Genomic DNA, 72089 nt, shown 5'->3' with positions numbered 1-72089 from the left:
AGAATACACATTACATATACAACAGTTACAGATGTGAATTTATTTAGAATGAGACTTCTGAAAATTCCAATGGATTATAAAAGACTTGGAAATTTGGGTCCCTTTCTTATGAGATCTCTTTGAGCAGTTAGGGAAATTTCTTACATACACACAAAAATAATGCTTTCTAGTTGAAGACTGGATTACTCTTGCCACCTAAAAGACCTTAGATTCCTGGCAATTCCCAGCTCTCCCAAGGGCTTGGGTCAAGGGAGGGACCCTGGAGCTTAAGCTTCAGTAGGTTCATGGTAAACCTCTATTTGCACAATTAGCATATTCTCATCTGAAGCTACAAGTACTGCTCAGGCCTTGCAGTGAGGCAGAACGAGATCCACGGGGACTAGAGGCCACAGTGCCTAGTGGGTACACAAACTAGAATCCACCTGAGATAAAAGAAGAAAATTGTTTCACTGATTTCAGCTTTCACTCCTAAAGGAATTTTGTCAAACTTTCTCAAGTGTTTACTAATTGATGTGTCTTGATAATATGATTTACTTAAGGACACTGTTTCTTCTCCTGTTATTTAGAGGCCCCTCAGCTCTTTCACTGCTTTTGATTCCAGACAGTCAGATTGCGAATTTTTCTTTAAATACAAAAGAATTAATTTCACCTCTTTTCAAACTTCTACTACAAAACATCATGGGAGGTATAGAACGCATAACATCTGAACCAGAGTCAGGGATCCCCATACACTCTCCCCTTGCTTCCCTGAGGAGACTTAAAATCAGGAAACAAATCTCCCAGTTAAGGCACTTCCATATCCGATACCACCTGCCATTCGTTCTAAATGGTACTACTAAACTAAGTAGGACTCTGTGTCCTGAGGGCCATTTTTCCCTTTATCTCATGCCAGAGAGAAAGTAAAAAGAGGAGGTGGTAAAATGACACAACTTGTTTTCTACTTTAGTGATCTTTTTCCTAGAAACAGCTTATTACCAAGATGGAGACAAATCGATGCACAAAAATCATTCTGAGGTTTTGAGTATTTGATACTCCTGAGAGGAGCAACATTGGTCCATACTGCCCCCTAGAGGTCTTTTGTGACAATGCACAGACTCACTGGAACTGCAAGAAAAAGGTTGTGTTTCATACACTGAAACATTTATTGAAACGCATCTTTTTAAAAAAGATTTTATTTATTTATCTTTAGAGGGGGAGGGAAGGAGAGAAACATCAATGTATGGTTGCCTCTCGTGAGTTCCCTGCTGGGAGCTGGCCTGCAACCCAGGCAGATGCCCTGACTGGGAATCGAACCGCTATCATGTGGTTCGCAGGCCCGCGCTCAATCCACTGAGCTACACCAGCCAGGGTTGAAGCGCATCTTTTGATGTCAAAGATTTGTTTTCTTGTTTTCGCGTCCTGTTGGGATTTTAAAAGGATGAAGGTGAGAATTACTGATACTTGTTGTGAGAATGAGAGGCTTCCTCCTTCTAAAATTTAGAGTGGGTTTAGAGCCCTGGATGACACAACCCTTCTGGAAAAAAGCATGAACACTATTATAACGGGATACAGCTATGTTCAGACTGGGGATCACTCGTGGCAATAGGGTCTGTGAAAGGTTTCACATAAGGCCTGGCACATAGCTTAGATTACATTAAAAGGAGGGGAGGAGGGAGGGAAGGAGGAAGGGGAAAATTACAGTAGGAAGTGACTGGTTGAGAGGCAAGCAGCACAAGAGGGGTGGAGGCGAGGGGACTTATTTCAGGAACAGTTAGGCTGTACCTGCCCGGCCTCGGCCTCGTCAACACTCTATCCAACCTGGTCCCTGGGGGCCTCGTTTAACCTTAGCAGCTCTTGTCCCATCCCCCGCCTCTCAGGGTTGCATTATAAAGGGAAGGAAGGACTGTGTCCAACCAACCACCCTGCTATGGGAAATGTATCTAATGGTCGGTGGAAGAAAAGAAGGAGCTATTTTGAAACACAGGGAGAAAAATCCCTGAAGCGCAAGCAGCCATCTGCCCTCACTGGGATACAGTTACCCTCAGTGGCAAGTGGAGCAAGAGGAATTTGCCTTCATAAGTAATACTTTCATTTCAGTCTTTCTAACTTTTTCACATAATATGTTAGCATAATAAACCATTCTTGTTCTCCTTTAATATTTAAACTTTAAAAAATCTAAACAGAGCAATTATAATTTGTAAAAGGGGAACATGTTAATATTAAAGACATGTTTTATTTTTACTCCAGTCAGGAAAGAGCTGAGTCATGAATCTGAATTAGTTGCTTCTTACGTGTCAATTTTGAGTAAATCTCAAGCCAGAGCAACCTTTCACCAACAAACTCTAGCAGTTGTATTCCCTCAGCCAGAAGTGCAGAGAAACAAGATTTACAAACGAATGTTGGTTAAAATGGAAAAATTTGCTGTTAAACATATTCACATTTTAGAATACTCTAAAATTTTCCAAAGTGACTTTTTGAAAATTTGATTACCCCCCCCAATAAATTGATGAAATTACAAACATTCCTCTGAGACATTTTCTCACAGAAAAGTGAATGGTTTCCTTTAAAGAGGTTTACAAGCTTCTCATTAGTATTTTAATTTATAAAATAACTTTAATTCAACATACAGATTTAACTATTTTCTTAAAAATGGTTTAAAGAGATTTATCTGTCAAAACCACAGCAAATTGAGAAAAGCTTTTTTCTTTCCTACAATGTCTGGTTTTGCCTAATGCTCTGCTATATTTGCTTGAAGTGGAGTACAATGAGCAATTAGTTTTCATGGTATCTCAGGTTCAGTGCCTGGAAAAGTTCCCAAGTCATATGTGAATTATCTCCAATGCTGCTGACAATTGTCATTTTTAAAGTTTCAAGTAGTAGATCTTTCCTCTGGTAGTCTAAAAATAATGTAGTTTAATTCACTATACAGTTCAATGTGTGGGGCAACATTTTCAGAACACCACAGAATACACCATTAGAATAAATATTCTACACCTGTTTAAATTTAGCTCCTGTGACTTGAAAAATTTGACCCCAACATTCTATATAGTCTACATATATTAAATAAATAGCTGAGAACAATTTCCTTCATCCATAGATTCATCAGACATAACAGCAAAAGATGATGAGTATGTATGAAATTAAAATTAGGTATTAATAACTAATACCTAATCAATTTGGTACCTTACTAAAAATACGACAAATACATATTCTAATGAAAAATATATTTCATTAGAATTATTTCTAATGAAATATATATTTTAAAAGTTTCTCTAGCATTTTGATATTTTAAAAGAATCTTGTAATATTAATTTTTTTAATCCCTTGAATATATTTAGTTGTTCTTTTCAGGATAGCTATACTCATAATCACACACACACACACACACACATAACAACCTTGGGAAAAAATCTTGCTTTGAAAAACAGTATATCCCTACTTTTAACTCAGATATGTTTAAATATGAGTTAGTTCAGCAGTTTTGACATAGATCACACCAGTTTCATTGGGTGCCATTCTTTGCGATATGCATAAGCCTGAACTTAGCTTGAGTCTCATAAAATATTTTGAGAATTTATTTTTTGTTTGGGCTTGGTTGCTATATTCAGATATCTAGACAAAACCTTAAAAAATAAAGTAATTAAAGAAAAGAAGACAGGAAAGAAAAGAAAAAGGGTACAATCAGACAACCTGAAGGATGATATTGCAAGTGTTCATTTAAGGGTATCCCATAAAGCCAGAGACTCAGTTACTCATTCATCCATCCATTCATTTAACAACTTCCTACTGTGTGTCTGCCCTAACCAGAATTGCTCTAAGCTCTGATAAAGTACTGAACAAGATAGTGTTCTTCTTCTTGCATATTCTGTTAATGGAGACAGAAAAAAATACTAATATATAATATGCTACTGCAAAAAGTACATAAAGAAAAAGAAAGTAGGGTAAGGCAATAGAGATCTGTAAGAAAGGGATCCGTTTGAATGTCCAAAGACAAATCAATTTTTCATATTTTTTTCAATATGAAAGGTATTTATTTGTATTTCATTCATTCTGTACACCTACTCAGAAATTATTATGTCGCTGGCAGTGTTTTAGGCCCTTGGGATACATTTTGGGGGAAATAAAAAGGAAATGGATTTCTTTCTTTGTTGGAGGGGATATGGACAATTAGCAAGAAATCCAAAAATTAAATAAATTATGTAGTATGAAGATGAAACCCTTACAGAAAAACACTCAGAATACCATAAGAGGAATGAGCTGTGGGTGTGGAGAGGTGTCTGTTTGTAATTTGAGATACGATCTGGACGGCAAAGTTTGTTGAGAAGATGGTAATTGATTCAAGTCCCGAAGGAAGTGAGGAAATAAGCCTTGAGGATATCTGGAGGGAGGTATTTCAGAAAGAGATCATGGCCAGTGCAAGGAATCCGAGGAAGCCAGTTATGCGACAGAGTCAGGGAATGCGGGAAGGCCCGCATGAACGAGGCAGGTCATTTCGGAGGCTGCTGTTGTCCGGAGATGAGACCATGGCTTGGGCCGCAGTGGAAAAGGTGCATCACGGCCAGCCTCTGAAAGTAGAGTCAATAGAATCTCTTAACAAAAAGAATTCAATATTCATTAACAATACATCATCATTCAGAGAGGAAAGGAAAGAGAAGCAGAACGTGCCACTTACTGGACAGCTCCCAGCAACCAGGCCCTGCGCTACACTCGGTCCTCAAGACTGCAGCAGCGAGCTAATAGCAAAATGAAGGCAACTGGCCTGGTCTCTGAATTCGTAAGGAGTTTCCAAGTCTCCTCTTGAATATTCGGCCTCCTTAAAAACTCTTAACAACTCAAATATAAAGGGTTCTGAATGTATGAATACTAAAGAGCGAAAGCACAATTCCATTGTTGCCAGCTTTTTAAACAGGCTTCTAAAAACACAGTTGCCAGAGAATCCTAAAATGAGTGAAAATCCTATACAAGAAGAACCTCCGCTTGTCTGAAAAAAACATTAATCAAAAGACACTCAGAAGTGGACATGAGTCCAAGGGCGGGGATGGAAGTGGACTTCAAAATAGAAAATTCCTGGGAACAGCAACCCTGCCGAACAAAATCCTTATTTGTAACACAGAAGGGGAAACGGTGAAGAGTATTTACAATGACAGGTCAGAATCACACAGAAAGTCCTCCAATCTCTTAGTCACATAGTCACCCAACATGTGTGTTGGGTCCCTGCAACATGTGTGTGTCCTCTACTGAACCAGAAAACCAGATGCACTGTAAGTTTTAGCACACAGTGTCTCAAGGGTTAGCAAACTTTGTTTATAGCAAATATTATACCAATAGTAGGTAACGTGTGTGTGCTTAGGTGATGTGTTCAGTGTTGCATAGCCAGTTAGTGGCTGAACCAGGTTCCGAAACAAAAGAGTAAAAGTGGGGTTTTGGTCACCTCTCTGAAAATGCTGATTTTTGTGTAACTTGTGAGGTCATTATCTGCAAAGATTGTAAGACAAAATTATATTTCAAGCAGAAAAATCTATCAGCTGTTCCTTAATATTTTTTCTCAGTCATGATGAGACCCTAAACTGAGTTCCAAACAACTGTTCCCACTACTTCTAAAGTGTTTTCCTTGGCCAGAGTGGACTTCACCATGCTGCCTAACGCATGCCGGCACCTTGCCTATACGCCTTGATTCAAACTCAGCCGCCATTCCCTCCTGTCGCTGTCTATTTACAATTCACTTGCTGTGACTTACAGTCTTCTTCATGCCTTCCTCGATCATTCTGGCTCACGTTGCCTTCTCCCTAAACAGCCTGTTTCCATGTTGCTGCCTCCAAGGCCCAATAATACTCCTGGTACAGCCGTGGAAGTGCCCTGGGTGTAGCCAGGGCGATAGTTACAGGCAGCAACTGGAGGTGCGAAACTGCTCTGATAGTTTTCTGTAACTGAAATCCGCACCATTTGTGGTTTTTCGTTGTCTTCGTAGCACAACAAAATAAAAATTAGTTAATCTTGCAAGTGCAGAAACCTGTCAGTTTTAGATTAAAAACCAGTCTTGTCTTTAACTTCTCAGTAGTCAGTGCAGGATGCCTTGTCTTCACCTCCCCTTCACTGCTCTCTGAGTAACATCAAGTGTTTGGAGGGGCCATGTCAGGGTCAGAGACACCGAGGTAGGACGGGGGAGCCGGGGAGGGGGCTCTGCACCTCTGCGGCCCTCTTCTCTCCCACAGGTTCCCACAGCGGGTCAGCCTGGTCTCGCCATCAGCCTCTTTCACCACTGCACAGGCAGCTAACGTTCACAGGCCTTTGTTTTCAACGGACATACTCTGGCTCTCTCTCTCTCTCTCACTTCTGGGACCTTCTTAGGAGCACAGAAACTTTTGAAAACTCTCCCAGAGCCTACAGAAGGCTGTCTCAGACTCCCTTTTCCCTACTGGCTCCCTACCCTGCTTGTTAATCCACACCTTAGCTCTGTCACCTGGAGGATGCTTAGACCACACCCGGGAGAAGTCACAAGTCCTCGAAGCTCAGGGATCCCCTAAAAACACCTGCTGTTCTCTCACGTCCCTCCAAGGAATAAGGTGAAGCCTAAGATGAGGATGGTAGGAAAGGTTTCTTATTAATCCACAAATTCTGTTTCTTCTTCTTTCCACCAAGTTCTGCCCTACCCCCAATACTATTAAAAAACAAACAAAAAAGGACTTTTCTGTTAATGTGGGGAGAATAAAACCATCTGATTTGTCCTATGTTCTTTTCCACTTAGCAATTTATTGACTAAAACCTACCTTCTGGAACCTTCAGACGTTTACCTTGCTGATCGAGGCTAGGAATTTCAAGTTCAAAGTTGGGCATAGACTCTGTTATTTTGTTCTTTATGTACAAAGAAACAAATCTACACTGAAGGCAGTGCTCATAAAAAGCCATTAACTAGGCCTGAGTGCCAGGGGCTGGGGTAGTAGTGAAAGCCACTGAAAACCACACGATTTAAAATCAAAATTGCACCTCGCTAGTATGTCTTTTTAGCAACAGGCACTGACTTACACACTTACCTATTCCCAGAGCTAGGCCTTTAGTGGTATTCTTGATTTGTTGAGTGAATAAATAATGCCAAGTCAAGGAAAACAGATATTGAGAAAGGTATAAAAATGCTTTCCATGCATTGGAAAAGGGAAGGTTAATGATAATACTTATAATAACAACGACTGCTCAGGCTATGAAGCAGACGCTGTTCTAGTGCTTTGCATATATTTACTCATTTAATCCGTGAAATCCTTGTGCGTCAGGCACAATGTGAATGTACACAAAGATGAAACAATCTGCCCTGGGTCAAATACCTGAGGCCTGGGAAGCTGACCCCAGCAACCTTGTTCCATTGTTTGAACGCCTAGCAACTCTGCCGTGCTACCTCTCAGCAGGATCTTTTCACAAATACGCCAATGGAAACATACAAATTTACGCCAAACCATTCAGTGCGTGTTACACAATCTTATCTCTGCCTTCAACCACTTTGAAACTTCAAACCAGTTTCTGATGTTGTCCCTGAAAAGGATCCTCTGAAAATATTAGATGTCCAGATATGCTTCTTCTTATTTCTGCATGTGGCGTCTTCCTTCTCTCTCTAATTACAGTGGATTTTCAGTATGTGTGTTTTTAATGAATGTGTCTTTTATTCTAGTTTTATGGACGCTGGCTTAGAGAATTCATCTGTCTACCTCCATGCCAATTATTCCTCTCTGGGCTTTGTTATTCCGTTTTATTTCCTTCTCTCAGGGCATCTTGTAGGTTCATTTTCCAGGCTATCCTACCAACCTTGGCAAGGCCTTCTTTGACTCTACTAATGATCTGGAAACATATGTCATTCGAGTCAGGTTAATATTTTTGTTATCGGCTGCATGAATTTTTCCTTTCTCTGTCTCCAAAGTTTCATCCACGCTATGCTTCTCACATCTGAAATGGCTTAAAAATTTTCTTCTACTTCTACTGAAATCCAAACTTCCCATGGATCAAAATCATTGCATGAACATTTCTGTGATGGGCAAGAGTATGACAAAGCCTCGCCAACAAATTTAGCATCGCTGTCTCCCATCATGTTCTGTGTACTTATTCTGACCTTAGGCACTACATTTCCTTAACGTAGTTCAAAAGCTCTCCAGTGAGAGGAATCAGGACTGCCCAAACTTAAGCCAGTCTTATAGATTATTACATGGATGCTCTGTAAACAATCAAAGACAATGATGAAGAGACACCTGGGTTCCAATGGGCCTTATGTTAATGTTAGAATTGGGAGATTATTTCTTCTTATGATTAGACAAAATCAAGGAGCTCATGGTTGTAAACGAACACAGGAATATATATTATGGTTTTCATTATGCAAAATTTTGAACAGCCGCCTAATTTCTACTAGTGCTCTCCAGTTTTCAATTGCTTACACTTTGGGATTATCTAGGAAAAAAACTCTCAATTGGATACCTGTAGTCATAAATACCACTTACTCACTTTTTGCTTCATAAATCAAACATGCTTGTTAGTTTTACTGTTAACATCTTGACAAGTGTTCATCTGTGATAAAAGGAGTTTTATTGCCATATCGATCTTGAGATCAAATTCCTAAACAGAAATAGTGAGAAAACAATTTCACCTTGTTTGCCCCTTCTAGCTCAAAAATAAAAAGGCAGTGAGCCAAATTTTTTAAGAAATCTATAAATTAAGATTTTAACTTTTTAATATAATTTAAAATTTTAATGTAGATTTAAACAACTGTAATTGACACTTTTAAATAAATTTAAGTGCAAAAATTATATAACTTATTAGTTGTTCCTCATATGAAAATAATAACCAAAACTGCCTGCACCGATGGTGAAGAGAAAGAGGGGAAGCGCTGTCATTGCTGATTAGGCTTATGTGGGGGTGTTATTTTAACCTTTCCATGGAGCACTAGGTTTGCAGGGTACTGCCCTGTTTTATGTAACACAGCCCTGCTAGTTACTCCCCAGAGAAAGGCCCCTGGTGTCTCAGAGGCTAGGAGTTGGCCTGGAAGTGGGTGGAAGGGGGAGAAGGCTGCAGTTAGGAAGCTTGAAGGGCTGTGGGGGGAGGATGCATCCTACTGAGGCCTGGCACTGACTTCATTCGGGCCTGCCTGCTTGCACAAGTTCAGTTTGGCTCTGGGCAGGGGCCTCTGGGGCAGACGGGCTGGCTGCCTTGGGAGGCCTGGGGCTCTTCCTTGGACTACGGGAGGCTTGCAGTGTAACTCTTCTCTACGCCTCTGCAGTATTGAAGTGATGGGAAGTGGGCTGTGTTACAAATGAGTCATTTTGTTGTTAAAATAATTCATCATCAATACACATGCATTTGAGATAAATACATAAGTAAGTATAAAACTTGGCAGGCCTTTGCTGGTGTTCTGATGTCTTCAGGATGAACATTCACAGCACAGACACGTACACACATGCTGAGTGTGTACACACAAATAGAAAAATGTTAACAGTGCCTCCCAGGTAAATGACTGGAACATTGCATTGTCAGTTGTAGAGGCTCCTCAGTACCATTTCATTTTAATATTATACATCAGTTACTTTGATGAGAAAGTAAAGTTTTTTTAAAGTAAAAGTACTTCAAAGAACAGGAGCCCTGTTGCTTCAAGTTGAAAATTACTAGAATTTTTATGGAGAGGAGTAAATGTTTAAGCAGTTAAGTAAAATAAAGTGGTTTTCCCTGAAACAGAAGTATATGAAGGACTATCCAGGAATCATATCACTACCCAAATGAGAGAATAAAAATATTGAAATATCTTAAATGTACTCTAATACCCATGCTGACATTCTAAGTATGATCTTATATTAAAAGGATACACATTGTAATAGTTACTCCTAGAAGCATGCAACTTTGGAATGGATGCAAAAATTCTTAGGCATGCCCACATTTTCAGACTTTCCCCCTTCTCCAGAAAAAAATTTGGTTTAAAATAAAAGACAAAATCTTCTGAATTAGTTAAATTTTATGGAACATATACCTAGGAAACATCCAAAAATAGGTATGTCATGCTTAATCTTTTGAAGGGAGCCAGAGAAAGCAATGGAAAGAAAATTCAATTGAATGTGTGCAATTCAAATTATGGGAATGCAAATTGGACATACTTGGATACCTCTAAGTATAACAAGCTAATTTGGTGTTCCTTACATCAAAAAAGTTCAAACAAATTATAGAACTTGCAAAGAAATCAGGCTTCATAGCTACAAAAATCTTATGTCAAAATCACAAAGGTTGTAAGGAGATTTATCCGATAGCATGCAATCAGGTAAAATCTCTAATGTCTATGCAATCAAACAATGTACACTATAAAGAACTGCTTCCCTAAACTGAAATACGCATTAATGAGTAAAATGTTATTATCAGGAAATGTGCCTATTTCTACATTCTTCTTACTGTTTCCTTTTATGGAATAATAATAATAATAACTTTTAAAAACTTTTATTTTATGCTTCTTATGCCACTACTTTTTATCTTGCCTTTTAGTTTATACATAGTATGATTATTTTTATATAAAAATTTCCTCTTGGGTAGATTATATAGGGCTCCTGAATTCATGATACTAAACATTTAATAAACCAGTGAAGTTTTACTTTTGTTGTTGTTTTGTTTTTAGTAGAAGCTATTTCATGACAAAGAGCATCTAGTCAACATCCTACAAGTTTTTTTGTATCTAAATTCCTCCCAGAATATCATGCTCATTAACTTGACTATTCAGGCCATGGTTGTCTCCTTGAAAGTGAAAATTTGAGCATTGGTGGTACATGTCATTAATAGCAAGAATAGGAGCTAAGCCCTGGCTAAGCAGCTTAGTTAGTTAGAGCACCATTCCGCTAGGCTAAGATTATGGGTTTGATCCCTAGTCAGGGCTCGTATAAGAATCAACCAAGGAATGCATAAATAAAGTGGAACGACAAGTTGATGTCTCTCTCTCTCTTTCCCTTCTTCTCTCTCTCTAGATCAATTTAAAAAATAGGAGCCAAAGGGTCAGAGAAACTAGCTGAGTCATAATAACATAGGGCACTAAGTATGCATGAGACAACTCCAGTTAAGTGAGTGTTTTAGATCAGTTTCCCCGGAAGCAGACTAGCACAATTTCATGAACAGAATATTTATCTCTGACAGGTTTTGGGTTTGGTTTTAGAGCATCACAATAAAATGAATGTTGCAATAATGGGAGTCACTGAGTTTTTTGGTTTCCCAGTACGTATAGAAGTTATGTTTTTCACCTTGGTGAATGAGGCCACAGTTCCTGAAACCAGGCAGGATGGCTCCTAACATACAGAAAATGGGGAAGCCTATTCGATTAAGTGTAAAGAATGAAATTATGATAATGAAATGTGTCCAACAGTGGAACACATATTAATATGCTGACATATTCTACATATATTGGAAGTATTCAAACAAGCATTTCCCCATTATATTGTCAAAGGGATTCATGTGTCAAGGATGCGTGATTATTCCGATGGCATTCTAGGATCAAAATTGCATTTGCACAAGGGTAGCACAGTTTTCACTAGAGTAGAGCTCTCTAAGCAAGACATAATGTCCTTGAGTTGCTTTGTCTAAAAAAAAAATAGTCTAAAACACACTTGAATATCAACTCTAAAACTGATGTTCCTCTGCCAGATGCAAAATCATGTCTTATTACTTCACTGTCTCGCTTCCTCTAAAACAGTAAAATTTCATTTTTGAAAATGTGAGTTCAAACATGCAATATAAGCCCTCTCAAAAAAATATATGAAGTCTGCCCTGTGTATAACTTGGCATACATTAATGATTTTTGCCTAACACCAGCAACCCCAGATATACATCTCTTCAAAATTTGAAAGGAGACAAACATGACAAAAACAGGAGCAAAACAGATTCACTTACAGTTAGTAGGAAAAGTATCTTTATCTAACAGATATAATATTGGCTCTTTAAAAGGAAAATTTTTGTTTAAAAATGGAAATAAATATAAATATTGTCAAAAATAAAAGGAATATTTTGTAGTCCTTAACTGTAGAGAAAAAGAGACATTGTAATGTCTATAATGCAGGGGGAAAGTCTATATCAGATTTTACAGGGTACATTGTTTATTAATTCTCCATAGCAGAAAAAATGAGTCGGCTATGGGTGGCATGAACACGTTGTCAGAAAACAGCAAGTCAACATTTGAATCCAGGCCAAGAAATAAAAGCATCACTTTATACATTTACTCAAAAATTACAAAAGTTTATTTTAAAATTAAGAAACTAGCATAACTAAGCCTTTATCAAAATTTACTCACACTTTAACTACAATGAACACATATAAAATGCCACAAATTGAACCTATGATTGGGCACATGCAGTGCCTCTGAGGTTACATAAAATATTTAGGAATGCCTTGACATTAATCATAGCCTGTTTTAAACATGAAGAGCTTTAATTTTTGTTATTTTTAACTCCTGTGACCTAATGGATTTCCTTGATAGAACTATATTAAATAGTTTCTAATACTAGAAATGATAGTTATATAATTGAGGAAATTTGAAGTTTTATTTTCACCCACAGAACATTTTTCAGTTATATTTAAATAATTCCTCCTTCCTTAACCATTAGTATTTCCTTTAAAAACTAAGAAAATACTTCATGTTTGACATTTCATTTTTTATTTGTACCAATATATTAAGTTATACTTAAAGCAGACAATAAATTGACTTGTATAGGTGAAAATGAAGAGAAAAATTTAGGAAACAGAATTGCATCTTATAAGGGTGCAATAAATGCGGCTAAATAATGAGTAAGTTCAGGTGAAAAGTTTCCTTATGAGTATTTTAGAATGTTATGTTTTTAAAACTTCTCCAGAAGGCATTTTGACAATAACCATAATGACTGTTAATGTGCATACACTCAATGATTCCACCCCTAGGATTTTATCCAAAATAAATAAATACGCCTCAACATTTATTCAAGACTTCTCATCAAAAAATTGAAAACAATATAAGCAGATGTGAATAGTGATTTTTAAAATACATAATTGTATAACCATAGAGTTATATACAATTCAGCTGTTGATTAACATGAAAGAATATCCAAGTAAAAGAAAAAGGTTGTAGAAAATTGCATGTAATGTGAACATTTTTATGTGCATAGAAAAAATAGTATGGAAAAGAATCCCAACTATTAGCGATAATTATGTCTGGGTTTGGGAATCAGGAATGGACTGTCAGGTAAGCACTTTACACACACAGTCTTTTAAAAATATTTATTAAAACATATTTATTGTCACATTACTACATTTCCAGCTTTCGAATATAAAAGCTGATCACTTAAAAAGTTTTATGAAATAATTTTGAAAGTAGTTTGTTTCTCAATGGATTTTTTTAAATCACTCCAAGTAAAGTAAAATATGGGGGAAATGATGATTGTATTCTTGCTGTATAATCCCAGGTGCTAAATCCTTTGCTGCCATCTGCTGGAATACTGTTACTAATGCATGCCACGGGATGTCCTAGCCTGAAAAAGATTTTCCCCAGACAAACAAAAAGGTGTGTGTGTGTGTTGGGGGGCGGGGGGGGGGGGGGGGGGGGGGGNCCGTATCAACAGAAGTGGGGGGGGGGGGGGGGGGGGGGTTGGGCTCTGGCCCTTCTCCCTTGAACATTCTGAAACAAATGATCTTTCACAAGGAAATTTCCCACTAAGTGATGCCTGGGCTTTCCTCAAGGCTCTATCTTAGTTCCACAAAAAAATTTATTATGTTTTTGTGTAAAAACATGTAAATTAGTGATTTTTCTTTTCTATCCCGAAACTAGAATTGTCTTAAAGGAAAGGTGCCCAAAGCAGCAAGGCACCCAAAGCAGGAATGCACCAAGAGATCTCAAACAGGTGAATGAAAGGGCGAGGTGCACGTCGGAGAAATGACAGACAAGAACTCATTATGCCACCAGAGTAGGAAAGAAAGAAAGCACTAGATCAACTCCCTAAGTAAAAGCAGTGTGGTTTTGTATATATGAAACATTATTAAAGCAAAGATTTCTTAAAACCACAATAACACGATAAAGTCTATGTAACAAACCAGTCTTGTCTGGGACATTTCACAGGCAAAAATAATGTATTTTCAAACCTACCTGCATCTCAAGATGTTACCATACCTCTTTTTTTCACCTATGAAATACAGACATAAAAAACAGCAATATCACAGACTTTTTGAAAGGTTGAATTAAATGATATGAGTAAAGTATACAGAATTATACTCAGTACAGGACAGTTAGCAATACACAGGGAGTGGAGGTAGTATCCACCCAGAGCACATGTCTTTGTCTAGAACACTATCTTTAGGGAGCATTTAACCAAGAACATGACCCTGATAACAAAAATAATTTGTTCAGAGTGACAAGTTCTGAGTTTGAATGAGAAAGCACATTTCTCTTGTTATATAATAATTCATGTATTCTATATGACAATCAAAAAGACTACTTACTGGCATACTGGACTAACAGCAAGTTTCCCTCACTTAGAAGACGCTGGTAAGAGTCGATCATTCTGTCTTTCCTGAGGATGCTGACATTCCCCTCTCCCCTCCTGTGAGGGACTCTTGATCAGCATCTCCTCAGTACACGAGGGACTCTTGTACCTATCAGTACATGATAGGTACATGACTCAGTATCCCTGCTGTACTGATCCCACAGTCAACACTGGTATTAGTACCTGCACTTGCATTCTCCTCTGACATGAGCTCTCAGTGTTTAATGTAAGTATAGTGGTTATGGATGGACACCCATGGGGATTTGCTCTGTGTAGTACACTTATCAAAATGCTAGACAGGGGCTTTATGGTTTTAACCAGGGCTGTGAGTACAGAATCCTTTGTCAACTTGTGTGACCTGTCCCAAGGCATAAACAATTTGACTACCAAGGTGTGAGCAGGGAACTTACGAAGAAGAGTCACTCCTCGGTTGCTTCTTTATCTGAAAACAAATGTTCTCACTCCCCTCCATGCCTGACAGGCAGCATGGTCCAAGAACCATCAGTATCTCTCTGCTCAGCCTCTTATACACACAATGGAATGGGGTCCATGTTCATAGGCCATTTCCTCTGCCCAAAACATACTTCAGATCCTTCCTTACATCCTATACTCGTTAATCAACCCAAACTCATTTTGTGAAAACTTTCTAGAGCTCCAGGGAGATTTCTTTGCTCTCTCTTGAGAACGGCTCTTTGTACTTCTACAGAGAAATGATCACAATGTATAGTTAATATGTGTTTATTCAGCCCTCCGTGTGGCTCTAGTCTGTAAGAACCCTAGGTAGGTACCTAGTCTGGTTTAAAGTTTGAACTCCTGAAAGATGACCCATAAAATCGACATGGGCATACTTACCAAATGATGAAGAATGAAGAGAAGGTTCAGAAGTGAAAACAGTATTAAACTAAAAAAGTTTACTAGGCAAATACTTGTGAGATTTAATATACATTTAAAAATGAAAAGTAGGATATAGAGAAAATGTTACATAAACTACTGAAACTTTTTGTTGTGTTTTCATTTTTTTAAACTGAATATCTATGAACTTCTTTTTAAATGTTTTTAAATTATTTCTGTTTAAAATGCTACTTATTTTTTCATGAGTTCATTCAACAATTCTATATTTATTGTAAATTATGCATTAGATAAAATATTATAAAATTCAGATATTATATAATGTTACTAACAAATAATTTTTGTTGCTTAAGAGAATAGTGAAAAGACATTGTACTTTTTGTTTTGTGGAGAAATTAACCATTTTAACCATCATGGTTTGTAGCCTTTTATGACATAGCTTGGTATTTATCAATTATTTTGAAGCTGAAAATAAAAATCTAGTCCCTTCTGTAGAAAAAGCATAATCTTTTCTTAAATGCTCTTTTTATTTTTTTAAAATTGTTTTCTTAAATTCTTATCTAAATGAAGATTAGACCAAGCATATGGATTTAAAAATGAACAGGGAAGAGATTTTGAATGAATCTAAGTATTTCAACATGAGCAAATTAATACTTTATGTATAAGGAAAATGCAGATACTATTTTCTCACTGGAGGCACAAGTGCTATGATGGAATCATATTGATTAATTAATAACTTATATGGATCAGAAAGCTAATAGTAACTGGTGAGTGGAAAATCTTTCTTATATGCAGAGTCACAAAAAATGTTTTAAAGCATCAAAATTAAGCAAAGGTTGATCAAAATGAGACTTTCAAACAAGTCAGCATAAACTGAGCACACTTTTTTAAAAGTTACATTGTGCATATTGTTTAAAAGCATAAATTTTTTTACAAAATTTTACATTTCTTGTAATGCACATTTAGTTTTTCAATAGGTTGATTTATTAAATCTCTATCTCAATTTGATTTGTTTATAATAATTGTTGAATAAGTGAAAATCAATAAATTTTAAAGATGGAAAAAATACTAGAGCATTTCAATAAATTTACATTTATTTATAAATAAATTTACATTTCAGTAAATTTATTCAGACAATTTAATTAAGATTAAGCATCTTTTAAATTATAATACTAGAAATTCATGTTATTTTAAAGTATTATTTAAATAATTGTTTTCGTCTTTTGTTTAAGGATTACTTATGCTAATTATTGATGGTGACTTTGGTTACTTATCAGCATAATATCCTCCAGCCTACTAAATCGTTTGGTTGACTGGTTTGATTCTAACCAGATTATCCCTTGCGTACAAAATAAGGGGAAGTTTTATATTAAAGAAACACTTGAAAATGGGTTTTCAGCCGCGTCAACAAGGGATAAATTCTGTCCAGGTCCTTTGCGGCTGAGTAGCATAAAAAGCCTATCTGACATTGACTGAATTCAATCCCAGGCACTCTCGCAGGTATATTCCCCCTGCATTAGTTCATTTAATACACGCCGCAATGCGTTAAGGTGGCTATTATTATCTGTCTCCTTTTTTCAGAAGAGGAAAGTGGGGTACAGAAACGTTAACTTTCACATCACATGGGTATAGGGAAGGGACGCCAATATTCAAACGTGCTGCAAACATCACCACCATCTTATTCAGTTCTGTCCTATTTGTCCCTACACTATTCTGTCAGTCTGAGTCACAGACTTCATACCCTAACTAGGGCAAAATCATGAATGAGCTTTGGTTCACACAGCAGGTGCGGGTGAGGCCCCTCGATTTACTGGAAACCTCAAGGCTCCCGGGGCGAAGGGAAGCTGGACCAGACCTGTCTCCTAGGCAACACCAGAAGCACAGGCGGCCCAAGTGCACCCCTCTCCTAAGACCCAAAGGGCTGACGTCATTTCCTTCCTCTGGACGGTTGCCCCAGCGACGCTTGGGGCCGTAAATTGGCGTTGGGTACCCGAGAGACCTGGAGGTAGGAAAGTCACTTCCTCCCGGAGACGCTGTTTCCTAGCAACCGCCAACCACCTCCTTTTTTAGTCCCGCCCCCTTGCTCGGTCCAGTTCCCTGTGTCGGAGAATCGCCGAGCCCAGGCCCGGGGAAGAGGTTTTGCCTGAGTTCAGTCGCTCTGTCTTCAGGGTTGTTGGGAGCCCTCCGCAGGAGTGGCAAGGGTGGGTACAGAACGGGGACTTCGTGGGGGCTGGGGGGGATTGCGGACAAACGGGGCGGAGCTGGTGCTCTGGCTTGCACTGCAGAATATCCAGGTCTCTGCGGGCAGTGCGGTGTGGAGCGGGCGGGGACCTGTGCGCCACCTGGACGGGCCGGGAGCTGACCCCCGGCTGGCGCTGCGTTGGACGAGCAGCTGGGTGTTTAGGCCCGGGCGCCCAGGCCCGGGCCTCCACTTCAAGTAAGAGAAACGTTCATGGGCCAATTTATACTTCGCGGAGCTTCGTCTTGTATTACCCTGCTGACACCTTTGAAAGAGGGAAAAGTGGCTTGGAAAATAATCGCTGTTTGCCGTTTAGCATTATGATCTGTCCGCGAGCAATTTTTGGTTTGTCTTGTTATGGTGGTAGTACTCTTAGTTATAATCTTTATGCTAATAACACCCTCGGTAGTCTTTTAAATAAGTATGACTATTTTTATTAGCAATGTTATAATTTTTAATGCAAGATAAGAAATAAAGTTTGTAGTTTAATTGTTAATATTTTTGCCTATTAACCTATTTTCAGTCATTTTTTTGCTTGTCCTTAAAATGTAAAGTTATTTTAGGATAACTTCAATTTGAATATTTTTAAAAAGCGTGTTATGAGAATTTGATATATTTTTACAAGAACTCTTCATTTTTAAGTGTAGCTGTAGCTCATGTAGCTCAGTGTTCACATCGTGCTTTTCTGGTTTTGTTTGGCTTTGACGGGGCGGGGTGTTGTGTAAAGTTTAGTGTTAGAAATTCTCAAGCATGCAAAAAAGTCTAATATTTTTTTGTATTTCAGGCACCATCAGTGATTGAATTGTTCCTATCATTTATTAGCCATTTTACAAAGGTAACGAGTAAAGAAAAAATCCCAAACGTTATGTCTGGTGAAGTTTTTAGCACAACTTTGGCGTACACAAAGAGTCCAAAAGTCACCAAAAGAACTACTTTCCAGGTACAGTATTTCAAATGACTTTACAAATAAACACTGGATTGGGAACATTGGATTTGAACTGATTTTAGGAAGAGTCCTGTATAAAGTTGGAGTAAGGCCTACATTTCTTTTTTTATTATTTTTATTTTGCAGATGATTGTGTTTGGCCTCTAGTATTACACAGTCTTCTGAGTGTGTAAGACCACCAAACTGGCTTCAGTGATCGAGGTCTTACATAAAAGTTAAATCATCTTTTGGAAGTTGAATAGCAACTTTAAGTTAGAGTTTCCATGTAAATGTTTTATGGTTTTTCCCTATTGTAACATAACAGCGTTTAGGTTTTCTCTGTTCAGTCACTACTGCTTTGAACTCAGCCTCAAAATTTGCAGTATTAATAATTATATCCTTTACTGAAGTCTCCAGAAACAAAAGATCATAAACAGCAAGTTTCTTCCAGAATGCCAGTTCATAATATATCCTGTCAGAGTCTCCACAGTTATCGTACTTGGTATTGTCTCCTCCAATTTAACTGAAGCTCTGTGAGGACAGGAATCTTTTTCTTTTAATTTTAATTATTTTTCAAGTACAGTTTTCTGTCTATGACTCCCATCCCATCCCACCCCCCGTACTCCCCCCTCCCTCCCATTTCCACCCTTCTTAGTTGTTGTCCATGTGTCCTTTATATAAAGCTCCGTAAGGACAGGAATCTTATCTGTGTTGTTCTGTATTGAGTCTGAGAACTTGGGTGTCTGGCACAAGGTTGGTTTTCAGTGATAAACACGGAGTGTGAAAGCAATTATTAACCAAGCACTATTTGCTTAAATACTTAATTCTAAATAGGAGCCTTTTGGGTAAAAATTGATTTTAATGACTTTATTCCAGGATGAACTAATAAAAGCAATTACAGCTCGCTCGGCCAGACAAAGGAGTTCTGAATACTCAGACGACTTTGACAGCGATGAGATTGGTATGTGGGGATATGGAAAGTGAATTGCTGCTCTTCTTTTTGTTTTCTTAGTTATATTTGGCGCATTCCTCCAAAAAAATCATTCATGCAAAAATAATATCTATGAATTCACTAGTTTTAGATTTCCAACTTTTTTTCAAGTAAAAGTCACCATTAATTTTCAAGAAGTTGAATGATTGTCCTTGGTTGTTTATGAATGTCAATATGAAAATATAAATTAGCTGACAGTAGGTTTGCAGTAAAGGATGTCTGTCAATGGTGAAGCAAATTCATCTTTAAGGTCAACCCTAAGAGACCCTGTAGTAAGTTACTTACTAGGGTCTATAGAACTAAACTTTGGTGCATATCAGAATCACTTTTATAATGCTTTTTATAAATCTTTTTTTTTACTGTAATAGGGATTCAATTTTAAAAACTCAGTGTATCAATATTGGTATGATTTAATTTGTTTTCTTTTGATTATGTACAAACATTAACATTTAGGTCTAAACATACAGAATTCTAAACTTGAAATTGGTTGTTTTATATTTTAAGAATCAGTGATTAATTCTTAGTGTTCTCTTAAAAATAATCAGAACAATCATTTAATCATTGCTATATGGTTAACATTCTGTAGTATTCTTCTCATAGTAAAATCTAATATGGTTGTTTATATATAAAAGTTTTACAATCCAAAATCTAACTCTCCCATGGCCAACGGTTATTTCGAGGAAACTCTGGATGACTTCTCAGAGCAGGCACAGTGCTTGACACTCTATTCAGACTTGATAAGTATGTCTTAAATAAATTAATGAAATTTCTATTTAATAAATGCCAATAAAAACTGCCTAAATTGTTCATGTCTAATCTTAAAGATGATCGTTTAATTAGTGCAACCTTCCAAACTTCAAGATGCACCACTGTAGACATTTTTCTTCCATTTTCAGTTTCCTTAGGTGATTTTTCTGACACCTCCATGGATGAAAATTCAGTTAAGAAAACAATAAATGATTTCCACATATCAGATGATGAACAGAATTCTCCAAAACCGTCTTTTTTGAAAACTAAGAAGTCCAACAGTGACACGATGAAAGAAGAGCCTTCACTGTCCATAAAAAATGACGAGGAGACAGCACCTAACGGTGGTGAACATGGGGTTGTAAATCCTGTATCTGAATGTCAAAATGAAGACCAGCAAATTGAAGAAGAGATAATCCAAATGAAACCTAAACCCAGAATTCTTTCCATCAAAAACACATCTTCAGGTAAATTATGAGATCATTGCCACTGCATTTCTTGAAAATCTATTTTAAGATTAACCAGGTAGGAAATACCTTCATATGGTAGCTAGTTATTAAAGACATAAATCAGACTTAACTTTTCAGTTTTACAAACATAAAATAATAGAACCAGAGAGAAAACCCATAGTTCTGACGTCCAGCGGTATATTTGGTGTAGCATCTATGCTGGTGCCTGGCAGGAGGCCCCAGTACCTTCAGTCATCCACAGCGGCGCCTCCTGAAGCTCCGAGGCCCAGCCGTGCCTCCGTCTGTGAGCCGCGAGTTTGTTTTTAGGGGTGGAACTGCCGTGGGATCCTGCTAATCCATTTCATATGACAGTGATTAAAGTTATAGCAGCCCTGGGACCCGTCCTTAACACATCATTTCTCTGCCACCATTTGCCAGAATTTGGTTTGACATTTATATATTTGAAGGGAGAGAGTTTTGTCTTTTCTCCTGTTATTCAAGCCCCCAGGCTTTCCTTTTAGAAAGAATCTGCATTTAGTTCCTCTATTCCCTACAAAAAAAGCCACTCACACTCAATATTCTGAGTGCATTTCGGTGTGATCTGGAATCGCTGTAATTTCTGACAATTCTGGGATCTGGGAACAGGGCACGGGCATGTGCCCTGACTGGGAATTGAACCTCGATCCTCTGGTTTGCAGGCTGGCGCTCAATCCACTGAGCTACACCAGCCAAGGGCTTTCTCATAATTCTATTGACCCCTAGGCACAGTGGAACAAAGATGGAATAAAGTGGGAACCAACCCCTTGTTGTCCCCCGGGCCACCACACAGAAACACGGACACGGAAAGGAAGGGTTTTGTGTCTTCCAGTTTTCTTTCTTTTGTTTTACAGGAAAAATAGTACTTGGTACTAACTTTCATAAAAATCACTTTCCTTTGTATCAACATTAAATACTGGACCGGTAAATATTACACACTTTACACAGTAGATATCACTGGTAGCATCAGAAAAACTATTTTGTGCCTGCATTAGAGAGCCCCTCCTTATTTCCCCCCCACAATCCCATTAACTTCCACATGAGGAGGGGCTATGAGCAGAGCTAGGGGTACTAAGGTTGTGTCCTGGACACAGAAAAAAAAGAAACAACTTTGTATTCAGTTTCTGTGACCTTAGCCCAGTGTATGCTTGAGGAAGAAGAGGATGGAACCTGCTCTTCCCATCCCACAGAGTTGCTTTGAGAACTAATCAATGTGTGTGTCATAAACTATAAAATGCTACCAAATTGGGAGCACAAGGCATATGAAACAGAATTTACTTGCTACAATACACCTTCCCAGTGTACTGAATACAATTTTAAAAAAATGGAGAGAAGGGAACAAATTGAACTGGGTAAATAATCCAATAGTTCATCATTGCCCAGAGTTGGTTGGTTGTTCATTGGCATTATGGGGAAAACAGAGGTATAGAAAATTTGAACTGATTTCTTTACGGGATATCTTCTGGGAGCTGTTAATAAAGATGCATAGTGACTCTCCAAGAAAGATAGAAGAGGCAGTGTTTTCTGGTCTTATTTGAGTTTAGAAATCTGTTTTTGTAGATTATATTTACCCGGCTTGTCATGATTCTTAAAAACTTTTCATTAGGCTAATATGAAAATGCAAACATACAGAAGGAGAAATTGGTCTTTTTCAGGTAGAGGTATGTAACTCAATGATAGATAATCAGCAGTAATCCATCTATTTAATGCCTTTTCATTTTTTAACCTTTGATGAGTTAAAATGCATATAGAAATGCTGTATTTTAACCACAAGATGGCACCTGGATTCTAAGCGCTAGCAATGTACAGTGCTATATTTTTAAATAATCATTAGCCATTTGCTCTTTAGGATATATAAAATAATTACCAATATAGGTAATATTTAACATTTGATTATAAAACATTGCATTTTGAAGATACATAGACGTATTTTTTTTCCTGAAAACTTGACAATGCTGGAAGTGGCATTTTAGTATAAAATATATTAAAGTCATTATTCCCAGGTCTTTCAGACGGAAGCAAAAATTGGAGGCTAATGGTCCTAAGATGGCGTCTGGCATTTATTAAGTATTTGAATATGTAAATAAAAATGAACGATTCATTCATGAAAGAACAGATGTGGTTCATGAGCTTAGGTTTATCCTTGTAATTTTTAGACTTCTCCTTACAGGGTTTGGAACCTGACATGTTTAATGTGGTGAGATATTGCTGAGTCGTAATCCATGCTTCATTAAAAAGTTAGAACCTGAAAGTTTTCTTCGACCTTGGTTGTTCTGGTGAGCAACTGTCACATGGGTAGTGACTGTAAAAAGTAAGTTTTGCAGGGTGTGCTTTTATCAAACATGAATGTGACTGGGGTCCTGAACTTTGGAGGCAGGGTGCTGCTGCTTTCATCACACTGTCTGGAGTTGAGGACCCTCTGTGCAGGGCCTCTTCGCTGCTCCTTTGATTTATCTATGAAATGGGCATGATAGCTGAGTCACCATCACGGGTTTGAGGCAATTAAATGAGTTAAATGAGTTCATACGTTTCAGGTGCCTAGAACAATCTTGGCATAAATTAAACACTCTGTAAATGTTTTTAGGATTCGTTTTATTATTTAACATTTGCCGATAAGCAGATCATGTTTAACACTCACACATAATTGTGTTGCAAGCACTATGTCACAAGCATTGTGATGGGAGCTAAGAATACACCACCAGGTGGTGATGGAAGGAGATTTGACTTTAGGTGGTAAGCATGCAGTGCAGTGTACAGGCGATGTGTTATAGACTTGCACACTTGGAACCTATCTGATTTATCAACTAATAGTCACCCTAATAAGTTTAATTAAAAAACACACAGAGTATCAATCCTCTGAGACTGTTTTAGGCCATTTGGGCTGCTGTAACAAAATACCACAAACTAGTTGGCTTATAAACAGCAGAAACCTACTTCTTACAGTTCTGGAGACACAAGTCTGAGGTCACAGTGCAGATGGGGCCTCTTCCAGACGTCTCACTGTATCTTTCCATGGCTAAGGGGCAGGCAGCTCTGTGGAGCCCCTTTTATAAGGGCACCGATGCCATTCATGAAGGGTCTGCCCTCATACCTAGTCACCTCCCAAAGGCCCTGCCTCCTGGTACCATCACCTGTGGGGGTAGGATTTCAGCGTAAGGATCTGGGGTTAAAGGGACATTCAGACCATAACAAAGACTGCAGTTCAATGGGGAACCATACAGAAGCTACAGTAAGCTCACAGCAAGTGCACACCCGAGTTTACTGAGAGCTTCCTAGAGGAGATGGGACAACAGCGGCAACAGGGACAAACAGTAGCGCTCACAGTGAGGACTCCTGCTTACAAATGATGGAACTCAAACAAACAGTCGAGAGTTCATCACCTGACTGAGCTGGGTGTCAGGAGACCTTGCTTTCTGTGTGGTTAAGTGTAAAGACTCGGTGTTTCTGTGTCATCTGGATCTCCTTCCCTCTGCTCCCCATCCCTGACTCCCCGACCCTCTCATTCTCTCCTGCCCCTGTCAGCCCCAGTTACCCTATGTGTTCCTTCATTCTGTATTTTTCTCTCATTTGGTCTCAGCCCTTCACTTGTTGGGAAAATCCCACTAACCATCTCCTTACCGTATTTTTTAAACTCCATGACCTTGAAGGCATATGTCCCAATGCCAAATAGAAAGCACTGACTTGCCCAGTGGTGGCTGTGGACAAGGGAGGTGAAGCTTCGGTGATAAGCCATATGGGTGGTGATGGTGTGCATCGTGGCCCCGCCCTTCTCACAGGGGTACCGAGGAGATACTAGTTAATCCACCAGAGTCATAGGGCTGCAGAGGGAAAGAGGCTACTCCAAAAGTGGTGGACAAACCCAGCAGAAAAAGGGGAAATGTTTACCACAATTGTTACTGGTCATTGAATTCTACCAGGCATCAGGCACTGTGCTATGCACTTTATCATCTCATTTAAGTCCCATGGGCCGCTCAGGAATGGATTCTTAACTAGTTTTTAGCAATAGGAAGCCAAGGTAGTGGAGGCTAGATGACTTTGATAAGTTGCAATGCTAATGAGTCAGAGCCAAGATTTAAATACGAGATACCTAAAACAGTCAGACTTACAGAAACACAGAGTAGAATGGTGATTGCCTGGGGCTGGTGGAGTAGACACAGAGTTGCTGTTCAACAGGTATAAAGTTTCAGTTACACAAGATGAGTGAGTTCTAGAGGTCTGCTGTATGACATTGTGCCTTTAGTCAACGACACTGTACTGTGCACGTACAAATTTATGAAGAGTGTAGATCTCATCTTAAGTGTTCTTACACAATAAAAAAATGGACCCAGCAGCTTCTTTCAGGCATTATGCAGTATTTTTCTTTAACTTGGGCTCGAAAGACATGCAAGCATTTGTCAGGAGAAGAAGCAGGAGTAGGAACCAGACATTCTAGGCAGAGGGCTCAGCTTGAGTAAAGGTGTAGTAGTAGAAAGGGTTGCGAGACATCAATTCAAAACAGCCACCTGCCCAGCATGTCAGGGACACATTGCAGAATGGGTGTCCAGTAGACGAGGCAGTGCAGTTAGCCAGGGATAAGACCATGAAAGCTTCTGGATTGTTCCAAGGCAAGTAAGCTTGTATTCTGTAGGACTTTATGATGGAGAGCCAGTGACTTTTGTGGGGAGGAGCGATGTGATCTGATTTTCATTTTATGAATATCATTAAGGCAGTAATGTAGTAAAGAATGGATGAGGAGCTCACAGCAGGAATGTGGAAAGTGAAATAAGTGAGAGATTTAAAAAGTAGAATTATAGGGTCTAGTGATGCTTGCATGTGGGGGAACAGAGGAGTCTAGGATGACCCTTGGAATTTGGACTGAACATTTAGGACATAGCTAAAATAGGCAGTGTGACATTTACATTGGTACCCACTGGTATGATTGTAGAATTATCTAGCAGCATTCCTAAGCCCATTTATAGGCAGAAAGGAGGGAGGTGCTAATTAGTCCAGTTTTGGAATTTTGTCAGAAGAATGCATTGGTAGAACAATGGAGAAAGTATAACAGGTGAAATTCAGGCGAAAGGTTTACATAAAAACTTTATCATCTTTTGAGGGCCGGAAGTATACCAGCATTAAATTGGTTTAAACTTAAAAGTAGTTGAAATAGGAACTGAGCTATTTTCATAGCTGCTAGAGAAGTTTCATGAATTCAAAGAACAACTCAATCATCTAGGTCTTCATTCCCTCCTCCAGCAAGAGGTAGTCCCATCCCTGTACCGACACAGCATCATCTCCATGCTTGTGATGGCCTTTATCCTGTCATTTATTTCTTTAGAATCGGCTCCCTTCCCAACCTGTAAAGTCCCTGGACAGGACCATGGTCACAGTCTCGATTGTGAGGCCCAGGAATACGAATCATGTGTCCAGGGCCCAGCCACAGAGACTCAGTAATTAGGTTTGATAGATGAGATCCCTCAGTTTATAGGGCACAGTTTTGTTTTGCTTTTTACAATTTTTTGAATGCTGTGAGAATTCATAGTTGAGGACTTCTCACAAAACTAAAGGAAACTAGATACTTCCAGGATGGCAACTTTTTTTTTAAATTACAATCGTGTTAAATTGTCCATCCGTGGCTACTGGAGCTCTGTGTAGAGGATTGTGGGTGTCCTCTGGACTCTCCGGGGCAGACAGCCAAGGTGCATGGGCACCAGAGGGAAGCGCGGTGGCACCTTGGGGTTGAAGCCATGATCTTTTTTTGGTTCACCCATCTTAAAACATTTCTTTCTTTTTTTTCTCTGCAGCAGACACCAGCCGCAGCCAGGAAGCAGAAAAACACTTCACACCTTTACCTCGGCCAAGGACCATGTTGAAAAAGCACAGCCTCAGGGAGGAAAAAGAAGGGCCAGGAGAAGAGAAAGAAACTGCCTTCCATGAAGAATTAGAGGTGCATGCAGTGCCTTTGTCCCTCCCAGAGACAAGTGACAGGCAACCAGAAGATGAGAAAAAAGCCATCTCTGAAAACCTTGATGCTGAGGTTAGTGTTGCTGCTGAACTGCTGAACCGAGTTCCTGAATCCGGGCCTTTGCTTCCAAGCATGAGAGAGAGAATGTTTGTGCGTGCACGTGCATGTTACTGTTTTCTTCAGCAGTTGATAAGGAAATGGTTTTAAGGGTTTTGTTCAATATACTGTATTCCGTTGAGTCTGAAGCTCTGTCAATTGCTTGAAGATATGGCAATATATTGTGTAAGGCCAAGAGACAATGAAACTCTGCCAATTAAGCCATAACACACCAGTAATTATAATATGCATTCAATTTCAGAGAAAATAAAATGTGAAAAAATGTTGCCCTTTTGAATCTGTACAATATTGTATACCTTTCATTGTAGGGATTTATATTTTTATTTATGCATTTGAATGATATAATTTATGGCACCAATGTAAGAAATGTCCAAACCCATGGAGAATTTTTACGAGTTCATTTGAGCCAAATTATGACAACTGCTGGGAAGCAAAATCTCAACATACTGAGAAAATGCTCTGGAGAATGGCAGCTTTAGCTTATTTTATACGTTAGAATCAAAGGAGGACACTTAGGAGAGTTACCTGAAATCCACTGGTGGTAGGTTAGGGAATGGGAGAAAGCAGAGCAGGGAAATCTCTGCTTTTACAGTGGTGGGTACAGGAGAGTTAGTAATGAACCTTCACAGCACGTGGAGATGGTCCTGGGGAACACAGTAGCAATGGAGGAGCGCTGTGGCCTCTTGCTCGTGTGGCCTCTTGCTCGGAGAGGTGGGAGTGCCCTGAGGATCTGGAAGAGGAGATCACTCTGGCATTTCAGAGGCATGTTATCTTAGATGCAAAATGACAAAAGACAAGCTCACCTAAAGTAAAGATTGACCTTTGTCAAGGAAACCACAGGCCTAGGATGTGACTACGGCCATGATCCGCCTTCAGGTAGGAATGTTTGTGTTCAGACCCTCCTCTGTGGTTACTGTCCGTCTCTTGAGTGTATACGGCCTACCATGCAGGCCTCTCCTGAGCTTGTCAGATTTGGTGTGCGGCCCCTTTGTCATACACACTGGCTAAGGGCGTCATAGCCAGTGCCATTTTATTCCTTTGGTTTTATTGATTGAATGTTGATGGCACCATGTCATATTTTCTGGGATATCCCAAATCGGAAGTGTGATCTTGTCAGGATTTCACCAGGGAGTTCACTCTGCATCTCTGTTAGGGGAGAATACTTGACCGCCTCTCTTCATACCTCACTGTGGTTAGCAAACTCCCGCCTCCCATTCGGAGGGGATAAGTGTGGGAAGAACATTCCTCTTCTGTAATGTGCTTCAGATCAGGGAGGGGGAATATATGGTGCCTGGCTAAGCTTCCATTAAGAAGTCTTTGGATTATCATGATGTTTTATGTCTAATATAGAGTTTGTGATTTTTTTCTGGTTAAATCTTGAAAGGCATTGCTCAGTTTTATTAAACTTTTCAAAAACCAGCTTTGACATTGTTAATTTTCTGTATAGTTGGTTTCTAGTTTTACTGATTTTCCCTCTTTATTTCTTCTTTCTTGGGTTTTATTTGTTCCTCCCTTGTAATAAAGCTACTGAAAGCTATAAAAGTCTCTCTATGCACAGCTTTAGCAGCACCCAGGTTTTTGATACCTTTTATTTTCACTATCATTTCATTAAATATATTTTCTAATTTCCCTTGTAACCTCTGACCAATTGGTTATTTTGTGCTGAATGATTTTATTTCCAAATATTTGGATCTTCTCTAGATCCAATCAAATCTTTCATATTGGTTTCTAATTTAATTTTATTGTGATCAGGAAATACATCTTATTAAATTTCACATTTTTAAAAATTGTTGAGATATGTTTATGGCCTATCCTAAGTGTATCTTGTGAAAGTTCCATTTGTTTCTTCAAAAAATCTGTATTCTGCAGGCGTTAGACATGAAGTTCTATAACTTTATTTTGTCAGGGTGGCTGGTAGCATGGTTCATGTCTTCTCTCTCCTCACTGACTTGTTGTCTGGTTAATTAGCCAAGTACCATCTAGCGTGTTACAGATTTCCAGTCATGCTTGCAAATTGGACCGTCCTTCCCATTCCCTCTGCCAGTGTTTTATGACTCTATCATAGACACAGGATGCACTTGTGTCTTGACCCCACTGAGCAGTAGGAGACGTTTCCACCTCTGGCTGTCCTCCTCACCTTGCCCTTTGTTTTGTCCGAGAGCATCAGCTTTTTTACGACCAGTGTTTGCATGGTAAATCTTTTTGCTGTCATTTTCCTTCAAACTAGTTGTGTCTTTTCTTTCAGTGACTCTTTTGTAGTAGTAGTTTGGGGTCATGTTTTTAGCAAGTCTGATAATCTGCTTTGTGATGATAGTCCATTTATGGGTCCATTAGACATTTATGAGTGTTCGGCCCATTGACTTTTAATTTAAGTACATATAGTGCCAATTTGTTGCTGTTTGTTTTCTATTTATTTTCTGTCTTTTTAATTGACATTGCTGTTATTGTTCCTCTATACCCCCTTTACTGCCTTTGTTAACAAGTTGATCACATATTTTTGGCTTTCCATTTTGATTCCCATTTGCGTTGTATTTTTAGTAGTTGCTCTATGGATTATAATGTGCATCTATAAATTATCACAATCTATTTAGAGTTGATACTGCATTAGTCAAATTTAATATAGAAACCTAATAATAGTACAGTTTCATACATTTCCTTATCCATCATGCTACTGGTGAATATGGACTGAAATCTCTGCTTAGTTCTTTGAGGATCTAGCTGATATGATTTTCCAGGACCCTCTAAGAAGGTCTTCCCGCCCTGGCTGATGTAGCTCAGTGGATTGAGCGCGGCCTGTGAACTAAGGGATTGCAGTTCGATTCCCAGTCAGGGCACATGCCTGGGTTGCAGGCCAGTTCCCAGTAGGGGACACACAAGAGGCAACCATACATTGATACTTCTCTCCCTCTCTCCTTCCCTTCCCCTCTAAAGATAAATAAATAAAATCTTAAAAAATTAAATTAAAAAAAAAAGAAGGTCTTCCCCACACTGTCAATAGATGATCCAAGAATTTTAGTGGATTTTCTATGCACTAAAATTTTAGTGGATTTGGGGATTTATGCCCTCTGTATCGAACCAAACATCCTGGCTGATCTCCCAGTTCCAACTCTGTCCTCTGACACCCGCCCCCTTTCTCAGGCCAGTCCCAGAAGCCTTCTTCTGCTATAGGTGTAGAGAATGCCCTCAGGCTCAAAGCTTTCAAGTTGCAAATCTCCTCAGGCAAAACTTTGTTAAGTTAGGCTCTAGTGTTTTCAGCCCTTCTGCCATCTCCTTAGATGGCTTCTATTATTTTTGACATAAAATGTTCTTTGCCACAAAATCAAACTAAGTTTGATTTTGATGACATTATCATATCATCACCTTTGGGTTGGATTGCCATTCTATAAAGAACTGTTTAATTTAGGCACCCAACTATGATTTCCACTTTAGTTGTAAGTTTTAGAATTTTGAGGAAAACTAAAGTGCGTAAAATCTACTTTTTAAATCTCAAATATTTGTTAAGTAGCTGTGTTTATCATTGCTTTCTTTTGGAAACCTGTATTTCAAATATGTATTTGAAACTGAGGATTTTTACGTATTGTCTTTCAACTGTCTGAGAAAGGAGAATTAGAGAAAGAGATATGAAATCTTCACCTTACCTATTTATGAAGTTTCATTTGAGAGTAGCGGACGTTTTACAGATTGCTAAAAACAAATGTGCGGGTGTCAGCTGAAGAACTGGAATAGCTCTGCAGTGACGTCTTTTCATGAGCAAGACGTCGGGCTGGAAAGGAGTGTGCATTAGCCTCCAGGAGTGCACCAGCTTTTGGTGTTTCAGTAGCAAACTCCTAATAACACAAATTTCAGTTATAAAATAGTTTTAATAATGATATTGTCTTCCACAAATCTTGGGGACTAACTTACATAATCTTTTCTTTTTTTAATTTTAAGCAGGATCCATGGCTAACAAGTTTATCATCATCCTCCCTCAAAGAAAGTCTTGGAGATTCCTTTTCGCCAGGATCCGAGGATAAAACATCTATAAAAGGTGGTTGTATCAAATTATGATAACTTGTTTGTGGACTTTATTGCTTCGAATTTTACAAATCCTATTTGTAAAGTAAATAATACACGGTGGGAACAACTAGTTTTAGACTTATAATACAGATAAATGATAAAACAATGAATAACGCAAGAACAAACTATTTTGTACACTCACAACTGGAAACCTACTTTTGCCCCCCACCCCCCACTTTATGTAGTTATAGGAACAGTATATGTTTCTGTTTGCCTGAGTTTTAGTACCAACTCTGCTATTTACTAACCATGGGATTTGAAATGTAGAACTTAATTTCTCAGGGCCTTAACTTTCTCGACTTACAATGAAACCAAACTCAAAGCTACCGTGAAAGCTAAGTGATGCTGTGCCTTTTAGGCAGTAGCCCAGCTCTGGCCCAGCCGAATGACCTCTCCATGTGAGCTGTTAGGTGTTCCTGCCGAAATCCACAGTACAGCGTCACGGTTAGGTGGTTGTTACAGGGAGACTAAGCTGGCCTGGAAGCCAGGCACAACTGCACGAATGAAGCAGTTCTCCTTCTGTATGTCGATCTTTAAAATCAGGATCATAAGGGTAACTTATCTCGTAGGATGGCTGGACTAAATCAGTGGGTTCATCATGAGTAAAGTACTTAGACCAGTACCTAGTAAACATGTACTAAGCATGACTGTGAGTTGCTAACAGCTTTCCTTTCCTTAGTTCTATGACATGTAGCTTAATGAGAGGTAAAGGCATAGATGTTTCCAGAACTGGGATGTGGAATCAGTATTTATTAAGTGCTTATTATGTAGTATAATTTTTGTCATTTTGTTGATGAGAAAAACTGAAGTACAAGGATACTGGGAAATATACCCAAGGTCAGCAGTGCAATCATAATTTGACTCTGGCTCCAAGTCCTTGTTCTTTTCACCTGAGTACATTGACTAGCTCATGCACAGAATCCATTCATGATACTTTGAGTCATAAGTGCTTTCCAAATGTGAATGTGCAACTGTAATTCTAAAGTGATTTTAAGTCAAGCATACTTCAAAGCAAGTCCAAAAAATGGCTGAAGGGAAGCTGTGGAATTAAGACTTTGACAGTAAGATACAGGTTTGGCCAGAGGTGGGTCCCAGTAGAAGTGAAGGTTGCCAGTCAACGCGGAAAGCACCGGTTTCTTGCTGCTGCAATTCCACAGTGCGGTAGGATTAGAATAACAGAAGCGGTTCTGTAAGAGCAGACCCGAATTCTCTCCTGCCAGAACTGGATCCTGCCCCTGGAAGCACTGGGAGAATGAAGAGTAGGCCCACCCTGAGTGCCCCTTCCCAAGCAGCGGCAGGACTTCATCGCCATGGGAATAAAACGCGTTAGAAGGGAGCTGTGTTCTCTGTTGTGGACTCAACTAGAGCTACACGGATTCTTGGTTCTCCCTGCGTCTATACAGTTTTACATCTGCGCTGCTAGTAACTGTAGTAGCAGAGAGATGTGTGCCTCCTACTTACACAGCCTCGTGTGCCAGCTAAGAAACAGGCTTTTCAAGAGAATAAATACTACCCTCTGACTTACTTGGTTTACACATCCACAGGCGCTTTTGGTGTGTCTTTAGTTCAGGGTAATTATTCTATTTTCTTTACTAAAGTGTTTGCTTCTAAGTGTTAGGTATGTCAGATCTTTTAGTAGATTGAGTAACCATTTTGTCTTTTGTAGATCGCTTTGGGGGAAAAAGCTTACTCAAGTTGAATATGACAGTTTTCTTTATATTTTATATCTTGCGAGAAAAAGGGATTAATGACATGTAGTGAAAAGCAAATGAATCTCTTATCCACCTAATTAATTTACACTGGAGTTTTAGTGCTGTTACTCTGTCTCAAAACAGATCAGAATGAAGAATTCACTGAAAACCACCAATCCTTGACCTCAGCTGAAAATGAAGAGAATTCATTTTTGATAGACTTTGTTACCACTGCACTTGAGAAATCCACAGAAGGGCAAGTGACTGCTGGTGACTTTGAAGAAAGAAAGGAGAAAGCTGAACTGATTATGAATGATGATTTAACAAGTGATGATCTACCACTATCTCAACGTAACTTAAGATCTCCCAATGCAACTGAGCCTGCAGAGGTATTTATATAAAATTATACCTTTTGTACTGCAGCTTAAAACTCAAAATACAGCTTTTAAATATTTTGTCTTCCCTGTTTGGTACCTCTGGATTATCTGTGGAAAACTCATCTTTTAGTAGTTATAATGTCAAGTGGGTTTTTTTTAAGATTTTATTTTTTATTACTTTTTAAAGATTTAATTACTTTATTTTTAGAGAGGGGAAGGGAAGGAGAAAGAGAGGGAGAGAAACATCAGAGTCTGATCACCTCCTGCATGCCTCACACTGGGGACCTGGCCAGCAACCCAGGCATGTGCCCTGACTGGGAATCGAACCAGCAATCCTTTAGTTTGCATGCCAGCACTCAATCCACTGAACCACACCAGTCAGGTCGAGTGCTTCTTATTTACTTCAATAGAATTTTAACTTCAGGGAAGGGTGCAGTGAATGTAATAAAATGTATTGTCTCATTAAAAATTATCAGAAGTATTCCTGGCTGGTGTGGTTCAGTGGTTTGAGTGTTGGCCTGCAAACCAAGTGATCGCCAGTTTGGTTCCCAACCAGGGCACAGGCCTGGGTTGCAGGCCAGGTTTCCAGTAGGGGGTGCACAAGAGGCAACCACATATTGATGTCTTTCATTCTCCCTGCCTTCCCCTCTCTAAAAATAAATAAATAAAATCTTATAAAAATTATCAGAAGTATATGATCATAATGTATTTGTAAATATCTCAGAAATACATAACTGTAAGTGGCTAAGTTTCCATAGGTCTTCATTTAAAAATGCCACCTGGAACAATTTGCAAGGTTTAAATTAATGCAAGTTATTTCTTTGGCTGTCGTTTTTAAGCATTTTACAAATTTTAATGAAAATCTTTAAGAAGAAATGTTTGTCCACATTCATGGTTGTTAAAATGGATAGACAGGGTCATTCTCAGAAATAGTTTTATTATAACCTTGAGAACCAAATTAGTGTGTAGGATTACTTGTGCTTTCGATGCACTGTACCAGAGTACTAGATTTTTAAACAAATTTTTGGTATGGCATATTTAAACTTCATTTTTCCTGAATTTAGTCTTTATGTCTTATAGCTACAGTTAGCTGCTGGCTATGTGTATTTGTCATCAAGAAAGATAACAGTGCTAACTGAAAACTTGTGTTTGAAAAGGAATTTATGATACTACAGAATACTAACTTTTTATTAAAGTGTATAGAGAAAGTTCATTAAGCCTTGTTTAAGATATATTGTCCTTAACCACTTTCCTTAGGAAAAAACAACAAATGTCAAATTAGAGATATGTTTGACATATCCCTAATTAGTTTATATCTTTAATGCTAGCACCTATCTGTTTCTATAGACAGGCTACTCCTTAAAAGGAAGAAGGGTATTCGGGAATTTATAGACAGGATCTCAGAAATGTCTAATAGGTCATTGTAAATGGGAACAGGCAATTTACATATGTCAGGTATGACCATAACATACTTCTTCTGAGTGAATCCGACCCTGGCTTTCTTCTTACTCACTGCTTAGCTTTCTTAAGTCGGAATCAACTCATTCCTCTTCTAAAGTCTCTTGCTTAGATTCCCATAATGAGAATAAATGGAAGCTTACCGCTTCCTAAATATTTCAGGGGATTCTTGTCTGACCACAGAGTCCTCTAGTCTCCTTGCTGTTCACTGTGCTTCAGCAGGACGCACCTGTTTCTCTCTCCAAATTATCAAGCTCTTTCCCCTCTCAGGCTCTCAGCGCCTACCGTGTCTTTCTTTCCATAGACCTTCCCGTGGCTCCTTTCTACTCATTCTTTTTCTTAGCTCTGCCAGGAAGGAGGTGAGGGAGGCCCTCGCCTCCACTCCAGTCAGTCTGTCACTGGGCTCTTGCATGAGTCACATTTGCTCATCTTTTTATTGTCAATCAGCTCCCCCTAAAGTGTAACATCCTTTGTTTCCAGTCTGTACTTGACTCCCAGTAGAGGTTTAAAAAGCATTGATTGACCACTTACAGTTTGATCTCTGTGATGACCTCTCTGTGATAGTTGTGGTGACTAATCCAGCTATGGCTTTTCCTATTTAATAGAAAACAATTGAAGATAGAAATACGAAGAATAAAAAGTCAACAAGTAACAGAGCATCCAGTGCCTCAGGCAGGTAATAAAGCTGTCATTGTTACTTACTTATGGGTTACATCCCACAAAGCTAGTTTTAATTGAACTTCTGTAAAGTAAATTGCATTTGGCGTTCCTTGGTTTTCTCTTATTTCCATCTCATGAGGCAAATGGATTAGTTTCTTCATGATAAAACTCCTTAGTGGGTTATATTCTTCCATAAAAAGGGATTGATTAGGATTCTCCATACTCTGCATTGCTTCTGGAATAGTTTCCTTCCCCCGTTTTTCAGAGACAGGACATACGAAGTAGTAATAGAGCTCAGGTCCAGCCTGACACTTCTCTGTTAAGTGTCTTTTACTAACACACAGAAAATTACACTCAAAGCCTTGAGGTTCTATGGACTAAGTTGTTTTAATAAAATGATAAGAACCTATCTGGCTTCATTAACACAGATGATGATGATAATAAAATGCTAAGTCAAACATGCTAATCAAAACCTTTGGAATCTTTTAAATTATCTGATCAAATGACCATTAACCAGCTAGGACAGGGGTCAGCAAGCTGTCTCTAAGTTGCCAGTGAGCTCATGTCCAGACTTCATGGGCCATCAGGTCTTAGTTCTAACCCCTCAGTTTTGCTGTCACAGTAGGGAAGCAGCCACAGACAGTACGGAAATGAATGAATACAGCTGTGACGAAGTCAACTTTATTCACTAAAACAGGCGGTGCGTCAGATTTCCCACCAACCCCTGAAATACAGGACAGTAGTCTACCATTGTTATTTAGGATGGTTTATGTAACAAAGTAAGAGAAGAACCTATTAAAACCTACTTGATTAATATTGGGTTTTTTCCATGTAACTTGAGATAAAACCCACGTTTCTTTAAAATACTCTAATTACAATGCCTAAAAGGGCAGTCACTTTGAAGCCACATAACTGGAAGTTACAAAATTCAAGTTATGCCGAATGGGTCTCTTTGTGTAATAAGAAAAGATTATACATCATTTTCAAAGTAAATTATAATTTATTAAGTCATAATATAGTTTTAAAATACAGTATTCTGACAAATCTTTTTTATACCAAGTGCAGCTTTAGTATTTTATCTTGATGTATTTGGATCTTTTCAGATTAATGACCTCTGAGTATTTAAAGAATTCTACTTCTATAAGGAGGACTCCATCAAAAACTACCTCTTCTCAGTATTTAGGCACTTTGAAAATTTTGGACCAAAAGCCCTCACAGAAACAGAACATGGAACCTGACAGAGCAGATAACATACGGGCAGCTGTTTATCAGGTAAAAAAGTGAAAAATAAATTAATTGTAAGACCTAATTACTTATATAAACATACTTATTTCCCAAGGAATAAAATGACCCTGTCAGAAAAAATGATGCAATACTTAATTTATGGGCAAAGATTTTTCTTTATAGTACCTGAACAATTCAAAACATTTTTTTTTTTACTAAATTACTCCCTTCCAAGCTTTGTTTAACTGATCACTGTAGGTTTTTTTAAAATTATTTATTTATTTATCTTCAGAGGGAAAGGGAAGGAGAGAGGGAGAGAAATATCAATGTATGGTTGCCTCTCGTGTGTCCCTTGCTGGGAACTGGCGTGCAACCCAGGCGTGTGCCCTGACTGGGAATCGAACCGCAATCCTCTGGTTCGCAGGCCTGCGCTCAATCCACTGAGCTACAACAGCCAGGGCCTGATCACTGTAGTTTTTAAAGAAAGAAATACACCATGCTAATTTATAAAAATAAAGCAAAAATATTAATGTCTGTATATGTTTTTTATATTTTTTTCTCTTAAAGTTTATGCTGTTAATAACAAGAAGACTTTTGTTTTTATTCCAGAGAGTTTGAATTAGGCTTATACAGAGAACAAACTTTCCTAATATTTTTGCAATTATATTTTTGTCATACAGAATCATATATTTTAAAAATTAGTCTGTGAATTTCAGAGCAAAGTACTGATATGTGGCCATTAAATCCAATCTTTGATACCTGTCGTTAATACTAAGAAAAATAACATAATTTTCTCAATTCATGATCATTATATATTAGAATAAAAAGATAGTATCAGAAAACTAGTATCAGAAAAAAGATACTAGTTTACATAGACTTTATAAATGTTTTTGTTTTGCATGTAAATTTTTTAAATAAATATTTCAGAAATAGATAAAAATTCAAATTTATTTGAGAAACTTTGAATATCAAAGCTTTATTCTTATTCTCACAGGAGTGGTTAGAAAAGAAAAATGCAGATATACATGAAAAGCACAGAATTAAAAGGATTGAAAGTGAAAACTTAAGGATCCAAAATGAACAGGTATTCTGAAATAAAGGAGTAAAAATATTCTGGATTTTTAAGTTAGTAAAATATCTCTGAATATTTAACATTTCTAAATCAAGTATTTTTTAAATGGCAAAATAACATATATAAGAGTTGATTTCTAATTTGTTTCTCTGGAACTTTATACGTTTTTACTTTGTTATAAATATGTTATAACTTTTACATAAAAATATATATGCACAGATTTTTATTTTCTATGTGTGTGATAGCGTTGGCGTTCCTGATTATAAATGTATTATTGCTTGTGACCACCTACCTACTTCAGTCTAAAAAATTGATTTCATTCATACAACTTCCCGAAGAATATAAAGGGTCAGCAGCATTAACATTTGGTTTTCCTCTTTTTAACTTGGATTTTATGTGTCTTTAAGATCAGCCTCTACCTGAGATCTTGGCTCATATGTTTCCCCTTGACTAGAACTGAACTCTTGTTTAATTTTTTCTGCTGTTTCAACCTCTAAGTCCTACTTGATAGCCTACAACATACTCAGGTCTTTCTCACCTTCTAAAATAAAAGCCCTGGAAAAAAAACCAAAATCAAACCACTTCATAATGCTGTCTAATACTAAAATGGACGTAGAAAGAAACCTGTTACCTGAATGCACAGCGCTGTGCGGAGCAGCCCTGCAGGGCCTGCCTGCATACCTGTCCGCACGTTCGCAGCATCTTACTGCTGTGGTCAGCGCCAGATACATCTCATTTGATCTTCCCAACTCAGTGAGGTAGGTGGTCCTGCTACGTCTGAATTATGTTACCTCCGTAATAAGGCTCTATTTATCTCATTGAGTGTTGTAGGACATGATGGGATTAGATTGAAGTGAGGAAAGCAATAACACACTTGCTATACACTCACCTGCATAGTTTCCAGTCTGCCACTTCCTGTTCAGCACTTGCGGTATGTTTATGTAGTAAGAATTTTATGCTTTGATGTCCCTCAAAACTCTGTTCTACACAAAGATCTGCAGCTTACTCTTTGTCATGGCCAAATTCCCTTACTCAGACTTTATAAGCCTAGTACCTTGCAGATTTTTTTTTTACTTAAATAGTTTACTAACATTTTATAGTACTACTGAGCCTATTACAGTTGATTTTGATAACATTTGTACAGTACACTTCCAAAAAAACAGTCAACTTCTTTTCCATCAGTAATAGTAGATCAATAGCTGATAAAATGCATTTTCATAAAGGACATGTTAAAATGTAATGAAAAATTCAGAATATGTTTTTCATAGATTAATTTATATAAACCATTCTAAGTAAATTATCTGCTTTGAAACACAATCTGTACATATGCATGTCAAGGGAATTAAAGGTAAATTTTTACGTGTTGTATCTATCTATATTTGTCTGGCTATTTGTATATACATATATAACTGTCTACTATATCCAAAATAGAAAAGAGCTGCTAAGAGAGAAGAAGCCTTAGCATCATTTGAGGCCTGGAAGGCCATGAAAGAAAAGGAAGCTAAGAAAATGGCTGCCAAAAAAAGGCTTGAGGAAAAAAACAAGAAGAAAACTGAAGAAGAAAATGCCGCAAGGAAAGAAGAAGCACAACAAGTATTCAACAACTTTGAATAGCTTTCTTAGTTATTTTTAAATATATGAAAATATAAATTAGTGATTGCATTTTTACTGATTTTACAATATTCGCTATAAATCAGAAAATCTTTCTGAACTTTTTCAGGCTTTTGAAAGATGGAAGGAAAAAAAGATGGAATATCTTAAAGAGAAAAATAAAAAGGAGAAAGAATATGAAAGAGCAAAGAAGCAGAAGGAAGAGGAAAGTGTTGCTGAGAAAAGGAAAGACAACCTAACTGCTGTGGAAAAATGGTAATCCAAAATAATAAATTTTTTAAATATTTTATTTATTTATCTTTAGAGGGGAAGGGAAGGAGAGAAGGAAGTATCAATGTATGGTTGCCTCTTGTGAGTCCCCTGCCGGGAACTGGCCTGCCCGGACTGGGATTCGAACCACGATCATATGGTTCGCAGGCCCACGCTCAATCCACTGAGCTACACCAGCCAGAGCCTCAAAATAATAAATATTTTGATAGGTTTGAAATCGATAATACCCTAGGACTTCTAAAATGTATCTACTTGAAATCTACTAATGCATCTCATTGTCATTATTGCAAAGATATTTTAGGAAATCTTTATTATATATTCTCCTTTAACTTTTCAGTGTTTTATGCTATCCTACATAGGAGTGAAAAAAAGGAAGCTTTTTTCAAAGAAAAGAGAAAAGAGAAAATAAGTGAGAAAAGAAAAGAAGAACTGAAAAGAACTGAGAAAAAAGATAAAGATAGACAAGCTATTGATGAATATGAAAAATGGCTGGTAGGTATTTTTTGCTAATGCATTTATATAATTTTAAATGTACTTACTTTGTGTGCCTTTTCTGTTCTTAATTTCAGTTCTTTTTGTTCCTGCATACTGACCACTTCCATCTGGAAGCTGCCCTGTTGAATTCATTCTTTCCTCCTACATATATCATATTTCTTTTATTTACTCCCTAAAGCAGTCAGGCTTAAAACTTCAGTCATAACGTTCCTCTTTACCCACATTCCCACAACTAGTCCCTTAACCAGTCCTGCCCCTTCTTCCTTTGCAGTGGTTTTCACATCTAAAATCAGAGAGCACTGACAAGTAAGCCACTGAAGGTTTGCCAGACCCTTTCAGGTGGGAGCTAGTCATGACACACACGAACACTGGCAAGAATGTCATTCCGTTTTTTAATTATCTTTTGATCTTTCTAATGACCTCAAAGAAAAGATCTTATTTAGGTGTCTTTTAATAAAAGAGAGCAAATACATTTTTGGAGGGAAATATCTAGCCGGGCTTCATATATACACAGATATATATATGTGTATATACAAATATATGTACATATATGTATATATAAATATACAAATTCAGATATACAAATATATGTACATATATGTATATATACACACATTCATATATTTGATATTTTTGTTTCAGTGTACTTATGTCTGTAGTTACTTCTCATTGATGTCAAACAAGTAATGTTTTCTATTTTAAAATAGCAGTATCAATAGGCATTTTAAATTAATTTTTGAATAAGTAATACATTCATATGAATGGGTACTTTATTTTTTTAAGATTTTCTATTTTTTATTTTATTTATTTATTTATCTTAGAGGGGAAGGGAAGGAGAGAGAGAGAGAGAGAAATATCAATGTATGGTTGCCTCTCATGCATCCCCTGCTAGGGACCAGGAACTGGCCTGCAACCCAGGCATGTGCCCTGACTGGGAATCGAACCGCAATCGTGTGGTTCACAGGCCTGCGCTCAATCCACTGAGCTACACCAGCCAGGGTTGAATGGGTACTTTACATGAGTACCAATACATTGGTATGAGTAGTTAACTCATCAGTTGTTTCAAAAAGTGTAAGATTTCTCCACAGGGGTTAGGATTCAGTTAGGGTTTCTTTCCATGGGGTTTCTTGCAAAACTTTTTCTGAAGTCATGCTAATCAGCTCGTTAAAGGGTATCATCCAGGGTATTTTGTAGTTTTGTTTCTCTGCTCAGGATTGAGGTCAAGCATCTTTCCTTTTTTTATAAAGATCATCTCTGTATTTTTCTATGAACTGTAAAGTCATAGACTTTCCACATTTTTCTATTTGTCTTTTACTTACTGGTTTCTAGAAGTTTTTTTATGCACTAGGATAATTAATCTATTATTTGTATATGAGTTTCAAATATTTTTCCCATTGTTCTGTTGGTCTTTCAACTTTGCATATAGTTTTTAGGCCATGAAAATTTTTATTTTATTTGCTGGTGTCGAATGTATCAGACTTTTGGGTTTTGAATTCCAGGCATAGCCGCAAACACCTTGTCCATAACTTGACACTAAACAAAGTGCTCCTATTTTAATTATAGTCACTTTATGATTTTAATATCTTAACATTTTAACATTTGGTCTACTCAAAAATTATCCTGATGTATGGTGGGTAACATGATCCTAACTTTACTTTTCCTAAATGCATCTTTTATTTAAAAAAGAAAAGCCCATTACTGATTTGAGGTCATGCCTTAATTACATGATACATCCCCAGATGGTTTGGGTCTGTTTCTTGACTTTTCGTGTCATTGGTCAGTCTTACCATATACATTTTAGTACCACAGTTCCATTTTCAGGCCTTTGTATATTTTAATATTGTTTGCATTAATCTTCCTTCATAGCTCTTTTCTCAAAGTTTTCTGACTCTTATTGTTATGTTTTCACATAAACTTTAGAAGCAACAGTAGCTAGAGAGGCATGCAGGCTATCTGAAGGTAGAATAAAAAGATGAAACACTTAGAAATAAACTGAAGAAATGCTCAAGACTAATATGAAGAAAATTTTAGAGTATTCTTGAAGGACACAAATGAAGACTGGAGAAAATGGATCAAAACTGCCATGAAATAGGAATACTCAATGTTATAATACTGTTTTAAAGATGTTCATTTTCCCTGAAGTAATTGATAAATTTAATGCAATCCTAATAAAAATACCAATGGGGTGTATTGTTGTTTATGAGTTGACTTTAGTGCCAGGCAGAAAAATAATAAAATAAGGTAATCAAAATAAGTTTTCAATGTTGCAAGTGAAGAAGGTAGTGTTTTGCGATTTCCTTTGATTAAACTCTTAAAAATGCTTTATTCTAAGAAAAACTAAAAGCCTTCTTGTATTAAGGAGACTTGCACTGACAGACTGCTAGTATCCCTTTCAGTGATTAAATGTAAATGTTTTTGGTTTTATTTTCACAGACTCTTAAAAGTGAAATAGAATTTTCTTAATAACTAAGCCAGAGTTAGGTACATTATGTATTTAAGTCTTTAGTCACTTTCTTATTCTGATCAGTCCTCTGGAGAACAAAAACTCATCCATCAAAGACCTAATACAAACTAATTTGTTTTGAAATGTAATACAAGCTGTACAAATGTAGTGCTACCTGTAAAACCATCCAGACACAACACCTTACATGTCTACACTACATCTTACCAATTTCTTATGGAAATTTGTTTTAAGATAGAATAAAAAAATACCCCTATATGGAATTCTAGTAACTTCAGTTTTCATGTAAAGTAACATCTAAAAATTTTGATCTACAGCCCAGCTTGGGTAGTAAGCATGTGATGGGTAATTTTTTTGGTGGGCTGGAAGTTGTAGCCAAAGATGAGGTAAGACTCTGAATTCATGCTAGTTTCAAGATTAATTCCTAGTTAGTTACCTTTATAGTCAGAAAATAAGTAAAAGGTTCAGTCTCCAACAGACAACAGTCAGAAGGACTTTCCAGCAAGATTTTTAAAATTATTACTCACGATGACATTGTTGATCCATGTTAATTGATACAAAGGTTGATAATTAATTGCTTACTGCCTATTCTGACTGTGTAGCGCTTACTGGTAAGATCACACTTGTTTCACTTTCCTCCCTCCCCGCGTCAAATGGAATGGAGAAAGAGGTTTGTTTATTCAGTCCGTTTCTGTGGGCACAGGCTGGGCACTTTTCCCCCACCTAGCTAGAGGGTCTCCCTCTCTCTGAAATATGAAAATAACCAACAGTGACTCAATCATGGCTTTTTGAACATTTTTCTTGAATTATAATTCTTTATAATTATGAAGAGGTCTTTGCCTTACTAGGAGTAGTAAGCATGCAAACATTTACGTGATGTGAACAGGACTGTGAGACAGATTAAAATAAAAGCTCACCTCTTGACTCCTCTGTGTGTGTGAATAATTGTATGGTAATGGAAGCCTTGCATTATCACACTCACCTTGTGACATTTATACATCCTATGTGTATATTGATAAAAGAAGTATAAATACCTAATAATTTGCCAAAATGTGCCCCATCCCGAGCCATCTAGCCTGCAGAGGCAGGGTTGTCCAATGTTCCCTGATACTGCTACCCTTTGAGGAACTTACCAATATGAGAAGGCATCAAACTTTATGTGGTGCTATTAGAGGCTTGGAAAAGGTCTCTCTCTGGCCCTGGGTGGTGTGGCTCAGTGAATTGAGTGTTGGTTCGATTCCCAGTCAGGGCACATGCCTGGGTTGTGGGCCAGGTCCCCAGTAAGGGGTACATGAGAGGCAAACACATTGCTGTTTCCCTCTCTCCCTCCCTTCCTTTCTCTCTAAAAATAAATTAATAAAATCTTTTGAAAAAAAATTCTCCCTCTGAGCTTCAGGATAAAAAGACCAAATGCTATTAAAACTTCAAGTATTCCTAGATTAATGTTTAGATTTCATTTTTGTGGTCAAATAGTCATTTCTTTGGAAAGATGTTGTGCAGGAAAACCAAATGGTTCTAAAATTCATCTGATAAAGTGAGAATGTGAAAGACAACATTTTTAAAGTAAGATAAGGCAGGACTGTTTTTATCAAGCGATAAAATAAAAACTTAACCATTCCACTCTCCTTTGAACCAGCCTGTCTGTCTCCTGGATCATTCCCATCATATTCCAGGATAAAAATTCTCATATTCCCTCACTTCTCTCCAGGTATGGTTCCATACTTCACTGCTGTATTTATAGTTACACTTCTAAGATGTTTTGTTTATACCTTCTTAGTTCCCCGTATCCTTCCCACCCCAGCACACCAGTGTGGGCCCTTTCTCAGCCCTCCACTGAAACTACACTTCCAAAGGGGCAGTTCTGTCCGGTCACCTGGCCGGTCAAATGGATTCTTTCCTGCCGCATTTCCTAGTCCCCTTAGTGGTCTGCAGAGCCGGTTTCCCTCTCTCGCCACCGTCTCTCTCGCCAGCCTGTTGCCCTCGTTTCTCTCACTGCTCTGCCTGCCTTCTTAGTGGCCTCGTTGACTTCTCTCCTTTTTCCCCACCTGTTACCGTGGCCTACAGGCCTCATAATCATACTCATCTGCCTTTTATTCTTGTCTGGTAGCCCTCTCCCGTTTTTTACCAGTTTTTATTCACCCCAGGTCTCTCGTTTACGCGCATGTGCCAGGTTTTCCCCACCGTCAGAACCCCACACCTGTTCTCTCTGTGGGAAGTGCACGCTCCTCAGTGCTTATCAGGAGTGGCTTCTCTTCGTCCTGTCTCACTTTAAAATGACTTTTCCTGAATCCGTTCGTCTTTAAAAGTACTCCCTTTTCTTCTTTAGCAGGCACAACCGTTTATGTACTTTATAAAAATTCACATAATTTGGATTGCCTGTTTCTTGTGTATTAACTGTCTATTTCACAAGTTGCCTGAGGGAAAGGGATCCTATTTGTGTGTTTGGATTTTGCACATGGTACCCAGTATACGGAATGACCCCGAGTAGGATCTCAGTGCTTAACAGTTCAGCAAATAAACACAAACTGAAGCAGTGTAGTACTGCAGGACACCTTAGGACCTGTGCTATATGTGTAACAAAGTAACACCAATTAATGGACGCAAGGAAATAACAATTGGGATTATTCGTGTGACATTTGGACATAAATCACTTAACAGAATCACAGCAGTAGAAACTCCAGAACAATTAAGGTGTTAAATATAAAATACCAAACGATAGAACCAAAAGAAAATAAAAGGTAGTATCTATTAAATCACATAATAATGCTTTTTAAAACTTAAAAGTGCTATAAGAAATAACAAGAAAACCTATTGAATTTAAAATAATTCATATATCAAAATGAAAAGTCAGGATAGGTGCTGGTTAGAGAGTGAATTCCTACAGCTACTTCAGAGAATCAGTTTTCCAGCAGAGTTGGGCATTCTTACCCTACAGATGAGCAAGTTCACTCCTGTACGTACAGATGGAGAGAAAACCTTGGCTTACAAACCCAAGGAATAAACAGGGATGTTTATAGCATCACTGTCTATGTGAAGAAAATGAAAACATGACTTCAACAAAAAAATCAATTCATAAATTGTGATTTGTTGTTATGCTGGAATTGTATATACATCAGGGAACTAAAGTTATAACTCCACATAGATGAATCTTAGAAATATAATGAATTGGGAAAAGTAAGTTGCAATAGAAAATATCACACAGTACCTTTTTACTATAAATTCTAAAACCTGCCAAACAAAATTATGTTGTTCAGGGACAAATACATATGTAACAAAATTATTAAGAGAGGTGCTGGAGAGCCTCAAGTTTGGAGTGGTGGTTACCTTGCTGTGGTGGGGAGGAAGGAAGGTGTGATGAGGGCGTGGCCATGTCTTCTTTCTTAGGGCATGCGTGGTGGCTACACATGTTTTGTTTATGTTACTCTTCAAACTGCTGTCTCTGGCTGAAATATCTTAGTTTTTGTAAAAATCAAGACCTCAAAAGCATTGATAACCATACAGTAAGATGAGCCAAATGATTGAGCAAAAAGTTCATAAAAGGGCTAAAGAGATAAAAGTGTGCTGAACCTCAGTAATAAGCAAAGAAACATGAGTCTCAGTGTCCAAACATCTGTAAAAAGTCTGAAGTATTCCTTGCTGCTGCGGCCTGCTCAACCATTGCACCCTTCTGAACCTGTTCTCAGAAAACCATCACTAACTTAGAATAAGTGTTGTCTTCGAGTTACAGAACGATAGGTCTTTTTCTCTGTTTTATATAATTCTTTTAAATACCACTTTTAATATTTAAAAAATTAAGTGGTACATTAATCTTACTGATAGTTTACCTATACCATAGCAGCATTTCCTATGCTAGTCCATTAAAACCGAGTAAACTAGGAAATGACATTTAAATTTCATATAATGGGTTATTTTGTTCTATTTAAACATGCATATAAATTTATAGTTTTCTATCTTCTCTTTAGGAAAAGAAAGAAAGGCAGGAAAGAATTGAACGGAAAGGAAAAAAACGCCACTCCTTTCTCGAAAACGAAGCACTTCGTCCATGGAACCCTCCAAGCAGAACTGTGTTCTGAAAAGTGTTTTGATAATTCTACTTCTTACATTAGTAGGCTACTGACTCAAGAATGTTGGCCATATGTTTAAAACTATTTATTCAGTTATTTATAGTTAGAAGAGCATATTTTAATGAAATGCCAGTCATTTCTGCTGATCATGAAAAAGATGCTTTGGCGCTTAATCAGTGAAAGCACTGAAAGCATGTTCTGAACTGCAGACCAACCGCCGGAAGTGAAGGCTAATCATCGGATTGCTCTTTACCTTGAAAACAGATAACCCTTTACCACGCCCTGGTGATTCTGACAGTCAGGTGATCAGTGGTCACTTTCACTGTGCTCTCTGTGTTATTTAAGTGTGTTTATTCCCAATAATAATAAAGAAACCATCTAGGTACAATAATTGTAGGGAAAATTGAATGTATATATGATTGCGCACCTAGATTCAGGCTTTTAAATGAACAGTTGCTGAAGACTGGCATGTATTATTCTAAAACTGGTCTTTAGCTAAAAGCAGGATTTGCACTGTGCAAGCTAGCATTTTGGTCAATCGAGGTAGTAGGTCAGTCAGACACTAATCAGTGAGACATTTTGTTTAATAATTCTGCCTTATGTTTTACTATGAATGACCTTTATCTGTTCTAGACTTAAATGACAATCGTAGGCACTTTATAATGAGCAGACCTCTAAAATTTGTCTTTTTAAATTCAATCTTTTTTATTTCAGTTATACTAAAAAATATCCATTCCATGGTAGTGATATAGTTACCCATTAGTTAGGGAAATTCCACAAAGTTCAAGGTCATTATCACTATTATTATTTTCTAGACTAAAGCCATAAATGTGATAAAGACACTTTTTGCCCTCTTAACTAATCCAGAGTCTTATAGTTTGTATTTGGAAGACAGCAGTCTGGGAAGGAATTTGTGGAAAATGTCTACGCAGTTTTATTTATTTAGATCTCTGTATATCCTTGTGGTAATTGGACTCATACTTGAACTGGTCAGCTGGTTTATCACAGACCAAGTGCATGCTCTCAGAGTTCAAATGCTACCTTGGCCAATGTGCAGTGCAATGAAGGGTGAGAATAAGTGGTTACTATTTATTAAGCACCTGTCGGATGCTCTCTGCTGGGTTTTTACTAATGCTATTTCCCATCTTTACTAGAAGCCTTTCTATGCTGCCTGAACTAGGAGAATGCTTCATGAACTTGACATTATTGCCAGCAATCTGTATTACCAGCATGGGATGTAGGGCCTCTCTTACTCATCCATGGGTCCCCCATATAGTCCCAAACACAGTGCCAACCAGAATAGATTGTTAAGTGCTTATTATATTGAATTAGCTGTTTGTAGCTCAAATTATATTTGTGAATTCCAGGGAAGTAAAAGGAAAAATAGGAAAAAAGGTTGTAAGATCATAAATGTGTGTTAACAGATATCACATTAAATATTTACTTAAACTTCCTGATCATTCTACATTATCATAGTTAGTGGGTTACTGTTTTCACCTGTTAGTTCTCAGAACTGAATGAAACTAGTGTAAAGCATAGGGCGCACAGTGAGTTAATAAATGTTCATTGTTTTTATTTACCATCATGAGCCCTACCATTTCCCTACTTCATGTAGGTTGGTTGACACAGATGGGGTTGATGGTGGTGGACATCACACTTTTTCAGCACACAAGAAGAAATCTCTGCTTTGCTGGTCAGTCTAGACCCTGGCACTCAAACGAGAATATAGAGGAGACCTGTATTAGAGACCTCCTAAGAAGAAATCTAAATACTAGTTTCTTAGCACTGGTCATGAGGTAGGAAGAAATGGAAAATTAAGATGTTTGCAAACATCAAACAATTCATTTCCTTCAAAGGGGGACTTTTGTCTTACTTTGATTTAAAAAAATGTATATATATATATATATATATATATATATATGTTATTTTCTGTTTACAGCAACCAGTGCTGATTCAATTATCTAGTTGAATGGAAACTTCCCCTGCAGCAGAAAGCAAGCTGACTTTTGGGAGCTGGGTGAAAGTACAGTACTATCCTTGCCACTGGAGATCCCAAGGGGACAGTCAAGCCTGGTAATCATCTCTTTAATACATTATCTAAGGGTTACGACTTCCCTTTATTTCCTCTAAAAAGATCAATGTACATCAGCAATTTTCAACCAGTGTTCCACAAGAATTTAAAAAACACATTAATACCTGACTATTCAGTCAAAGGAAATGACCTCTTTTTCCATAGATTGTCGAATAAAAAATGACAACCACCAACACAATGGCCATGGAGTGAGAATGAATCAAAATTATACAATTTTTTGTTAGATCGGCAAAAATATCTATATTTTTTGGTGTGCCACAGAATTTTAGTAACTGTGTGTGACACGAGATGAAAAAGGTTGAAAATCACCAATGTAGATATTTGCTCATTAAGTTTTTATTAATTTATAATATAAAGGAATTTTAATTCGAATTAAGGACATAGGTAAACTTCTAGTTTTACAAATTGTAGTATCATTTGAAGAATGCTGATAATTCAAAGAAAATACAAAATTTAGTGAATATTTGAAAACATTTCTCTAGGAATTTAAATATAATACTAAAAGTAATTATGCAGAACTTAAGTTCCATAATAACCAAGAAAATAGTAATGTTACATAAATAAACAATATAGCATTTTTGATCAGAAGGTTAAAGTTTCCCAAATGAAAGAAAATAACCATTCAGAGATAACAGTATTCCATGGGTCTGTAATGTGTCACATTTTGAAATGTTAGTAGTGTACTTGTTGGTTTAAATAGTATTGAAACTGACGTTTTTTCCCTCTTGCCAAAGCAGTACCTGATAGTAGTTAGGTATCTACAGTTACATGAACCTTAGAGTAATATAACTATTCATCCAAAAAGGATTTTAATAACTTGATAAACCTGGCCAGACTCTGTTTTTCTAAACTGAAGAAACTGATGCCCGAGACTTCAACTTGCCCGAGATCATATAAAAAGTCTAAGAAATCTGGAGTCAGAACTCGTACCAGGTTTCCTAGTCATCCTCTGCCCACCATTCCATAATTCTGATAATCTGCTAAACCTTCACACTCACACTTGTTTGTGTAACTGTGCTCATGGGTGGATTTTTATCCTTTTGGATGTTTCCTTATTTGTCCATTGCCTTCTCCATAACTATCAGCAGATCAAACCTACCCTACCACTTAGGCACTTACCCTACCACTTAACATATGAAGAAATATTAGTTTCGTAAGTCCTGAGGCTAAGATATAACAGAGAAAAGGAATTTCACAAAATGGGAAAAAATGCATGTTAGTCAAAATTTCCAAGAGTAAATGAGTATAGGATACATATTCCTGATTTAGTCTTGGCTGATTTCTGTAGTGCTATATATTAAATAACACATTTAAACCTATAAGCTCCCATTCTACTAAAAGCAAAAATGTCATTTTTTCTGCCTCCTAAGTACATTGGCTGACAGAATAGTAAATGCTATGTAAATGCTTAACTGGAGACCTGGATTCTGTTCACTTAAAATTGTATGTAACTTGGTTATTTTGAAGCATATATTTTACAAGTGACTGTATGATGTTAACTTGGGTAAACTGAAATTTTGGTGTTGAATATGGGATGTCTAAGAATTACTTGAGGAGGTGCATTTAATGTCTGCTTCCTACTAGCATATTTTCGTGTGGTGCTTAATTAAAGTATGGCATTCAAGATTTATTTAGAGTGATGTTATTTATTAACTGTGCCAAAGTTTGATTTCATAATGTTAAGAAATGTGGTATGAATTTTATTTGTGGGCTAAAGATGAAATAATGATATTGTGTTGATGTACCTTTTATTAGAAATGACTGAAAATTTGGATATAAAACAAGACTTTTTTTTACTAATAATGGGCAGAGGACCTGAATAGACACTTCTCCAAAGAGGACATACAGATGGCAATAGAAATATTAAAAAATGCTCAACATCACTAGTCATCAAAGAGATACAAATTAAAACCACAATGAGATATCACCTTATGCCTGCCAGAATGTATCATCAGTAAGTCAACAAAAAACAAGTGATGCTGGGAATTGGGAGAGAAGGGAACCCTAGTGCACGGTTGGTGAGAATGCAGACTGGTGCAGCCACTGTGGAAAAAGAGTATGGAGTATCCTCAAAAAATTAAAAATGGAACTGCTTTTGGGTCAGTGATCCTACTTCTGGGAATTTCCTAAGAAACCTTGATGTGTGCATGGGCCCACAGTACCCGTGGTGTCATGGATGAGACATGAGACAAATTCACACAGACTGCCAAGTCCTGCGGAGGAAAGGGGACGGCAGGGCCACTCCCTCAAGGCAGGAGTGCCTCAGAGCCACCTGGCCACCCTCTCAAGGGGAGAGACCCTTGCCTAGACAGGCTTTTATTGGGTTCAGTTAGCACAGGAATACAGGTAAAGTCCATTCATCACTGTCAGGCAGTAAGGATCAAACAATAGCATACAAAGAACTATTAGGGCTTCTTTTGAGTCAGGGTCTGTCAGCGAAAAGGCTACAAAACTTTGGGAAACAAACTCATTTCCTGCTTGGACCTTTATCATTTAATTAAGAGCATTCTTAGCAAAGCAGATTTCACAGGATTGTACATATTGTTTCTCAGGCCTGATCTCCCAGGGAGCCTGCCCTTTCCACCACAGGCTGCACCACCCTCTGTCATTGTTTCAGGCTTAAGTCAGGCAGAGGAGATAGATAGCCAAGATATTTAGACTTCTGGCAGACAGACTGAGGACAGGCTTTTTCAAAGCCAAGGGACCAGGGTTCCTCACCCCCTTTCTCCATAGCCCCCCAAGTCGTTCCCTGGAGCCTCCATGTGATCATGCCTGTCTTAGGTGATTCCCCCCTTGGGGAATCTTACCCATTATTGGCTAACTGATCAAGCATTGGGGCCCAGTTATGGAAAAAGGAGCAGAAGCAGCGCTCCTGCCGGGGAGGTGAGCTTTGTCTCCTTAGTGGCTTAGGGTCCTAAGGTCACTCACTCAGCCTTAGCCATGGTGGGGTTACAGCTCCTGAAACCAGGCAGGGAGGCTCCCAACAAAATCTGAAACACCAATTCAAAAGAATATATGCACCCCTATTTTCATAACAGAGTTATTCACAATTGCCAAGATCTGAAAACAGCCCAAGTGCCCGTCAGTAGATGATTGGATACAAAAACTGGTACATTTACACAATGGACTATTACGTGGTCATAAAAAGGAAGTTGGAACAGCATGGATGGACCTGGAGATGATCAGGTTAAGTGAAATAAACCATTCAGAGAAAGACAAATACTATGTGATTCCACTTATATGTAGAGTCTAAGAAAATAAATACACACAAAAAACAGAACCAGAGGCATGGACACATGGAGCAGACTGACAGCTGTCAGGGGCAGGGGGAAGTGGATGAAAGAAGGTGAAGGGATTAGCCAAAGAACACATGTATAACTCCTGTAGACACAGGCAACAGTGTGCTGATGGCCAGAGGGAAAGTGGGGGAGGGCTGGGTGGAGATGGGTGGGCAGGGGTTGGGGGGGGCATAGGAACACCTGTAGTAGTGGCAACAATAAAAGTAAAATAAAATCTAGAAGAAAATTGAATTTAAAACTCAAAGAAGTATAATAATGGAAAGAGTAAGGTTTAAGCCTAAATACTAAAATGTCTATAAAGTATTAGTGTAAGTGCTTAATAAAAATATTTTGAAACCCCCACAAAAGAGGTCCTTGAAGCTCCATACATCAGCTTTGCCGGCTGTCCCGCCTTCCTGGTGCAGCTGAGGGACCTTTGGGAGCACCTCAGTGCCCTTGTGGGGCACTGCTGTGGCACTGGTCTCCAGTGGCTGGGAATGTTCACGTTCTGCATTAATTAGATTCAGGGGTTCAGGATGATGTGTGTCACAGAACAAAGTAATAAAATGGTGTCTCTCACTTGATCTTTGGAAACTTTAAAATGTATTTTTAAAGATTTCTAATTTCCTGTGGGCCCCCAGAATACTTTTCTGTGGCCTAGAAATATTTTCTATTGAGGCAAAGTCACTCTACGTGGGGGACCCTCTACGTGGATGTCTCGATGACACTGAGGGCCAGATTTATGCGATCTCAGCGTGTGGTTAGTCACGCCTTTGCTTGTGTGTGGCAGGGCACTGGGGTTAGGCCAGCTGCTGGAGAAGGACCACCCTGTCTGTCGTTGCCATTGACCTAACACGCTGCTACCCATTCCAAGAGCAAAATTCACTAATACCCTAATGAATGAGAGTGGTTCGCATTGCTTGAGAATAAATCGCTACAAAACCTTTGCCTAATTTGACTCCCACAGAGCCAGTCTGATTCCATCAGTAACCTGATAAAAAGCAGGAGCCAGGTGGCTCCAGACCGGGTGTCAGTACTCCCCCGGCCCCCCAGCTCAATGCCATTTTGGGGGGGCTGCTCTGTTCTGTACAGCAGACTGTATGGTTTCCTCCACACATCCTGCATCTCCTTGGGGAGGGAGTGGTCACGCAGTTATCTCATTCACTTAGCTCTCAGTGGACCAGGCAATGGACTGAAGATGTGTGGTCTGTGAATTCTGATCCCATGTTTAACTTTTACTTAGAGTATATGCTTAGAATGCTGTTACCCCCATTACTCTTACAGTTTTCTATGTAGTACTTTTCCTTGTTCTTTATATTTGTAGATGAATTACTCTAAATCACATTTGGAAGAGACAGGTACCATATTTTGCTGTGTATAACGCATACTTTTCGCCCAAATTTTTGAGGGAAAAAGTAAGGATGTGCGTACATGGGTAGTACTAATTCTGTTTCTATATAAATGTTTTTAACTTTATTTATGCTTATGCATTAAAAGTGTAACTCTAGAAAGCAGTAATGATGTCTGTATGCAAAATGATACCCTGGAATAGGATCATTGGTTTTATTCCCAAATATAAATAAATAAAAATTGGAATGAAAAAATTAAAATGAAAGATTTTTTCTTGGAAGTTTGGCCCAAAAACACGGGTGCACATTTTACACAGGAGTGCATTATATACGGCAAAATATGGCACTTGATGTGGTTTTCAGATATCATTATTTCCCTCTTAAAATAATATTGATTTTACAATTCAGAAGCTTGATTTCATATTTAATAAAGTTCTCTGGGTGCAGTTAAGCCAATTTACTCTTACTGGTTTTTTAACAGTTACAAAGAGATACTAAGGCTGCAGATGTACGTGAGGACCAGGGAAGCTGATGAGCCCTCTCTGGTGAGAGGCAGGGCGTGCGCAGCCCTGGTCTGCCACTTCCACTCAGGGGTCTGGCCATGAGCATGGGATGGGTGGGTAGGCAGATGAATGGATAGACTTATCTAGACATTGCCCTGACCACCCATTTAGGTTCTTCCGTACCCCGTGAGGAAGAAAAGGCTTTCAAGCCACACATTCTGTAGGTCAGCAAACTAGGGCTCTGTCTCTATTTTCGGACTGAGATCCAGGCTTTTCTTCCTGTGAAAGCAGTGGATCCCATAAGAGGATGATGAATGGATCTCTAGGCACAGCAGGAGAAATCTCACTGAAGTACTTTGTGAAATACTTGAGAACCACATAGCACGCGACTTATATAGCTTTTTAGTCAATGAACATTAGGAAGAAACCCATTCGTTTGGTCTGATTCATATTCAAATGTGGTATGATCAAGTAGAACATTTCTATAATGTGTTTTATATTAACAGTAATAGTTCAATGTGTATGTTACATTTTACAGAAATCTAAAGTTTGGTATTCGAAAATCATGCATTCTCTAACACCCCACTTGGTTTTCTAGTTTTTGCATTACTGTTCTGTAAATAATATTTGAGGTTCATGTCTGTTTTACAGCCTCGTTTCCCCTCTTTATTTGACATGCACACATGACTATTCCCTACTATGACTCTTACAGAGTAAATCTGTTCTAGAAGTCTTTAAGAAATAAAATATAATTTAGAAAACCATAGAAAATTTAGCCAAAAATGTAGAATGACATTTTTATAACTTGAACCCAAACTCTCTAGGAAACGTCCTTTTAATCTTTTTTTAAATCAGTTCATTGTAGATGTTTACCAAAATCCTTTAGCTTATAGTGACATCTAGTGGCGTTACCTATGTATAAACTACTGAGAAATGGGAGAAATCTATCTTGGTCAAGAAAGGTATAAAAATCGTCTACACATTCACCCATGAAACAATTTTACTGCAGTAACTTCTGTCACAGTTTTGCAGATTGTTCTTGTTTTCTTTTTGTTTTAGAAATCAGAATTTTAATTATTTTATTGACTCTTGTATATTTTATTACGTGTATTAGATTTACATTAAAGGCTGTGAGACTATGGATGTTAATTCTCCAGATACTTATCTGATTTATACAAGTAATGATTGGAAAAACAATAATTTTCAAAGATCAATAGCTTTTCATGATATAATAATTTAGTTGGAGAAAAATCTTGCATAGACCATAAATTTCATACGAATGAAAGATATTCCATACACTTGACACTTATTCTTTAAATATTTCCTGATAACTTGTCATGTGTTGAAGAGGTGGAAAAACTGGAATCCCATTACTGCTTCAATATTTTTCTGACAGCACAGAGGTCATAGCATATATGCCTTTACTGTTCCGGCCATCACACGTTCCAGAATGCAGCGTGACATGCTGTCAAAACCATGGAAACAGCTGATGATACAGTATGTTTAGATTACCTATGTATAAATTCTTTTTTTTTAGCTTGATAAAAATTTTAACAGGGAAAACTTCTCTTTTCACTCTTTTTGAATGAAACATGAAGATTCTACTACATTCCCTGGTATCGGTACATCTAGGTTTTTGGTCCAACTCTGCCCTTCCTTACCTGGGAACCTGGGGAAAGGTAATTTCTTTGGATTTCAGTTTTCTCATCTGTAAAATAATAATATTAAAGTTTCTTATAGCCATAGAACTCCATGACTCCTTAAATTTCCTGGCATCTGCTTGCGGAGCCGATTTGTCGTGTTTATATTACCATTAAGAATCCACTGGTAGGATCTAATTCTATATATATTTCATTATTTTTATTAAAGTTGACATTTAATATTGTACTAATTTCAAGTGTATAGCATAATGGTTAGATATTTATGTACCTTATGAAATGATACCCCCCCAATAAATCTAGTACCTACTATTTTAGGCACATACATACTGAGGTCTATCTGGAAGGTACCCACCCACGTGATATGAAAAATAGAGACGTTTATTGAAGAAGATACAAGATACAAGAAACATTGTGCACAGGACAATGAGGCCTCAATCCCCTTGAAAGCAGGCACCTTGGGATGTCACAGAGTTCTCCCAGCATCTCTTTCACTATTCAAAACACCCTGCAAAACCCTACTGGAATCGCCATCAGCTGCCTCATTTTATTTTCCTGAATCTCATCAATGGTCTGAAATCTCTTCCCTTTCAAAGGTGATTTTAGTTTGGGGAAAAGCCAGAAGTCCAACGGTGCCAAATCTGGACTGTAGGAGGGCTGAGTCGCCTGAGTAATTTGATGTTTCGCCAATAAACTCTGCACGGAACGTGATGCATTAGTGGGCATCATGGCATAACGAAGCTGTCAATCATCTGGTGCCCACAGCTGTGGCTGTTTTCCTGGTGTGCATCTCTCAACTGAAGAACCCTGAGGTAGTACTCCTTATTCATGATGTGGCCTGGAGGGGTGTACTCGTGATGGACAACACCTTCCCAACCCCAAAAACAATTAACATGATTTTGATCTGGCTGGGACTCTGCCATGCCTTCTTCAGGTGTGGAGAGCCAGGTGACTTCCATTGGGACACGGGGTCTTCATTTCCGAATCATAACTATAGACCCACTGTTCATCCCTGGTTATGACCTGTTGAGGAAAACTGGTTCATGGGTCATGGTCTGAATCAAGTCATTAGCCGCTGCAACATGACGTTCCTTCTGCTCTGGTAGGAGAAGCCGTGGAATACATTTTGCCAAGACACGTTTCAAGCCCAGACCCTGCGTCAAAATCTCGGACACAATAGTTTTGGGAATCCCCAGATCGGCTTTAGTTCTCCCACTGTCTGTTGCCCACCTTTGTTGATTGTAGCCCATACACATTCAACATTCTCAGGTGTTCTGCTTGTCCCAGGCTTTTCAGAACATGGAGCACTTTCAACAGATTCCTGATCATCTTTGAAGTGTTTGTGCCACACTTATTTGTGCTGTACTCATTGCATCTTCTCTGAAAGCCTTATGAATCATCAGAATAATTTCTGTGAATTTATTCAGCAGAACGTTCATGCTTAATGGAAAATTGGATGCAGCTTTGTTTCTCCACTCAGTCATTTTGAATACAACAGCCACACAGTCCACATCCTCACTTAACAGCATCTACTGCTCCCACTGACTAGTACAGTGAAGTCATCATTGTTCACACATGTGCATTCCGGCCCACTCTCCTTGGCTGCCAGGTTACATCGATGTCAGGCAAACCTTTCTCATTATATTAACAATGGCTGGACTTTTTCCAGACAGACCTCTTTACATACACATCACATATACTTTATGAACACGCAATGCTCAAAAGAGCTATATGATGTAGATACTATTTTGATTTTTCAGAGAAAGAAATGGAAAATCTAGAGGAGTTATTAATTTGCAAAGATTTCCAAAATTACATCAAAGCCTGGATTTTTTCCTAATTTTGTCTCTAAAATTTATGTATTTTAAAAAATTTTATTTATTCATTTTTTAGAGAGAGGTGAAGAGAAGGAGAATGAGAGGGAGAGGATCATCAATGTGTGGCTGCCTCTTGTGCGCCCTTTACTAGGGACCTGTACCAGCGACCTGGCCTGCATCCCAGGCATGTGCCCTGACTGGGAATCAAACTGGCCACCCCTTGGTTTGCAGCCCGAGCTCAATCCATTGAGCTACACCAGCCAGGGCAGACTTAATATATTTTTTACTATTTGAAGCAAGAGGTACAGATTGAATTCTTCATATGTAAGTTTTAAACATATTCTCTGTCCAAAAAATCCGAGTAATCTCATTTTACTTCCCTATGCAGTTCACATCCGCTCAAATGCCCAGGTGAACAACCTCAACCTCACTTCACTAAGCAAAATGTACCTTGGATATTGTGTGTTCCAGCACTGCCCTCTCAGAAATGAGGGTTCAGCGACTAAAACTTAAATAACAACCACATAACAAAAAATAGCAGTTGGAACGAGTTCTGGCTTCCCAGCATTTTCTCATTTGATCTTGTCAAAATTTTCTGTTTGTGGGGAATTTTTCCTGCATGTATAAATTTTTGCCCTCACTTAACCAACTTTCTTGGGATTTGGGGGGTAGATTTATTTTATACTCTTACTTTGTAGTAGCCACATCTTTTGAAATATTCTTATGTTCTGCCTACTGTATATTTCCCCTCAAAGCTTTCTTTTCAACCAGGTTTTATTCCATAGCTTTTCATCAACTATTTATTTAGCACAAGCTTTGGATAGGCACACTGTATGGTATTAGTAATTTATGAGGGAAAGTTAGAAATTTAAGGGGATTTATAGGAAAAGAGAAGGAATTCCTGCCTGTGGACAGCTTACAGGCAGATAAGACACACTGGTTTTCAGTCCGTTTTGACTAAGATGGCCAACTCTATCCACTACCATGTCTGTGCACTTTTTTGCTACATGTATAAAGTCCTCATGCATTATTTACTGCCTCCTAGAATACATGTGGCTATTAACAATTGGCCCTGAAGTATACATTTTCAGTTGTATAACTAAATTTATATTTCTGTATACAATTTTAATTTTATCCACAAGAAAGGCTTCTAACATTATGAGTTTTCAAACCTGGTAATTGTAAATATACTTTAATATACCTTTCTGGCTACTTTTTTCTTAAGCAGAAAATGTTCAACTCCACAGAAAATGGACTTCATTGGAGAATCTTGTTTTCCTCTAACAGGAGATCTAATTTCTTGTAGGTCCAAATCTATTTTAATCAGGTAGCAAATAGTAATATTACAGTTTTAAATAAATTAAGGAAAGAAATCTTTCCACTAAAAAAAATCACGTGTATTGCTCAAAGGGCACAACTATAATACAGAAAAAAAGGGAAATGTGGAGAGAAAGTCGCATTTCTATGGAGAGACAATGCCGTATTTTAAAACATGGCAATGTCTGGTAGGACTTTTCTGTAGTGCAAATTTTCACACCATTTGTGAATGTCATTTAAAAAGCAAGTGATGCATTATTAAGCTGCTTAGAAAGGAGATTGTTTTGATCTAACTTGATTAAATTAAAATGCCCACTAAAATCATTTATAGGTCAAATTAAAGGATCTCTCCTGGAATTTAATGCTTCACCAGGAAACAAACAAACTTGTCTTTTCAGATTAAAATGTAGTGATTGCTATTGTTAGAGCAACTGTTACTTATAAAATTAAACTTGATTAGATTTCAACATGTTCCTTTCTTGTATTAAAAAAGCAAGTTCCTCAAAGTTTAGGAAAGGAAGCTCCACCTCACATTTATCTATTTCTGCTCTAGAGAAGGAAAGAGTGGCGTAGCTGATAAGGACTTTTATGCAGCCTAAAACGAAGGCAGACTACTTGTAAATTGTGTGGTGCATCTCTCCTTCAGACTCTTTTTTTATATTTATTTAACAAAAGTTTAAAATGTAGCACTTACTTTCTCCCTCCATACGCCACTCAGTTTCTTTTCCTGTTTCTCTGTTAATGAACAACGTTCATACATAAGTCCATAGCAGCAGATAAAGATCAAGCTTCTTCAGTAAAGTAAAATAAGCAAAACCATAATGGCTATATTAAAGGTTAATTTTAAAAGTATAACACTGCAGTATCACATTCTATTTCACTTTGTAAGATGCAGGTAAATATAGAATTGTTTTAATTGTACGGAAATATATGAAGCAGCAACAATGTTTAAAAAGCGCATAATCAAATATGGATGTTCTCTGTGTCGATCCCAGCTCCAGAATGACTTTTATTATTAATTGGTTAACTCAGTGAAAAAAATACTGTGGATTTTGCGTGGAGCTTCATGATTGGGCACAAGGGCTCTAGAGTCAGATGGGATGAAACCACTGTGACCGTGACCCGAAGTGCGGCAGTTTGAGCCCGAGCTGCATTTCAGACGGAGATGGCAGAGAAAGCCACTGAGGGAAGCAGGGGACTGTGGGGCTGGACGGGTTCCCTGAGACAGCAGATGGCGGGCTGGGCATTTCTCTCTCTCCCTGCTTGACAGTATTAAATTGGCACAGAGCTACCCATAAGTTTTCAAAAAGTACATATTAAAATTAATATTGTTCGGGGTTCTGATTTTTAAAAACTATTTCTGAGGTTGCCGCTTCACAAAGCACAGTGCATTTTTACATGTTTGTTTGCTACTGTATGAATGTGTGAAAATGAATAAAATGAAGTATTTGAAATATTATCCCCATCTGTTAGCTGGCTCATAAAGCTATGTGAAAAGTTATTACAAATCCAATTCAGCATTATAGTGCATGTATTTTAAAAATGAATTTGGTATATACTCCTCCTCTGGGGGCTGGAGGCGTGGTTTTATTCCAGGGCAAGCAAGGTCCACTCTCTAATATGAAGTTATGCATGCTGGCAGATTTCAATAGTAGGCAATGTACAGGTGCTCCCCATGTCCAAGTACTAAGTAAATTAATGCAGTTTACTTAATTATCTGTAGATGCAAAGTTCTGCTTGATGGCCAAATGACCAGAAAAAACAACCATTTATCAACAGAAGAGTTTTACAAAAAATAGTGCTGCTGTAGCAGAGCTTTGCCGCACATCCACTTAGTTCTTTTCTGGCATAGCCGGTCGGATGAGGAATGTTTAGGGTGTTTTCTATTAGTAATAATTTGTAAGATTTGAGAAAGAACATGTTGAGTAGCCATACTTCAGTGTAATTTCTCCCAAACAAAGTAAACTGTCTGAGAGAGATGCCAGGGACCACAAGGGACCACAATGAGAGTCTGTCAGGGGGGTCCTGTAGACTTTATTTGACTCTTCCTTTGCCCCACTATGGAGAGGAGGACACTCACACTGTCACAGCTGACTCCATCTGCCCTCGCGTGACTTAAATCCTCCATAAACTGAAAAATGGTCATAAAATGCTTGGCTACCCACAGCTCTGTCAAAAAGTGCTTTGGAAGAGTTATTTGAATGTATTCAGATCCACTGTGGACACACCATGGATCGGGACCATCTTGCAAAGCAGTTTCCAGCAATTATGTAACTGGACCCCTTGGAAGGAATTCCAAATGAGTCACCTTTCAACACCTATTTCTTGGGTATTTCTTGATTCCCTTCCAGACTACATTTCTTTTAGGTGGGCATATGTCTCGGAGCAAGGCTACAAGTACTTGACCGGATGCTCTGTGGTTCACTGGATAGTTTAAATGTTTGATATTGGAAAATGTAGGTAATAAAAGCCCAAAGCCCAGTATACGGAGAGGAAAGTATCTTGCTAAGCATTTGTGCCATTTTGGCTAAAGAAGCCTTGTTAATTCATCAGCAGAAGGGACAAAACCTTGTGAGCTCTGAGTTAGGTAAATGGGATGGGTAGGGAAGACATGACAATCCAAAAAACAGCCAATGTTTTGCATTAGCCCAATGACTTCCTCCCTCCCTTCCTTCTTTCATTTCTTCCTTTCCTCCCTCCCTCCCTCCCTCCCTCTCTCCCTCCTTCTTTCCTCTGTAGCTGAGCCAAACAATACACAACGAATGGACAAATATACATTCATCTGGGGAGCCTTGGTGACCATTGGTAACTAGGCTCAAGGAGTAAATAGAATACCACCTTCCCCACATTGACAATGTAGCTCACTGAAATCTTTTTGTTGGAAGTTGTGTTTGAAAGCAGAATGTCCTCTAAGCCAGAGAGACTTGCGAGTCTGACATCAGGGACCCTGGGCACCTCATCGGTGGGATCCCATAGCTCACATGCTGGGGAAAGGCTGCTAACATCTTGTTGGTCTGTAAAGCACTCTGCACTATTCTCCATCAAAACAGATGAAAGTTTAAAAAAAGTAATCTAAAGACTGGCTGACAAAATCTGTTGGAGAAAATATTAAAAGGCACACCAATTAATTTATAAGAATTGATAAAATGCTATACTTGATTTGAACAACCAAATTTGAAGTGTATTATACTTATTTATAAGGGAAATAAGGATATTTATTTAAATGTTATGGATTGGTATGACTTTGCAGGCTTGAATTAAAATAAATGGAGAAAAAATCAAAGTTATGCAAGCATATTCTCCATAGTATAACAATAGAACATTCCTTTATTCTGAAGAACCCAGGAAATGGGCCCTAGGGGCTTTGTGATATTATTAACACTCATAAAATCAGAAGCAGATAGAATGAATGACCTTTTCCTGAAGCAGCTCTTAACACTCGGTGTTGTATTCCTTATAAAATATATGAATGAAGAGTGGACGATGTGCAAACCGTGTGGGAGCAGGGAAGCTACTGCATGAAATGCTTAGATGTGATCATCATGCCCTTCTGTTCCCATCAGGTAGAGAGAATGAGATGTTCTCGAGCTCTTTACAGTTAAATGAGATCGGGACAAATGTTACATTGTGTTAGTGTTATCACTAACCAGAGGCAATATTCAGATTATTTCCCCGGTCGCCTTCTTGGGTTTGCGACCTCCTCCCATTTCACTCTCACGCTACCATAACTCCTGAGGGCTGGAGGCCACCAGCCAGCACTGAGAAAAGTGAAAAGTGATGAGACACAAATTAGATTTACAGCTACCCACTGGCTTTCCTGAGATGCTAACAATCATTTAGCAATAGAAGGAGCCTTTGAACCTATAAAAGCCTAAAGTGATAACATCTGTTATACACAAAGCTAATTTTAAGACCTGATATTTGTTGAGAAGGAAAACATGGAATTGTATTTGCTTGAGATTTTATTCAGGTACATCCCTTGTACTCACCAAAATCCTCAATGAAAAACAAAAAAATACAAAAGAGATTGTTTGCTTATATTATTATTTAATTTAAGAACTACTTTGGCCCTGGCTGGTGTGGCGCAGTAGATTGAGTACCGGCCTGCAAAGTCAAAGGTCTGCTGGTTCGATTCCCAGTGAGGGCACATGCCTGGGTTGCAGGCCAGGTCCCCAGTTGGGAGTGTGTGAGAGGAACCGATTGATGTCTCTCTCATGCATGGAAGTTTCTCTTCCTCTCTTTCTCCCTCCCTTCCCTTCTCTCCAAAAATAAATAAACAAAATCTTTCAAAAAACCCAACTTTCAGTTAAGGTGGTGGTTCGTTGGGCTCCTTTGTTTTCTGTTTCTCTGAACAACTCAAGAACAACAGAACTAATTTGTACTCTGTCATTAAAACATGGGCTTTTCACTCCCAGGCACACCATTTTCAAATTATAGGAATTATGGTTTTTTCACTTTTAAATCAATGCTTTGTGGCTCATTAAAGTTATTTTTTTTTTTTTCACTGAAAGGTGTTTTGCTGGCACCTCCCCGCTGAATCCCACGTCTCTTCTACGCTCTGGCTCTGACCATCACGCTCCGTCCGCCCGGTCCCCTGCTGTGAGTCGCGGAGCTTTTTGGGACTTTCACTTTTGCATATCCCATGTTTAATCAAATCACTGTGTCCTGTTTATGTCGCTCCATAAATGGGTTTTGAATCGGTCCCCAGTCCTGCACCCTAACTCACTCAGTCCCCACCTAGACTCTCATCATCGTCCTTTGGATTACTCCACAGTCCCCTACCCAAAGTCCCTGCATTAGGACTGTGCTTGCAGTTCCCACACCCTCAGAGCTACTGGAGGGGTCGATCTAAGCAAAAGCTGGCCGTGCGACTGTAGATTAAATTCCTTTGGCGATCCCCACGACCTCCAGGGTTAAGTATGGACCACACTGGGCACGGTGCGTATGACTCTCTCTGAGGACCTTTATGAGACACTTGAGTTTTCCTGGAATTATTAGGAGGTTTGTACCCGGGTGACTCTCTATTAGACTGTTGTCTGCGTTACAGTACGTTGGTAAGATCAGCTCCTATCACTGCAGACTACCGGAGGGTGGGGGCGACTTTGTCCACAAGTCCCCCCATCTGCCACAGATGAAAGTAAACACTACCAATTGGAGAGGAAAGGTGGCTAATCCCTCAAAGGGGGAGGGCCAGGAGCCCCTTCCTCCAGGGGCTTTTAATGGGTTGCAATATACAGGAATACAGGGCGGCAAGGATCAAACAGTAGATAACATTTCAAAGAAATCTGAGGGCTTAATCTGCATCAGTGTCTGTCAGGAAAGGGGGTTGCAGAAACTTTGGGAGACATACTCATTTCCTGCTCAGACGCTTATATGAATGAAAACTCTCTTAGCAAAGTAGGTTGCACAGGACTTTTAGGAATTCTTTCTTATGCCTGATTACTCCTGGATACTGCTCTAACAAGGCAAGGAGCTGCACCCCTCCCCATCAGGTTTTCAGGCTTAAGTGGATTAGAGCCAGGAAGTGCTTCCCCCAGAGAACATGGAGACTTGGGCTATGTCACATAGGTGGGGGGCAAGAGTCCATTGTTCCCTCTTTGTTGCAGCCCCAGAGTCCTGCCATGATGGCCTCCCAAGTGATCAAGTCTGGCTTAGGTTGCCCCTCTCTCTGTGAGGAGTCTTACAGGGGAGGAAACTGAGGCAACGTTTGCTAACAGAGACAAGCTTCGTCTCCTGTGGCTCACATTCTGGAGGTCACTCACTCATCCTTAGCCATAGGGGGTAGTTACAATTCCTGAAAGCAGGCAGAGTGGTCCCCAACACAGTAGCAACCTACCTCACCTTCTAAAAAGTGACTACGTAAAAAGCAATATATTACCAGATAGGCCATGTATTTTAAAAGCAAACATCTAGCAACATTCATTGGCTTTTGCGTGAAATTTCACTTCTCTCACCTTTTTTCTCATTTTTAAGCCTCCATATGTATCTACCGTGACAGGTACTTCTACGTATATGAATGCTTCTTTCTAAATCCTACTCCAGCTATATGTGTATGTAAGAAGTAGTTAGATAGAAGACATTATTCAGCCACATGAATACTGTTATATTAGAAAACAAATGAAGTTTGTGCCTTTGGCTATAACAACAACAACAAAAAGAATTCATGATTAAAACACTATTCCTACTGACCTTCTATCCAGACAGTCTCCCCACTTACTCCCAGCTTTAAAACTATAACTGGGATATTCTCTTTAGGTAACACACATATGTCATTTTTGAACTTAAAGAAATATAGATAATATACATACATAGAATTATTATTTGAATATGGAAATTCTGGGGTATGGAGAGTTGGATTATGTTATTTTAGTAATTAATGTCTCTGCTACACAGTTCTTCTTTTAACTTTTGCTGTTTGAGCAACCTATGTCCAGCCTTTAAATGGTAAGAACCTTGGCTTGATTTCTTTGTGCCAAGTGTGGAATCTGATTGTCTTGTGGGCCAGTTTGGTATAGACAAGGCATCAATTAATTAGATAATAAGTACTTTATAGTACTTTATAGAGGACATACATATATGAAAATGACTTGATGACAAAATGAATACTAGGTTAGGAACCTAATTTTTATATATCTATTTATATATTTATAAATGTATATATAAATATATACTTGTATTTATTTATATATATATATCTCACTAAAAGAGAAAGTAGAGAGTGTAAAAAAAGTTATACAGAATTTTTCAAAATGACAAGTTGTCAGAATTTATTTCTCAAATGAAAGTTCTTTGAAACAAACTATATTTTAGTAACATCGAGAATTTGGCTCTTTCTGTATAAATGCTATTGGCCTTTTACTATGTTGTTTTTCCTACGTCTTAATTTTTGATTTGGAATTTTGATAAAGAGGATAGATCATTTATTTCTTTTTTTAATTTTAGATTTCATTTATTTTTAGAGAATGGGGAAGGGACCAAGAAAGTGACAGAAACACCAATGTGTGGTTGCCTCTTGCACGCCCCCTACTGGGGACCTGGTCTGCAACCCAGGCATGTGCCCTAGGCTGGGAATCAAATCAGGACCCCTTTGGTTCACAGGCCCACGTTCATTCCACTGAGCTACGCCAGCCAGGGCCATTTATTTCAATTGTAGTTTTTTTTAATTACTAGAGTTATTACTTTTATAGAATGCCATTTATTATACATTTGCTGTGCCCTAACCCATCTAAGGTTTGTTTGGTCTCCACAAGAACTTGGGGAGAGTTCTCTTCCCTCTCATTCTTCTACTCCCTCTTTCCAGAGAGCTCGGGAGACTGGCCTTTTATTTTTTCAGCCTGCGTTTTACTTCCCTTTCTACCTGCCACTATCGAAATGGAAGAGTCTACTGCGATCAGTTTGCTTTGACGAGGAGACCATATGATGTGGTAGAAGAAACAAGGATGAGATTAGCAGTCAAAGTGCTTGAATTCAACTCTGACTCCATTATCAAGATACCGCGTGTCTCGTGAGAAGATCATGACTTCTGGCTCTCAGTTGCTCTGTCTGTGCCACAGGACCACCTGCACCTGCATTCTGTTCTGACGTCAGCACAACTGAATTCTTGTAGGAATTCATCTCCATGCAGTCGTTTTAGTCATTCGGGGAGTATTTTCCACTTTTCCTGTACCCTGAATCATTTATTAAAGTTCTATCATTAGCACCTTGCTTTGGGGTTAACAGGTTGTTCAAAATGCAAATGGCGTTTGATTTTCTTGATGGAGCAACTGTAGGCACTGAGCAAGAAAGAGCCATCATAGGAGGACACCCCAGGTGTTTCTTGGGGTTCAGAGGGAGATGTGCAGCTTTCTTTCCCGGGTGCAATGCCCATATGCCTGTGTGTTCTGCTGGGTCTGATCGCCTCCCTAAACCTTCCCACCTTCCCTGGCTGGCTCCTGAGATGTTGGGAGGGGATAGGATGGGGATAGGACTTGAATGTCTTCTTTAACCACAAGTGTTTTCTTCTTATTTATTTTTTATTTATTATTTTATTGTTGTTCAAGTACAGTTGTCTGCATTTTCCCCCCACAACTCCTCCCCAACCCCAGTCATCCCCACCTCCCTCCCCTGTTTCTACCCTCCACCCTTGGTTTTGTCCGTGTGACCTTTATAGTTGTTCCTGAAAACTCTTCCCCCTTTCTCTTAAGAGCAATCTTTCGACTCAAGTAAAAAATAGTCATTAAAAAACTCAACATTAGACTTAGATCTTAGGGATGCAAAGACATTATTGCTTAGCCTTATATTTGCAAATGCACATTTTAACAAATGTAATTCAGAAACACTTATGTATATTTTGTTATTATTAACCAGAACTCTATTAATTTTTTCTAAAAATGCAGTGTCTTTAGTCAGCACAGGTATAACTTTGGTATAATCCGTCTTATACTTATGGACTCCATCCATTGTACCTCATGTGGCCCTCTTTATTTATTTCTGTGACCCTGATGACCCCTGAAGTGAATAGAGTCTGTGACCCTGGTGGAGCATAATGCGGACAAGTAATGCCACTTAGTGTGTATTCACTACAGTGGTGTGATGGTGTGGCACCATGGGAAATGACAAGGCATGTGTCTCACAGATCTCCCCACCCTCCTTTGGGACAAGGCATATGTCCCTAGAGGCTGTAAATGAACAGAATAACCCTGTTGATTCTTATGAGACACTGATACCTACATGGGAAAAAATGATCTTCAAAACTTTAAATTCATAAGGCTACTGAAAAAAACCCTGAATTTTTTTGAAACTTCTGTTTTAAACTACATTTTGGTACATCCTCATCACAGTAATTTTGGGTTTCAGTCTTTCGTATTTAAGTTTTCATCCTCAGGTCAAGAAACTTTTGGCATCCAGCAATTTGATAGAGTTGCAGTAAGGCGGAGACTGTAAATTCTATGCCTTAGGTTAATGTTTTGAAAAAGACGATTTAAAAATATAAAACACTCATGGAATTAAATCACTGTGTTAATCCTGAGGCTGCTGGATCTCTGTTTTGTTTACGTCTGTATAACCCTAATTCTTTTGACACTTGGCCCAAACACATCACTCCCAGTCATGGCGCTATATTCTGAACTCCAGCTTGGAATGAGGTTTATGGCAATGTGATTTAGAGTCTGGAGAAATGTGTTTCCGGGCAGAAGTGATGAGAACACCGCCATGGTTGCGGTGCTGTGGAAGGTGTGTTCGCTGCCTTTTGTACAGGTCACCCCTGGTGGTCTCCCAAAGGGCGTCTGTTCCAGGTTACCCAAGGGAGGGAGCACCCTGCGCCGTGCTCTGTGGCACAACCCCCGGAGGAAGGATGCTACGTGGGCATCTGCCGTGGGTGCTGTGGTGGGAAGGCTCCTTCAGGACCTTCTCCTCTGAGAGCCATTCTTACTTTCGTAAAACCAGAATTGCTCCTTTGCAAGGGCACCATTATTTCCTGCTTCACGGAAAGATGTTTATGTCAGGCAAAAAAAAAGTAAAAGCATGTAGAGAAAGTTGACAGTTTGGACATTTTGTGTTTATTAGTCACTCAAGCCGACCAAGATTAGGGCTGTGGAAACTCTGTCTGCTCCCCGCAGCAGGAGGCATAAAACGGGGCCAGCGAACAGGGAGCCCTCACTCTGCAGGGAGTTCCGCGGTCTGCTTGGTGGTGCTGGTGCGTGGATTCATTTCCTGGACTCTGGGTCTAATGTGTGGATTTTAAAATCGTTGTTTACTTATTTCTTTGGTGAATTTTCCAAATTTGGATGGGTTCCCCCAAATACACATTTGCATTATTTGCATATGTTTTTAAAGTATTAGTGTAACTCTGCTGACTTTAAGCTTTGTTTAAAAATACTGATTCTGGTGGGAAGATTAAAAAGATAACCCAGAAGTCACACTGAGGCAAGGCACTGACACTACCTTCACTTTCCCACGTGACATGAGGCACTTTTAAACGTGTGTCTTCCTTTTTGGCCTTGGACTTTGAAAGGGATTTGTTTAGTACAAATAAAAGCCCCAGATGGATCTACACAATGACTTTTATGGGGCAGGGGACAGGGGAGCATTCACCAGTGATGTAATTATGATTAAGAGCAGAAAGCCTGAGAAAAAATGTTTGTAATAAATAGAGGGAAGTTATTTTTCATAGTACATGATGGGCTCCTCTAAATTAGTAGCAAAAATTAAAAAATGCTTCATCAAAAAGAAAGCCAGTCCTGGCTGGTGCAGCTCAGTGGATTAAGTGCTGGCCTGCAAACCAAATGGTTCGATGCCTGGTCAGGGCAGATGCCTGGGATACGGGCCAGGTCCCCAGGGTGGGGCATGTGATAGGCATTTACACACTGATGTTTCTCTCCCTCTCTTTCTCCTTCCCTTCCCCTCTCTCTAAAAATAAGTAAATGAAATCTTTAAAAAGAGAAAACCACACAGCAGAAAGATCACAAGAGAGAAAGAAAACTACAACCACAAGGAGATACATTTTTCACACATGATATTAGTAACTTCTCATACTCTTCGATGACCACTGCTCTTTCCATCCTGGCATATGAAAGAGTGTCATTTCCCAACTCCGCTGTAATTATTGACAGAAGGGGAAGGCAATGAGTGCCAGTGGGTGACAAGAGGAAGTAAGAGTATCACTATTGGGTCTAGATGTTGAAAACTAATCTCTCATTTTCTGCAGCAACTTTCAAGAACATGGGTTCCAGGTGGTTTATTTGCAAGGTTAGAAGAGAGAATTTTGATGATGAATCACATTTTGTTTGTAGTAAGCCACTGGAATAAAACATGTATGTGATTATTTAATTTTTGTGACACTGTAATATTATTGGGACTGATACAGAAAGTAAGGCAGATTGGTGACATTCGATGGGGGTGGCTGTGTGGAGTAATGGCCACCCACTGTTGATGGAAGTGTAATTTGGTACATTTTTTGGGGGGAGCCACTTAGCAGTTTGTATAAAAATCTAAAATTTTATGCTAATAAACCAACAGCTTTATTTCTATAACCCTATCTAGCAAAGATATTTTCACAAAGGTGAAAAAAAATGTTCTTTTTTTGCAGAAATTTTTAAAACAAACTATTGAAAATGAGCTAAAGATCCAAATAGGCAAAATGTTTATCCAAAAACTATATATAACAGTCTAAATAATAAAGAACAATTTACGTTTATTACTACAATAAAACACCCTTGATATATTAGAGAGAACAAGCAAGCTATAAAATAACAGCACCCATTTTTATAGTCTTTTGCATTCCATCCAGTTATGTATAGAAGGGAATGTAATTTTAAAAATAAACAAAAATGCTGTGATAAACAGATAGATGTGAGATACAGGTAAAATATTGAAGGACATTCACTAAATTGTTGAACAGTGTTGTTGATCATAAATGGAGCATTGGGATTTATTTCATATATTTCTAAGTTATTCAGATCTGTTATGACTATCATAGAGGTTTCTGTAATTTAAACAAACGCCCATCCATGACAAAATACTTATATTTCAGGATCTCTGAAATCGAGGTATGAAGTGATTCATACCTTAGCTGTTAATATTCATAGTAGGAATGTGACTGTAGCCTTTGGTTTCATTGCTAACAGATGCAAGGTATTTGGTAGCTGTGACCACTCTTACTTTCTGGGAATAAACAAAGCTAAATCATTCATTTATAAAACTACAACAAATAAAAACAGCTATTAAATGGAACTTATTTCTAGCTCAAGATGTTATGGGCATATGGACTTTTATTTTGTCCACTTCCAAACGCCAGTGAAATGACTCAAAGAATAAAAGTAAAAAGCAATTTGGGATTAGTGTTAAAATAAGATTGGTTTCCTTGCATAAGCCAGAAGTATTAATACTAAGTGAATATTCTTCTATTAGGAGAAGAATATTCCAAAGTGTATAAGAGCACAGTCTCCAGAGGCAAAACCCTATTGCTCATTGGGGCAGGGGGGAGAGGAAAAGGAAGGGGGTAGTATGCAAAGCACAAATCTTGATCTGACCCGTATCTCCAAAATATACAAATTTCTCAGTGCACGTCACTCACAACTAGATTATAATATAAACAAGGAAGTGTGTCAAGGGAGACAGGGGTCTGCGTGGACTGGCCCCTAGAAAGTACAGCTCTGATTACGAGAAAGGGATCATCTTGCCAACTTTCAGGATTCCAGCCTGAGAGTCCCACAGTGACAGACCTTTGAAACCACCTGACTCCAGGGAAGCAAACCTTGTTTTTAATGAAAATCATTGCAATGGCTTCACGGCCAATAAATGTTACTAAGTGGTTGGCAATGCTGTTGCCAGGCAGAGATGCTATCAGTTCACACAGGGAAGTGCAGCCAACACATGGTCATCACAGCCTAATGAAACACTTGCCTCTAGTTTTCAGGTTCTCTGCAGAAATAGAAAACACCATGACCTTGAACCAGTGCATGCAAGAGAATCAGAGCAGGCACAATTCTGATCTGAATGGTTGGGCAGTTCTTTGTGTAATTTAAAGAACAATTAGCATCACAGTGAATTTTCCCCAGAAAACAGAAAACAAAGCTGGCAATGACGAATTGGCCTTGACCCTTTACTCTAGAGCAGTCTGCCTAAAGCTATTTACAGCAATGAGTATGGGCTCTTCCTCTGCTGGTTTGGCTCCTGCGTCTGTCTCGGGAATGAGCTATTCAACGTGGATTTCATACTCCGCCAGTTTCAGTGTGTGGGCGGCAAACGAAGCTGCTGACACAGCTTCACTCCACCCAACACGGGTTTTCCAGTGTGGGGCCGGCTCTCAGGAGAAGGGATTCACAAGTTCAAGGAAGATGAGCAGAGAAGAAAGAATATCTTTCATGTTTCATAACTTTCAAAATCAAATATAATTTTTAAATATTACACGCTGACTCAACAACAAACACATTCTTCAACAAAAATAGCTTGGCCTTGCGAGCATGGCTTTTTATCCATGTACTTAAAAGGAATCTTCAATAAGGAGCCTCAGAAATAAGTGCAGACTATTTTAAATGAACTCTCAACAGAGGTGCCTTTCCACTAAGGAGGAGTAAGTTTTAGACCCTGTCAAATGTCTAAGATAAGTGCTCTCTGATTCTCTCACAGTTCTCTATTCCCTCTGCACAAGCGAACAGTGTTTCCCACAGATTTTAACAAAATATTTTGGAAGCTTAAGTTCATGGAATGACATAATTTTCCTGATGGCATTCTGTTTTCTTTTTTTGCAGTCTCCATGAAAATGGTTTCTATTTTCTTCCTGTACACATTTTAAAAACTGAGTATTTTATATCTAATGACAGTTCAGTGAAACCTCTGGAAAAAATGTCTACAGGGTCGAGCACAAAAAATGCCCCCTTTTATTATAAAATCTTTTCTTGCAAAATCATAAGCATGTAATTCTTTAACATAACAACATCAGACTCAAGCACACCATATGACATTTTAGGTGAAATGTTCAAATTAAAACTATAAATTATGAACCCATATCATTTCCCTAGCAACCACACCCATGTGGGCATTACCTCTGCCCCGCCCGGTATATATACTGAGTTCACAGGTGATGTGTAAACTAAGCACCAGTGATAGGGAAACTTTCTCTCATTTGGTGCATATGACATCTCAGTGAAAATACTCATCTCTAGGTTAGAATTTTGAAAATAGCTGTTTTCTAAATACTACAAATATGAATATGTAATACTTAAATGATTTTTGTACTCTCTGAGTCTTCCTTTACTTTTCATAACATGCCTACCTACTTCAAAATCCATAAAAGGAGGCTGAGAAAGTTGGAAGAATGAGGGGAAGCAGGAGTGTCTGAAGTAAAGCGCTTTAGAGAAAGGATTGATTTACTCTGCCCAGTGTTA

The 72089-nt window shown here is 38.4% G+C and overlaps 1 protein-coding gene across 5 annotated transcripts; it reads left to right on the top strand.

The window, feature by feature from the left end:
- The first annotated feature begins 17291 nt into the window (after nt 1–17291).
- MAP9 (microtubule associated protein 9) lies at nt 17292–38938 on the top strand. Of its 5 annotated transcripts, none has more exons than XM_037058257.1 (11): nt 17292–17331; nt 18350–18505; nt 19367–19451; nt 20378–20695; nt 26494–26726; nt 30702–30798; nt 32663–32907; nt 34959–35029; nt 36117–36285; nt 37232–37321; nt 38741–38938. In XM_037058257.1, the coding sequence occupies exons 2-11, from the start codon at nt 18431–18433 to the stop codon at nt 38921–38923; spliced, it is 1566 nt and encodes a 521-aa protein (XP_036914152.1). In that variant the 5' UTR covers nt 17292–17331; nt 18350–18430; the 3' UTR covers nt 38924–38938. The 5 variants fall into 5 exon arrangements, with proteins under 5 accessions (XP_036914152.1, XP_036914156.1, XP_036914154.1 ...); XM_037058261.1 differs by lacking the exon at nt 17292–17331 and adding an exon at nt 17373–17527 and having other exon boundaries at nt 26497–26726; nt 30705–30798; XM_037058259.1 differs by lacking the exon at nt 17292–17331 and adding an exon at nt 17373–17527 and having other exon boundaries at nt 26497–26726.
- Nucleotides 38939–72089: the final 33151 nt, after the last annotated feature.

This window comes from Sturnira hondurensis, unplaced genomic scaffold, assembly GCF_014824575.4.
Source record: "Sturnira hondurensis isolate 20B ecotype Veracruz unplaced genomic scaffold, ASM1482457v3 Scaffold0010128, whole genome shotgun sequence".
NCBI lineage: Eukaryota > Metazoa > Chordata > Mammalia > Chiroptera > Phyllostomidae > Sturnira > Sturnira hondurensis.
The sequence above is the reverse complement of the archived record's forward strand: the minus strand, read 5'-3'. Positions and strand labels throughout refer to the sequence as shown.

Bases quoted from the DNA above. Each gene is read 5' to 3' on its own strand.
- MAP9 (XM_037058257.1), top strand. From the start codon at position 18,431: ATGTCTGGTGAAGTTTTTAGCACAACTTTGGCGTACACAAAGAGTCCA. The intron at 19,452-20,377 runs GTATGTGGGGAT...TTCCATTTTCAG, and splicing joins CTTTGACAGCGATGAGATTG to TTTCCTTAGGTGATTTTTCT. The intron at 37,322-38,740 runs GTATTCTGAAAT...TATCCAAAATAG, and splicing joins TAAGGATCCAAAATGAACAG to AAAAGAGCTGCTAAGAGAGA.